Below are 72,089 nucleotides of genomic sequence, written 5' to 3'. Positions count from 1 at the left end.
TGGCACTTCACCTCACCAAAGAAAGTGGTCACTGGGAAAAGCAGATGAGAATAATATCTGATGAAATCGTGAGTCTCATTCTAAGTTATCACTGGCTGAAATACATTTCTGTTGTTTAAATTTGTGCATGAGGAATGAATAAGGCTAAAGACTAATCGAAGGAAAATTGCCCTAACATCCAGGTTATATGGCAAATATCCTGGGTTTTGGTTCAAATGAAACGTTACCTCTAATCAAATGAAAGATGATTTGAAGAAAAAAGTGTTACTTTAAATATTACATTCACTCCATCTCAAAGTGAGGTGTATGGAAAGCCTTAATAGCAGTTAGTCCAAACTGGTCCATTTGCTAATTGACCCGTTGGTTCATACTTTCCCAGAAGGAAGGATTTGAGACAGTGCATTTGCTTTGGTTTAGGAGTGCTGAAGATGAAATTTTATCCCATGTAACGTTGGATAAGATACTTCATTTTGGCTTCATTCGCTTTACCCAAGTGCCCCCATCCATACCATTTGGTCAGCTTCAACAATTCCTTTGCAGTATCTATCAGCATTGATCCCAGCAGGGCTGCTGACTATAAATTCAATAAATTGTTGTCCAAGTGTACTTTTGTCCCAGCTAGTGAAATCTAGTTAAATGTCAAATCAGAGGACATCCATCCCGGACAGAGTGAGAGTAAGAAAATAAATTCATCAGAAAATGAAAAGAATCATTTTGAATTCTGAATGGGTTTTGGTATAAGCCATTCAATGATCCTTCCTAATTGTGAAACAGCTAAATGCCAAAATGTCTGCTCTAAGTTTCATTACTTGTTCCCATCTCTGCTAGTTAAAAAAGTAATGTACAAAATGTGGAGCTGATGATTAGTTGAATGTAATGAGTCATGAAGCCTGACTGGGAAAGAACACAGTTGACTACAGAATGCCAAGTAAAATCACCACCGTGGTGTACACACACTAGACCCTGTCTAGGCTGACAGTTCAGCAGGTACAGTCCTGGGCCTGCCTTATAAAAGGCTCAGGTAATGAATTCCAGTTGGGCAGGCTGTTACCAGGGGAACTCATACTCAACAAGCCCCATGAAAAGATCAATAAGGGATTCCCCATGGACCTCGTGGGTGTTATTACAACCCTTCCCCCTCCGGAGACTGAGGGTTTCCTCTTGCTCCCATGATGAAAGGGCCTTCTCCGTCTCTTTGTCCAGAAGCCTCCTCTCCATCGCTTGGAGGATCTTGTCGGCGTATAACAGATAGGTGAAGGCTTCTTCTGTGAAGAGCTTTGAAGTACCACAACAGAAGGCTCATTCACAATGGCGACCTCTGACTGGGTGTCCACCACCTCTATCCTCTTGTCTGATCCAGAATCTGTTAACAGAAGAATTCATACTTAACAAACCTCAGAGGGAGATCAATCAGCAATTCTCCATGGACATCTTGGGTGTTATCATTTTTATGCATTTAAATAACCGCAGCAAAAAACTGCCTCAAAATTTCACATACCATGTAACATGAGTTAAAGTGCTAAACTCATCCTTCATTCTCATCTCCAAATCCTCTCGAATGTATCAAAAGCACATTGAAGATATGATGTTTAGACTTGCACTCATTAATCTTCATATGATATTAACAATAACTGAAGTAATTAATTGACAGTAACTAAGTGATTCAAATTCCATCATTATTACATTGATTTCTGAAAGTTTTTCTCCACTCTTTCATGTATTGCAATCAACGGGTCATTGCATTAATAATGCAACCTGGGAAGATCATGGCATTGTAGTACTGTTGTTGGACTAATAATCCAGAGACCCATGGGTACTGCTCTGGGTATCAGGTTTAAATCCCACTAGAGCAGAAGGTGGAATTTTAATTCAATAAAAAAGTCTGATTGCCGAAAAAACCCAGATTGTTCACTAATGCCCTTTAGGAAGGAATCTGCCAACCTTGCCTGGTCTGGCCTACGTGTGACACCAGATCGATACAAAGTGGCTGACTCTTATAAATGCCCTCTGAAATGGCTTAGCAAGCCAATGAATTATATCCAACTGCGACCAAGACAAAAAAAGAATGACACTGTACGGACATAGGCATAAGAAACAGCAACAGCAAACCACCCTGCAAAGTTCTCCTTACTAATGTCTAGTGGCTCGTGCAAAAATTGGGAGAGCTGTCTCACAGCCTAGTCAAGCAACAGCCTGACATAGTCAAGCTCACAGAATCATTCCTGAAGATGGGTGGGATCTCCTCTCTCCCCCCCCCCCCCCCCCCCCCCCCCCCCCCGCCCCGCCACACAATATGATTTGTGGTGACAGGGGTGGCCTGCCATTGGCTGGAGATGGAACCTTCCATTTCCATGCTGTCTGCAAGCTTTCCTGTTTTCCACTCCTTCACTGCCAGGGAACTTGCAACAAGAGCTGCCGTCAGTAGAACCAGAAGATCCCACCAGTGGGAACAGCTGGAAGAATTCTGTCAATATCCCAGACTCCACAATCAACATTCTGGGGTCTGCCCTGCCAGCAGAAGTGGTGGCGGCACCGTGGTATACAATTGGGAGGGGGGTTGCCCTGGAAGTTCTTAACATTGACTCTGGACACCATGAAACCTCATGGCACCAGCTCAAGCATGGGCAAGGAAGCCTCTTACTAAGTACCACATATCCCTCCCTCCTCTCAGTTGATTAATCAGTGTTCCTTAGCTGATGAATCAGTACTCCTCCATATTGAACACCACTTGGAGGAAGCATAGAATGTATGCTGAGTGGCACTTCAATGTCCGTCGTGAAGAGTGGCTTGGTAGTGCCACTACAAACCAAACGGGCTGGATCCCAAAGAACAAAGCTGCCAGATGGTGAGGGAACCAACCAGAGGGAAAAAAAAGTTACTTGACCTCAGCCTCAGCAACCTGCCTGCCACAGATGCAAAGTCCATGACATAATCAGTGGGAGTCACCACAGCACAATCCTTGTGGATGACATCCTGTCTTCACATTGAGGATACCTTCATCACGTGTGGCAGTGCCACCATATTAAATGGCATAGTTTCCAAACAAATCTAACAACTCAAGATCAGGCAACCATGAGGTGTTATGGGCCATCAGCAGCAGCAAAATTATACTTAACCACAATCTGTACCCTTGTGACCCGGCATAACCTGCACTCTACCATTACCACCAAGCCAAGGGATAAACCCTGCTTCAAAAGTGCAGGAAGGCATGCCAATACCAAGCATATATAAAAATGAGGTGTAAACCTGATGAAGCTACAGCACTGGACTACTTGCATGCCAAACAGATAAGCAGCAAGTGATAGACAGTGCTAAACAATCTCACAAACAATTGGTACGATCTAAACTTTGCAGTCTTGTAGGTCCAGTTGTGAATAGTGATGGACATTTAAACAATTCACTGGAGGTGGAGGCATTCGACAAACATTCCACAAACACTCACGTCCTTCACCACCAACACATAGTCCCTGTCATGTGTACCATCTACAAGGTGCATTGCAGGAACTCACCAAGACTCCCCAGACAGCACCTTCCAATCCCAAGACAACTACCACCTAGAAGGATACGAGAAGCAGATACATGAGAAAAACACCGGAAATATATTGCCATTCCTTCATTGTCACATCAAAATTCTGGAACTGCCTTTCTAATAGCACTATGAGCGTACCTATATAGACTTCAATGGTTCAAGAAGGCAGCTCATCACCACCTTCTCAAGGGCAATTAGGGATGAACAATGAATGTTTGCCTAACCAGCAAAGCCCACATTTTGTAATGAATACAAAAAAATAATTAGGACCATGGATCCTGATGTCTAAATCTGCACATTGTGTATTAGAAATCTGGAATGCTCTCCCCAAAAGGCTGTGGATGCTCGGACAACTGAAGCTTAAAATGGATATAGGCAATGATAAGTAAATAAAGATAGGCATAGATCAGTCATAATCTAATTGAATGGCAGAGTAGTCTCAATGGGATGAATGATCTGATTGTTTCTGGTGTTCCTATGAATTGCTTGATTTCCATTTTTAATACTTTAAAGTGTTTTATTGTTGTTTTCAGAATCAAGTATTGCATTCTGATAATTTTCCAAGAAAACTGCAAATCTGTGGTATTGCAAATAAGCTATACAATGTGTTACAACAGCCTATTTTAACTTGATAAAATACTCGAATGCATGGAATTAGGTACTGACGGGGCAATTTAATTTTGCCATAAAGAGGAGTTGCTCCATGTTTTGCATGTGTTTTTCAAGAGTGTAACATTCTATATCCCATAATTAGGTCTCTCTTTTCTTAGATGTGATAACCTAATTATGTTACCCACAGTTGGTGCTGAGATTATTCATTCATTCCCTGATCTGGAACCTGTTCAAGTAAGAATGCATTGGGCGGGATTTTCCAGCAACCCCTGTAGCATGCTTTCTGGCGTCTTGCCATTGGCCACTGCTGAGATCTTCTAGCCCTACCGCTGTCTATGGTGTTTTGTGTGGCTTGCCCATGCCCCCACCGAGTAACCCACCATGCAGGGTCACCTGCAACAGAACCAGATGACTCTGCCGGTAGGAAGGGCAATAAAATCCCACCTTTTGTTTAGTGAACTAAGAGAACATATAAAACACTTTGCTATGAATACAACTGGTTGTCTGAAATGAATATGATCACTGTTCAAACAATGAAATATGAAACAGAGAAGGGACTTTCAGCAGGACTCAGAACTCACTTTGTTTCCAAGTGATAAAATTTTAGTTTGTTGTCACTTGTAGAATATTAGTCCAATAAAATCAAGTGAATGCAAATTAATTGCTCAAATTAACAAAAGAAAATTCTTAACAGGTTGGGCAGGGATTTTCTAGGGCAGGTATGTTGTAAGTCATGCCAAGGCATGCTTGATGTAAATTTATGGAACAATTTCTTGGGTAGCTGATTAACGTCTTCAAATCATGTAGCCTGCAAACATGGTACAACCTGGTTCATAAAATTGATCAGGGAGATGCCTTGTGGAGTAAAATATTGTGCTCTGCTGAATGCATTGTGAGAGGTTATGATGTTGGGAATGGGCTTTGGGATAGGGCTAATTGGTGTGGGGGGGGGGTCTCTTGTTGGGGACGTGTGCGAGGAATGTGGATTAATGGCCTCAGACAGAATCCTGGACAGAAAAATTTATGATTCCTTTTAGAAAAATCAGATGCTGAAATAAATCAAATCCAACTTGCCCAGAAGAAGCTATAAAGTTTGAATAGCCCTTGCAGGCTGAAAATCATTGTGAAAGCCCTACTTTACCTGCTCATAGGTAAGCTCAAGTCCATGTATGCCTAAATTCTCAGCACAAAATGAAGCTCAGCTTTTTTGAATGGGGATAGTGTTATATCCTTGGGATTGTCAGGCTTCGGCAGAGGTCCTAGTGAAACAATGCAAAAGTCCTTGGAAGTTACTGAGTGTGGTGAAAATTGTTTCAATTCAATCACACCATATTTTCTCCTCTGAGGAGAGATTTTCAATTTAGATGTGTAGACCTTCCAGATGGATGTCTCCACCCTGCCAATTTCTCTTCCTTCACTATTGTGCACAGTTGCCATCATGCACATTTATCTTTCAATGTTTCCAAATTCATGAAATGGGGAGCATGTTTGCAGGCTTGATGATTAGCTGCCTGTTTGTGGTCAGGCTATGGATGTTACAAACTCCAAGTTATTGTTAGAAATGGAGAAACACCCTTTCCACTTGGATTTTTCAGCCTGGTCCTCAGACTTCTTCTCAGTACATCTGTTCTGGCAAAACTTGGCCAGTAAACTTGCTAATTTGGTGAATTTGCTATTTCAGTAAACTTGAAGATTGTGGAGCAGGGCTATACTTGCCACTTCAGATGTTCCACATTATTGATAATAAATAGACCTATCAGCGACATACATTTCTGACCACCTGAATTTTGGCATCTATATGCCCACGATAAAAGTGAAAAACAATCATTTGCCTCAAAAGTTCAAAATGAATGGATTACATTCACCTATCATTTGATATCAAAGTCTGAGGTCATATATCAACCAGCACAGAAACAGCTTCTTCCCTGCTGCCATCAGACTTTTGAATTGACCTACCTTGCATTAAGTTGATCTTTCTCTGCACCCTAGCTATGACTGTAAATCTACATTCTGCAATCTCTCATTTCCTTCTCTATGAAGGGTATGCTTTGTATAGCATGCAAAAAACAATACTTTTCACTGTATGCTAATACATGTGAAATTAATAAATCAGATCAAATTAAATCAAAATCAAATCAGTTTCTTCAGTAATTAAGTCATGTAACATTCAGTGTAAATAGGCAGGTATTCTGGCCTTTTGGGGCCTATTGTAGGGAGCAGACGATGGTGACAGAATCAACCAGCAGCAAGTCCTTTGTATCAAACCCTGAGGATCACACCTGTTCCTTCTGGCTCCATACAAACACACACAAATACTATCTTTTGAGGGTTGTTCTTTGCATATTTTTATAGGTCTCTCACTACCTGGAGTGAGTGGAAAAGTGCTGGCCCTTGAAACGAACATTTAAAATGGATTTTTCTCTATTTTGGAACGCCTATCTAAAAGTTGATTCTGGTGAAAGAATAAGGCACACACCCAAATTGTAAATGCCTCTCCCTAGGGTGGGTGCAGCATGATGGTGGTAGACCAAGCAATTGAAAGTTGCCAAAAATAATACATCAATGGTAGCACTGATAAAACATATGTGAATATAATCTGAAGAAACTAAACTTTCTCAATTTTGTGTCATGCTCAGTAAGGATATGTCAGATTCATAATTTTTAAAATTTCAATTTTACCCTGTGTGGAATCTCTTGGAACTGACATTTTTTTAATGAATAATACTTGCTGCACAAGATAGGTACTGAATGTCTTGACCCGATCCGCACTTCAAAAACTGCCAATCTGCCTCACAAGTAATAAAGGATACCCTTTAGATTAACCACCCATCTCCTGAGACTGTGCAAAGGACATTCCTGAATCTTTTTGAAACAAAGGCAGTGATTGTCTGTACAACCCCCACCACCACTCCAATCTCTAAGGATGAATGTCTTCAGATAATAAACGAGGTTGTGACTAATTAACCTGATACCAACAGCATGTTTGAAAAGGGAACTGTGAGAAGCCACATGATAGGGCAGCCATGGTGATCTTCTGTTTTAATCTTTAAGTGCTGTCTGCTGAGACACAGCAGCAGCAGCAGAAAGGGCAATAACATCAATGTCTTAAGAACCAGGGGCTGTAAAATCATAAGGTCTCCAAGCGTGTTCCTTTTATCCTCCACCAACGCAGCAAACTGACCTCTTGGGAATGAGATGACTAACTCTGTGACCTGTAACACTTGAACCGTTACAAGGAATCAGCCTCGAATAAAATAAATTCTGACAGCAGTAAAGATAGAGGATTATAATATTTTTGAACAAAATTTGTTTACTATGTTTCATCATCACAAGGATTTGGATAGCCGATGAACAAGCAAATAATGTCATGTAGGACCTATCAATGAAAAATTAAGAACCAATTTCAGTTCAGCTGTGTCCTCATTTTTTAAGTGCCCTCCAGAGGCTGAGTCCTCCCGAGCCAATTAATGTTTTATGTTTTAAACTGAAAGACACCTAGCTTCTTTCATCCAATTCCCTAATTTACTATAAAGATCAAAAGTTTGCACATCCGCTTATCTGAATGATATCCACAAGGCTGAATCTTCCACACCATATTGCCCTCCGATCTCTTTACTGTAATCTGCAGAGAAACCACTGGTCTCTTTTACCCAACCATCTGCCTTGAATTCAAGGGTTGAAAACCAACATTTCTTCTCCAGCTCCCTGCTTTAACTCAACCAAGAGATTAAAAGGTTACGCATTTCTACTTACCCAGCCTAGGTGGTTTCTTCTGGTCCCTGTTCGTGTCTGGAGCACTGATCGAGTCTCCAGGGCACAAGATGTAATTTCGAATGTGTTGGCCATTGTCTAGCCGTACAACATGAAACAATGGAAAGGTACACCCTTCTTAAGCCATTCTGTACATGTGTTCAGAACCTGTGACAATCTGAGACTGGTTAGCCTCTGCATGGTCAGTTCTGTAAGCGATCAAAGGTGATGTCACCTGGGTAGCACAGTGGTTAGCACTGCCACCTCACATTGCAAGGGACCTGGGTTCAATTCCGCCTCAGGTGACTGTCTGTGTGGAGTTTGCACGTTCTCTCTGTGGTGTGGCTGTGTGTATTTCTTCCGGGTGCTCTGGATTCCTCCCACAGTCTAAAGATTGGTCATGCTAAATTGCCCATTAGTGCCAGGGGGATGAGCAGGGTAAATACGTGGTGTTAGGGGGATAGGGTGGGATTGCGCTCAATGCAGGCTCGATGGGCTGAATGGCTTACTCTGCACTGTAGGGATTCTATGATCTGTTATGTAAAAAGTCTTTATGAATTAATTCAAATTCCCTTTCCACAATTACAAGATTCCCAAAGAATCCTAGCATTTTACATCACCCAGGTGTATATCAGACTGCTTCAAGGTTTCCCACCCCCTGAACCATAATGATAAGGTATGAAATTAGAAGTTTTAAAATTCCATAAATGAGACGGTCTCTGCCAGTGCGTCGGTAATTATTCAGATCGTAAAAACCATCGGGGTCTGACTTCTTATAATCACAGGCTTTGGAAATTATTTTAACACTTTTAGGATATCCCATACTGAAGTGAATTGGCCAGGTGTTCCTCACCATATTTTCACTCCTTTAACCCTTGTGTTCCCACCAAGTCCCCAGACCATCATTCTCCCATCCCGCTGTGCAAATTCTTTAGTGTAGTTGGCCAGGAGAATCTGGTGTCACGGAGTCTCCCAGGTGTGTGCATGGTGCTGGAAATTGGCTGGGGGGCGGGGCTAGCATTTAAGTGGCAGTTTAATTGCTGTAAAGGACCCAGGACTGAGCGCTCTGGGATCGCTAGCCTCTCCCAACCCGTCAGAGTGTTTCACTCCAGTGAAGGTTACATTGGCCCCCCCCCCACCCCCGACTTTTGGAAAACCAGCAGCCTTACCCTGCTGGAGTAGAGGGGGCAATCAGTACCCCCAAGGGGATTGGGCAGTAGGGGGGGTGCCCTCTGGATATGGGCACACCAGCACTACCCAAGGGGTAGAGTGCCCATGCCCAGGGAATACATTGGCACTGCCCACCAGGCATGGGGCAGTGTTAAGGGGTGGGGCGTAGGGGTGGGGACTGCTGGGGTGGGGCCCAGGGGGGTGATCAGTGAGGTTGTGGGGAGGGGTTCCTTGCCACTCTGCGAATGGGACTGATAGGAGCTGGAGTGAGACCAGTGATCAGGGCAGGCTGGAGATGGTGGTAAGCTGGGGCTGAGAGTCTGCCAGTGTGGTGTGCTGATGGAGTCTGCCTGTGGAAGGCTAGGGAAGGAATTGTCACTGCTGGGATGGAGGGCTGGAGACCGGGGTGGTCCGGAATGGAGGGGGAGAGGCTGAGGTTGGCCCTGAAATGGTTTGGTGGGCCAATCAAGCTGTATGAGGGAGTTGAGGGCAACACTGCGAGGGTCCCGGCTGGCCAATAATTGAGCTCACCAGCAAACGAAAGGATGACGCTTCGGGGTCATGGCGCATGTGCAGAGGCCCGCTGATTTCAGCTTCTGTAAATAGACCCTGCCCCTGAAATCTAATGATATTCATGCTGATGGCCTTGTAGTGCAGAATGTAGGAGATTTGAGTGTGAACTCCCACTGAAAAAAACAAAGCGAATTACTCCAGTTTTCCTGCAAATTCAACATTTAGAATTCTTTCAGGTGAATTCCATCCCAAATTAACAAACACAATAGTGTGCAATCCAACTTCAAATATTTGGCTATATGTACCATCTCTTAATAGAAAATCCCATGTGGATAGGAGAACCCTGGAACTACTTCAGCATGTGTTCCTGGTTGAATTTACCAGAACTATAAGTCAGTAGAGATGACATTTTTTCCATCAGGCCTACAATGCTGTTTTCCAGAACAGGACAATAACACAAATAGTGAACTATTCCTTCTGTTTATAACTTGTAAAAGCGCACTATTCTCTTCAAAGTACTTTGCTTAACTGTGTCTGTAATTGAGTGAGTGAGTGGCATGGCATTAGATTTCAGGGTGAGATTATGAATAAACAACCCTATTTGTTTAAACTCATGAAAGTTTTCTGCTGGGTATCCAAATTGTCCGCAGACCCGGGTGTTAAAAAGCATATGTCTTCCTCTCAGAAACGTATGGATGGACAGTGAGGGAGGGGAACAGGAATCACAATCTTGCCCTGTACATAATATAAGGCTGTGCAGGTGGGAAATAAACAGAAGACATGTATTATTGTGCTTCTCATCCTGCAATCCATTACTTCAAACAGGAAACTGCGTGTTTTCTGGAGATTTCGCCAGCTAAGATATTTCCTTGTAATGTTTAATTAAGTTGCATGTGTTTTTCTGAATAATACAGTACATGTTTTAATTCAGTAATGCTCTGTTTTTTGGAGGGTGAAATAAATAGAGTTATGTCTAGATTTATTATTTATAATTGTACAGAAAACTGTAATTAACAGCTATGGGAATGCTTGGAGACTGGTTACTAGTTATCTGGAAAAAGGAAGCAGTTGTGGGAGCTGTGAGAACTATTTAACTTTTTTCACAACTGATCCAGCCTTCAAGGGAATGGTCCATAAACTTCAGATGATACAACAATTTGCGTAAATAACAGGGCTAAAAAAAAAGATGAACCTTTGCAAGTGAATCTATATATGCTGGAGGAAGAAACCAAACTATTGGCAGATAGCCCTTAACTTAGATAGATGCAGTGTACTGCAGTAGGACAAATTCTGTACCATGGGATTTAGAGCCCACATGATAATGAAATAAATCAATTGAGAGAGAAAGAATTCATACTATTATTGTTCAGAACTCGTCAAGATTTGTGGTGAATGCGCAAAAGTCAGAGCCAAAGAAAGCAAGATACTCAAAGTAAAGCAAAAGCTTATTGATAAGTCACAATTAAGGCTTACATTAACACTGCAATGAAGTTACTGGGAAATTCCTCTAGTCGCCACACTCCAGCGCTGTCTCAAGACCACAAATAACTTTGGGTCTGAGCATGACTACATGATTACTCCAAGGTCAAGGATGGCATCGGTCAAGAGCTGGATGCTCACCATTGTATGTCATCCAGCCCACTCCTCCACTGCTCAGCACACCTGGGCAGCTCAGCAGTCAAAGCCCATTACTCTGCCAGCCATCTTAAAATTGCGTTGGTGGAGGATTGGATTCCTGAGCAGCAGCTTCCTGATGACAGATGCTCTTCCAGAGAGTAAGTGAAGACGCGATGGCCTGAATGGCATCTTTCTGCATGGTAGGGATTCTATGATAGTCTTACCTTGCCTGATGAGTGCAGCTCTAACGACAGTCAGGAAGCTCAACACCACCCAGGATAAAGCAGCCCGTTCATTGACTTTCCTTCCACAAACATTCATAATGCATAATAGCAGTAGTACATGCCAATGACAAGATGCACGGCAGGAGTTTATCAAGGCTCCTTAGACAACACCATCCAAATCCATGACCACTGCCATCTAGATGGACAAGGGCAGCAGATACATGCAAGCACCATCACCTAAAAGATTCCCTCCAAGTTACTTGACATTCTGATTTTTTTTTAGTTTATTTATTAGTCACAAGTATGCACACTAATGAAATTACTGTGAAAGTCACCTAGGAAATATATCACTGTTCCTTCACTATCACTGGGTCAAAATCCTGGGAATCCCTCCTTAACAGCACTGAGTGTACCTACACCAGATGGACTGCTGTGGTTCAAGAAGGCAGCCCATCACCACTTTCTCAAGTACAATTAGAGATGGGCATTGAACATTGGCTTTGCCAGCAATGTCCACATTCCTTGAACGTTTTTTTTAACCATTTGTTAGAGTCCAGTGAATACCTAATACAGTGGAGTTTGAATTCTTTGATTGTGAAGAGTCCCGAACAGAAGGGAGTTGGTCAAGAACGCACATTGTATTTTGAATTGGATCTCACTCCATTTGACAAGTAAACCTGCTTCCAAAGTTGAGCCTTTGTATCCGAACATTCAAGTTTATCTTGTTTCCAGATTTCACCCCTTTCCACCTGTCTGGCAGCTATAAAATTGGTGGCGGCAAATTGTTCATTATGTGGAAGGTTTTATATATATATCAGAATTGACAACCATGAATGAAAAATTGGTGAATGTTTGTTCCACGGAGATTAATAGGTTTGTGGAAGACGTGAAATATTTTTTTGAAATCAAGGAAGAGCTTCTCTTTGTTCAAGGTGACCAAAATGCAGAAATCAGAGGAAATCCTCCCTTTGAGTCACTTCACATTTTTTTCAATTTAATTTATATCATGGGAAACTAGCCATCATGAGCTGCTTCCTGGCACTGACACAATTAAGTACAGCTCCCCTTACCCAGATGACAGATTTGTAAAGTCGATGGGGAACTCACTTGAATTATAACAGTCAAGGTAGAAATTGTTTTTGAAGTGAGAAGGTGAGGGATACGTTCAGGTTACAAAAATAGGCAGACTCAATTTCATTCTATAAGAAACTGTGTGACAAACTTCAACTTACTTGTTTCACCTACATAAGAACAGATTGAAATTTTAGCTTTAATTAACATGTGTCCTCAATTCCTATGATTACAAATAATAGGTTTGACACTCATTTAAAATTTACAGGTACGATGCAGATGTAAAAATTGCATGCTATTTGTTTTTCTGCTGTCAGTATATATAACACATATATATATATATATGTATGTGTGAGCTGTTGCTGATTAAAACCTCTTCCAGGCATCACACTGCTGAGGTCAGGATGGTTTGATAAGTTTCCATAAGTTGATAAGGCCATAAAAAAACTAATTGAATTCCAGGTTTTATTACAAGCAGTATAGAATATAAAATCGAAGAGATAATGATGAGGCTATATAAAACTTTAATAAGATCTTAGTCAGAATATTGAGTGCTGTGTTGGGCTCCACACGAGTATGTTGAGATTTTTGACAGGATACAAACAGATTCACTAGGTTGATGGCTGGTACAAGCAAATACAAATATGGAGAAAAAACCTTTTATTGACACAACATGGGTTATTAGGCAATATAGTCGTTCTTCTGAATTGTGGAATAATGGAATAGGATGGATGAAAGACAGCTTCCAACAGTCAAAGAGTCAAACAGAGGGACAGAGGTAAAAATTAGCTATAAGAAATTTAAAACAGAACCAAAATAAACCTTTCTTCCTGAATGTTGTAAGGGTGGCTTGTTAATGAGGCAGAATACAAAAGCAGTCAATTTTTCTGGGGATTTTAGTTACTCTGTACGCTAAATAAAACTTTGCTTCTCAAAACATTGCACATCCCTAAGAGAATGGCCAATAAAAATCCAGTGCACAATGCCATGAAAAAATGAGACTATAGTACAGCAAATGGGAAATACTTTTTTTGAGAGTAACAACTATTAATCATTGTTGATGGTATTTTTTATCTTTTTCCATTTGAATGAAATATTTCATCTGTCACAGGACGCTGTAGTATTTGAATTGAGGAAACATAATGCTCAATTTTAACCCTGTGTACCTGGTAGAAATGACAAAGAGAGGGGGGTATCTACCATATGTTCCTTCTGTGTTCCTGCTCTCCACCATCTTAATTTATTTCAGATCTGACATGAGATAGTCACCAACCCAAGAAAGCTGGGAATGCACTTTCTGTGCAAAAGCCATGTCTCAATAATGTTATTGTTGCTGCAACACTGCAACACCATTTTAACTAAAAAATTGGAAAGCCCACATAATGTCAGACCTGACAGTGAGAGATAGCAGGGAGGCTAGAAGAGGTTTAGCTAAGTGTGAAAATGCCATTTTTCTGGAGTGTTCCTTTAACCCTATCTCCATTGCATCATAATGAGTTCAGATACAAAAGTCTGAGGTCATGTACCAACTGACTCAAGAACAACTTTTTCCCTGCTGCCATCAGACTTTTCAATGGACCTACCTTACATTAAGTTGATATTTCTCTACACCGTAGATATGAGTGTAACACTACATTCTGCACTCTCTCATTTCCTTCCCTATGAACTTTGTCTGTATATCATGCAAGAAGCAATACTTTTCACTGGATGCTAATACATGTGAAAATAATGAATCAAGTCAAATCAAGGGCCTTACAAACACTGTTTCCTTCAGACAATGGCCTTCGTGACCTCCTAATCCAATTTCTGCTCTCACCCACCAGCAATGATATCACACCCCTGTGTTTTGGAAGAGAAAATGATGCATTTCAATGTAGTCCCAGGAGTTAAAAGGCCTCAACCCAAATTCAATACTGGAGAATTAGTTCTGACTTCACATCCAGCCTTAGCAAAACACATCTTGACGTAAAAGTGATCCTTTAGCATACAATTGTGTGCTACTAAACCTTTACATATACAGTGTTCCGTGATTTATGTTTTGTATAACAGCCAGTTTTGTGTGAGAAGGCTGAACAATATTTAACAAATTAGGTAGTTTTTTTCCTCATTAACAATTCATAAAGCAATTGGAAGTGGTTCTTGGGTTTGGGCATGTTCATAAGTCCGGAAGATCTAGAGTCTAATAACTTGGGAATAAAAAATGCATCTAGGTGCTGATTGCAATTAATTAATTAAACTAAAAAGAATCCTGTCCATAGTGAGATTAGTCTTAACTGGTTCCTTTCTTAGTGAAGGTAAGATTTAACTGTATTTGTAAGTGTGACTTTCAATTATACGTATCTTTTTTGTCGTTAGACATGCCAGATTTTGACCAGTTGATAATCCATTTAATGCATGAGTCCATAAATCTAGTTGAGCAACATTAATACTTCATTAAGAAATACAGGATTTAGCTTCTGCTTTACTTTATGCTGATATATAAATCATTGTAAGACTCAACTCTGTCTCCAGGTTACTTACATTGGGTCAGCATGACAGATGAAGCTATAGCTGCCTTGAGATTGATCTTTAGAGTCCAGCTGTAAGCTGCACCCCTATATCGGAATAATTGCATTTTTTTATTCCTGGTAGTGACCTATCATACTTGAATGTTTTCTCTTCTGGTTTTGATAAAAAGCTAGAAACAGTGTTCGGAAATTCTCTCATCTCTTATTTACCAGGAGACAGCCCAGTGTGCCTAGACGCATTCAACTGATTTTATTCTCTCATCCCCTGCTTGAGTACTACCAATGTTGTTATTTTTTATTGATTCATCATCAAAAGTGTGAACATCCCACATTATTATCCGATCTGGTCTGTTATTTAATCTGACTTAACTTAATACTATAGTTAATGACGGACAAGTCCATGGGCTGAATTTCACGTGGCCCAGACGGGTGTGTTTACCATGGGACAGAATTGGGGGGCATGTAAAATAGTGTGGCTATCTACCCCCCCACCTTCCCGCCCATGCCCCAGCTCTCTCTCATAATACAGATGGGAGGCAGATGGATGCCAAAATCAACATCCCACATACCATATGCACACCCGTAAATAATCAAGGGTCAATTAGGCTTATTATTAAAAAAAATTGATCTTGAAAGTGCCCTGCCGATGCTACGTTAATGTTAGTCATGGGCAGCGAGGTGGGCGCAGGTAGTTCAATTTTTAAAATCAAATGCTTAAATGATGGAAAGGGACTGTTGCTCTTTGGGGCGCCAATTGTGGGGTGGCCGTAATTATGTCATCATCTGCAACCTTCCCACCCACTCCTTCCCTTAAACCTATCTCTTTCCTCCCTTCTGTCCCTCTCCCTAACCCAACCAAAATTAGGGAGGTCTTGCTGCAGCTGTATAGGGCACTGGTGAGGCCGCAGCTGGAGTACTGTGTGCAGTTTTGGTCGCTGCACTTACGCAAGGATATTTTGGCCTTGGAGGGAGTGCAGAGGAGGTTTACTAGGCTGATGCCGGAGTTGAGGGGGTTGAGCTATGAGGAGAGGCTGAATAAACTAGGCTTGTACTCGTTAGAGTTTAGAAGAATGAGGGGAGATCTCATTGAGACGTATAAGATGATGAATGGGATGGATAGGATAGAGGTGGAGAGACTCTTCCCGCTCAGAAAGGACAGTAGGACTAGGGGGCACAGCCTCAAGATAAAGGGGGGGCGTTTTAGAACGGAGTTGAGGAGGAACTTCTTCACTCAAAGGGTGGTGAATCTCTGGAATTCTCTGCCCGTTGAAGTGGTGGAGGCTGCCTCGCTAAATATTTTTAAGACGCGGGTTGATGGGTTTTTGATAAGCGAGGGGATTAAGGGTTATGGGGAGAGGGCGGGAATGTGGAACTGAGCCACGACAGATCAGCCATGATCTTATTGAATGGCGGGGCAGGCTCGAGGGGCTAGATGGCCTACTCCTGCTCCTATTTGTTATGTTCTTATGTTCAATTCTATAGTTAAGAAAGCCCACCAAGGCCTCTACTTCCGCAGGAGACTAACGAAATTTGGCCAGATTATGAGTCAATTTAATCAGCAAAAACATGGGAGATGGGTAAACAGGATATGGTATGAATGTAACACTTCTATGACTTTAAGAAATGTATTTTGAATCATATTCACTGCAGTTTCTTACAGGCTTGTTTTGTTTTGTTATTGATCTCAAACTGTCTGTCCCGATGTCCTTTTACTGTTGATGAAGCTATCTAATGGGACTTTTGTTTATTTTTAATTTGGCCTAATGCAGTGTTCTGGAGTTTATGATCCTTTTTGGGAATTGTTGATTTGTGTGTGCTTGGCTAGTTCTTCCCCACTTCCCCCCCCACGAGAAATCCAGAAGGTATTTTACTTTCAGTTGGCAGAAGCTGTTTGGACTCTAGACTGAAAGCAGTGTTTGAGTCTCTCTCCCAGGGTTTTGGAAATTCTACCGCCTACTAGTTAGTTAACAGCTATTCAGACTGCAGATTGGAAGCTGTCTTTCTTGTCCCTCTGGAATGAAATTTTGCTGTGATGATTTGCTGGCTGGAAGCTAGAGGCAAGAGGTGGCCCTATCTCTACCTTGAGGAGTGCTGAGAGCTCAAGAATGGGGAAGTCAGAGTTTCAATTTTCCATCCAAAAGACTAATTCACAGCAGGTGTTGCAACATGGCAAAATCCAGCATTACATGAGCATACTTACTCGTACTTGCATACTTAACATACTTACTAAGGGGGCATATGTTTGTAGGGTGTTTGTATTGGAACAATATTTTTAGTTGTTTAGGTACATGCAATTTCATGTTTTTTTTCTTGTTTGTAATTGGTAAAACTTATTGCTAATTGTCTTATTATATGTTAACAGTATTTTTAAATAAACTTTATTTGATAAAAACTCCCTTTGGGTCAGTTGAATCACACCTGGAATGAAACATCTTATGCTCACCTGTGCCAAATTCAAAGTGCAAAACCTATGGTCTAGGCTGACTTCATAAAACACCTTGGAATTTCTGACCTGGATTCTAACTTGAGTTTTAGATAAAGGGGCAAAAATGTGGACAAGCTCATTCTAATGTAAGGCTTAATGTGGGAGGATAACCAGGAGAGCCTTAGAATATTTGAGTACAGGTAAGGTAAAGTCTCCATAGTTCCAGCTGATCTTTCAGGTGGAGAGCTGACCGGTGATGATTTAACCTGAGGATCATATACCTCAGGGGCGGGCAGGATTGAGAAGGTAGGCCTTCGTCAATAATCTCTTCAGGTAGTTGAGTAAAGAAATAAGAAAAACAGAAATGTAAATTACATTAGTAGATTGGATAATGCAGGGCTGGAGACATATGTTACAGAGTTGAGGTAGGCTGGCTTGGTGATGGAGTCATTGTGAAGCTGGAAGTTGTGCTCGGGGTCAAAGAGAATGCCAACTTTGCAAACAATGTAATTCAGTGCTCAAGAAATAGAATCGACTTGGTGACTACAAATGGAAGTTGGTGGTGGGGCCTGATGAGAAAACCTTTGTGCTTTCCAGTATTTAGTTAATATAAATGGATTCACCTTTGTCATTGAAGGTTCCAGTCTGATTATGAGGAACATCTTATCAGCGTTGCCTTGGTGATCTGTCTGTAATGAACTGCTTTTTTGAGTTCTAAGTCAAGGTAATTCAACCTTACCATAATGTATATTATATCAAGTAGTTCATGTAATGCATGCCAGCCATTTTCTGTTATCATCTTTAATACCTAAACTACACCTCAAAATATTATAGCACTATAAATGCCATTATGTCAAATCTAAATGAGCAATATTGCAGAAAGTGCTATTTGTTGTAACATGGTAACTCTCAAAGCTTCAAATATATCTGTTGCAAAGCACCTTAATCCTTACCTCAGGGCTACACAAAGATAATTAATTGCATAAAAGTTACTCCTTTATGATACATGTCTGGGATTGCTGAAGCCTGTGGGCAATAATACTTTACTTTCCCAGTTTCCTGATCTCTGGTGGAACTATGATGACATCTCAGGCAGGTTATGAGATTTCTGTCCATCTATTATCAAATGTCTGCAATTGTTGATTTATTACAATGTTATTCTGTAGCATACATTTGTATCTCTTTACCACCGACAAACAATGTCAGTTATGTGTACAATCCACCAGGTGCTCTGCAGGAATTGACTAAGGTTCCTTCGGTAGCACCATCCAATCCCATGATAACTCCCATCTAGAAGGACAAGAGCTGCAGATAGCTGGGAACACGTCCATCTGGAGGTTTCGCTTCAAGCCATTCATCATCCTGACTTGGAAATATATTTCCGTTCCTTCACTGTTGCTGGGTCAAACTCTTGGAATTCCTTCCCTAACAGCACCATGGGTGTAGCTACACTTCAGGGAGTGCAGCAGTTCAAGAAAGCAGCTCACCACCACCTTTTAGGGATGGGCAATAAATGTTGGCCTTGCCAGTGATGCCCACATCCTATAAATGAATAAAACAAATCTAGTAATGACAGTTCCCTTTTTATGAACGACTGAAATTTTGTGTTGAAGTTTTGAAATGATATAGGCCTGATGGACTAAATGGCCTCATTCTGTGTTGTAGGATTCTATGAGTCTGTACTTATTTTTTATTAAGTGAATGCAAAGAGACTAAGCCAAGCAGTTTCTTCTGGTCCTGTTGTGTGGAGTGCGGATAGGCCTCCACTGAGTCTGTAGATTGGACATTCTTCTGTGATGTGGTGCATGATTTGCTTTCTCCCACAGATACTTGGGAACTGGCACTCATGCTTCATCAGTGGAGGTTGGCCAAGCAGGGGCTGTGGCCAGTCCTGAACCTGTTGAGGGTGGAATGCTCTTTCTTGGAAGGTTCAAGCCAGAGAGCTCTTGGGTTGGGCTTGGGACCAGGTACTTTTTTGTCATGTCCAATGATTCTCATTCATTTTTCATTTTGATTTGATTTATTATTGTCATATGTATTATCATACAGTGAAAAGTATTGTTTCTTGCGTGCTATATAGACAAAACACACAGTTCATAGAGCAGGAAACGAGAGAGTGCAGAATGTAGTGTTGCAGTCATAGCTAGAGTATAGAGAAAGATCAACTTAATGCAAGGTGGGTCCATTCAAAAGTCTGACAGCAGCAGGGAAGAAGCTATTCTTGAGTCAGTTGGTACATGACCTCAGACTTCTGTATCTTTTTCCCAATAGAAGAAGATGGAAGAGAGAATGTCCAGGGTGCGTGGATCCTTAATTATGCTGGCTGCTTTGCCCAGGCAGTGGGAAGTGTGGACAGAGTCAATGGATGCATTTGTCCAGTTTGTAGAGTTTGTAGAATTTGTGTTGAAGTCCTGTGTGAGAGTATTTTTCCAAATCCACCTTCTTGATGGGAACCGTATCTTGGGTGGCCTGAATAGATCAGCATGAAGTGGCAGGTGGGGGCATTCCTAACATTTTGTGTATCACAAGTCAGCAGGTACGTGGAATGTTTGCCGTGTGTGTGTGTGTGTGTGTGTGTGTGTGTGTGTGTATACGCGCGCATGTCTGTGACATGGGATCATTGGCTTGCCAGCATTCATTGCCCATCTTGAGAAGCCAGTAGTGAGCCATCTCCTCGATACAACTGAGAGGTTTGCTAGGCCATTTCATAGGGCAGTTGAGAGTTAACCACATTGCTGTGGCTTTGGAGTCACATGTAGGCCAGACCAGTTAAGGACAGCAGATTTATTTTCCTGAAGGACATCAATGAATGAGATGGGTTTTTCACTTAATCGACAATGGTTTCATGGTCATCAGTAGATTCTTGATACCAGATATTTTTTATTGAATTCAAATTCTACCATCTGCTACGGTGTGATTCAAACCTGGGTCCCTATAACATTAGCTGAGTTTTTGGATTAATGGTCTAGCGATAATACCACTTGGCCATTGCCTACCCCTTGACCAAACAAGTTGCAGCATTCTGTTGCTGAGTATGAGAATGTGAGTGCTGAGGTTCAGAAGGTGCTGGTAATGTGCCTCAGGTTGAGCTGGCTGCTTTGGCAATGGAGTTATTACTGGATTTGACCTTGGATTTTCCTAAAGCATTATATTTGCAAATTGGTGTACAGTCATCATTTATTCTGACCCTTTCCATAAAGAGCTTTTCTCCAACATGTGACATTTTACAATGTCGTGTAGCACAGAAATTCCAGATGCGAGTTTCCTGGGAAGAGATGTTGGGCATTCTGGAAAACTCACTTTTTGTACAGGTGGTAGATCAGTGGAGGGGTTTGGCTGAGGCATTTTTCTTCCATGTAAGTGTGCTTTTATCCCATCCAAAATTATGGGATTGGGTCATTTCATAAGTTCATAAATTCATAAGATGTAGGAGCAGATTTGGTCCATTGAGTCTGCTGTGCCAATTGGTCATGGCTGGTATGCTCCTCATCCCCATTTTCCTGCCTTCTCCCCATAACCCTTCAACACATTACCAATCTGTCTAAATCCTCCTTAAATTTACTCTCTGTCCAAGCATCCACCACAATTTGGGGGAGTCAATTCTACAGATTCATAACCCTTTGGGAGTAGTAGTTCGTCCTCAGCTCTGTTTTAAATTTGCTTCCCTTTATCCTAAGACTATGACACTTTGTCCTAGAATGCCTCGTTTGACACTGTCAGGGAAGCAGCCTGTGTCTGTACAGGCAAAACAGGTATGATACAATTGCAGTTTTTGGAACAGTGCCCTTCAGTATCAATTAGATACCCTGAGACCCAGGAAGGGCTGAAGAAATGAAGAAACTAAACCATATTTTTGAAATGCTTCTGCTGTTGTAAAAGGGGTATTCTTCTAAAAATAATAAATCCACTTGGAGTAGGTTTGCTGTATGGTGCCTTCCTAAGATCTATCATGGGAAATATCAGTTGTATCATAGGGCAGTATCCTCAGGTAGCCTGAAGCACCCCAGATCATAGAGTCCTACAGTGCCGAAGGACGCCATTCAGCCCATCAATTCTGCACCGACCACATCCCACCCAGGCCTATCCCCATAGCCCCACGCATTTACCCTAGAAAGGAGCAATTTAGCCTGGCCAATCCGCCAAACCCACACATCTCTGGATTATGGGAAAAAAACGGAGCACCCGGAGGAAACTCATGCAGACATGGGGAGAATGTGCAAACTCCACACATACAGTGACCCAAGCCAGGACTCGAACCCGGTAGCAGTGCTATCCAATGTGCCACCATGCCACCCAATACATACAGATGCACGCAGAAAGCTGATAGGTCGCGACAGGGAGGATAGAAGATTCGTCCATTTTCTTGCACTGAAATTTGAGATGGATCAGACATGGGATGGAGCTCAGTGATTCTCAGATCTATTCCATTCCGGAGTAGCTTTCCAGTTTGGTACGTTTTTGGTTGTGGAAGATGGGGTTGGGGGGACAGGAAGGAGAGGGTGGTGGGATTGGACTGGGGACAGAGGGGAGTGGGGAAGAGTTGAGGTGGGGTACAACATATAAAATGTGATGAGTAGCTAGGCATTCAGCACAGCCCTGACCCCGTCCTCATAAAAAGGTAGGGTTGCTCAAGTTGACAACCTGTCTGCCATTTTTAAATAAATTGTTTACAGGAAATTAAACATGTTAACAAGGCACTTGGCCTGAAGATTACACAGTCCACACCATACTACTGAGTTGTGATCCTGCTGGGACAGCTAGACCTGCCAGCTATTAGCTCTAGAGGGTGGGACTTTTTCCCACTGAGTGGCTGATGTCCCACCTTCACTTTTTTCAGCTGACTGGTGTGTTATTGCTGGGGAGCAGTCTTGTTTATTGTTAGTCTTTCTGGGACCGAAATTTCTTCCTAGGGGTGAGTGTGACAGAGAGATGATAAGTACTCCCTAACCTCCCCCCATACTTCCCCTACAACTCAGTCCCAAATAATTTGACATTCTATCTCTCTCACCTGTGGGAAATGTCTTGCATTTCCCTCAAAGAATGACTTGAATATTAAATACATCAATTCATTGCACTTGCTGTCCATTAATCTGTGCATTAAAACAGGTTCAATGTTCCTCAATACCCACAATTTCACAAACACATTATTGGCTCTCTATCTTTCTTTCAAAAATGAAGGGTGAGAGAGATAGTTTTGCTTCCTCTCATCACTCCCATTTCTCAACAATGCGTCAACTCTTTCGTGTAATGAGAATAAAATGATGAGTTCTGGCAACACTGGAATGTGTAAGTGAAGAAATCCTGCATTTATATAGCACCTTTAATTACCTCCAGATGTCCCAATTTATAGTCAATGATGTGCAGCCATAATTATAATGCAGGCAATGCAGCAGTCAACCTTTGCACAGCAAGATTTCACAAGTAGAGAGATGATCATGATGAGATAAGCCATTCCTGCAATTTTGAATAAGACATGAATATTGTCCAGGACACTAGGGTAACTCGTCCCAGTCTTATTCCCATGAGATCTGTTACATCTATCCGAGACAGGGGATGGGGCCTTTGTTTAACATCTGCCCCAAGAGACAGCACCTCTGACAGGGCAGTCCTGCACTTGAGTGTCTGCCTCATTTTCTATGCTGAAATCCTGGATTGGGATTTAAGGCCACAACTTGTTGGCTTCAAAAGACAAGAGAGTTAGCAAATGAGACATAGGTGACACCACACACATAGCTGACATTTACAAATAGCAGCATACTCTGTAATTGCTTATTGTCTATATTCTTATGCAATCAAGAGAAATTTGTTGGAATTAATGAGGGATGAACTTCAGCACAAAATTTCTCAACGCAAAGTTTTTACTTTTTAAGGTGATGGCTACTTATCTATCAAATCACAGGGACTGGCTAGATTGGAGGACAGTGTAAAGAAACATTGAGAAAAAGTGTAAAGCCAATTATGCTATGGCTCATTTTCGTGTGGGTTTGGAATGTGTTTTTGATGAAACCTTGGGGAGTTGCTGCAGTACATCTTGCAGATGGCATGAGCTACAGCCACCTTGTTTTCAGTGTTGGAGAGAGTGAATGTTTAAGGTGGTGAATAGGTTGACAATCAAGCATTGATATAAATAGTAGACCCTTTTTATTCAAAGTCAGTTCATTCAAATATTTTGATCATTCTAATTTTTTAGCACTGAATTCCCAATTTAGTATGTTACTTCCATTGTGTGATTCAGCAACAATTTATATCGTGCCTTAAACCTGATAAAATGTCTTATTCAAGTAACGCAGAAGGATATGCTGATAAGGTTAGTTGAAGTAATGTGGGATGAGGTTCGTGTGCAGCATATTCATTGACAAAGACCAATACAGTTGAATGCCCTGTGTCTGTATTATAAATTGTACAGAATTCTACATAAATTACTCAATAATTCAGTTGTTTTCTGCAAAAAAGGGACTTTGAATTATCAGTCTGAATAATTTGCCGAGTAATTCACTTTGTGTGAATTTAGATGATGTATTTTCAGTTTGATGCAGTTGTTTCTTTGATAAGAGGTATTTTATCTATGTGAAATAAATGGCTGCAAATCTTTTTGTTTTTGAGTAAGGGGAAAAGAGCTTTGGTGATTCCTATATGGACTGTCGACATACTCTGTTATCTGTTAAACTCATATCAAGTCCTTGTAATTTAAATCAATCTCAGGGCAACATTTATTTGCACACGCATGATGTGGTGACATAAATCACATCAAAATGTATCCTCGTGTTATTCATGTGCTGACACCTCTGATAAGTAAAATGGCACAAAGCTTTTGTGGCTTTTCTCCCTTCACACAAACAAAAAGGTTTGCAGGCACTTATTTCACGCGTATAAAATACCTCCTTTCAAAGAAATGACTGCACCAAAATGAAAATATATCATTTAAATTCGCACAAAGTGAATTGCTCTGCAAACGTTCAGCCCTTCCAAATGAATTGTTAGAATATATTTGACAAATATTTACAGTTGTGCTCTATTCCAGGAAACAATTTATTATTCTTTCTGGTTAGACTTGCTCTTCAAACTTTTAAGATACAGCATGCTGCCATCAGAAAATTCTTTATCTTTTCTTCAACCACTGTAACATTTTATTACTACAGGTGACTTCAAAATAATGACTCTAGTCATCAGCAATAGTAACAGATCTGTGCAATGAAATGCATGTTCAACTTGTAAAATGATTAATCACGTTTATGATGAGGAATGTTTAACTTCCCTTTTAATCACAGCACTGGCATTTCACTTGCTTTTTTCACTGTATTGTGTACTCTGTTTCAAGGAGACATGGCTCACTCCTGCTTCACTGGACAGTGCCCTACAACCAGAGGGCTTCTCAATCATTCAAATAGCATCTCCATCCTACCCTTTCCATGTAAAGCACATTTTGGAGGATCACGAATGGATGTTCCTCCCATTCATGAAGGGCTGTGCACTGCGTCTTGACTAGAATGAAAAGAGCTATATGTGCAGAACCCTCCCTCTGACACTGCTCTGCTTTCTTCAAAAAGACAGACAATCACCTTGGGAGCATAGAAAGACTAACCACAGGACTGCTTGTTAGCCATGACCATTCCCCAGAAGTATGATCGATTGGGAGTGGAAGTTGGCTAACCTCCACCAGTCATGAACCTTGGAACCACCTCCCTCCTTCCACTTCATTTCTGCCTCGGACTGGAGCTGATGCCAAATGGCACAGAATGAACAGCATCTCCAAACCTTGCCGGGATCTCGATATTATACCACTATGTGGGTATAAATGAACATGTTTGACATCCAGTCACCTCAAAATTATAAGGGTCTCCTTTTCATCAGCCATATGTGCTGTCCTTAAATTCCAGTAACCTTGAAAGACTCTCTTCCCACCTTGAAAGATCTCACTGACTGGCTAACTGCATGGTCAAAGTCAGATTTGGAAAATGGTGCACATCACTCTTCAAACTAGGCCCACTACCTTCTATCCTGTCACTCATCAATTTCTCCCCATCACACTTGACCCCACTCAGTAAGAATCTTCTTCCATGATCTGAAAGATGAGTTGGTTAGGTGCATTGACATGAACAGAACCTGAGTGTGGTGATGAGGGGAATTTCACAGTAACTTCATTGCCATGTTAATGTAAGCCTTACTTGTGACTAAAAATAGGATAGCTTGATCTTGGATTCAGACATAGCTCAGCACAACACTGAGGGCCGAAGGTCCTATACTATGCTGTACTGTTCTATGTTCTATGTTTTTTATTCTAAAAAACAAACTTTAAAATTTTACTTCTTTTTCTGTGGAAATCTCTTCATGGAAAACAAGAAATAGGCTAGGCAATTAACAAATAGTTGGAGAAATGGGAAAAGCAGATGTTTGTGAAGAAACAAACTTGTTTTATTGTTTTATGGCATGAGCTCATTTGAGTTGAGCTGAAGCTGTCTTAATAGCCATTTGTTTATAATTCAGTTTGAAGGAATAGCTAAAGTAGTGTGAACTTAGGATGACACTGTTTAAACAAACCACGCTTGTTTTTTTAGTGGATCTGTATCAGAGAGGAAAAATCTTTATTCTCTGATATTGTGATAAGAAGTGGCTTGAATTGTTGATTTTAACAGCTTTAGTGTGGGGTTAGATTAAGATATATTGATAAGAGAATGTGACAGCCGTTTCTTTGTAGCAGGAAGAAAATGTGTACTTGTTTGTGATGGAATGTGAGCTTCTGGAGTTTGTAAAGCAGGAGTTGTTGCAAAGGTGGGTGACATGGGATAAATTACATCCTGTAGTCCTATAGGAATTTGGTCCATCTCCAAAAAACAAAAGGAAGAACGGGAAACTGAGGGGTAAAAGTTGAGACATGTAATTCTTGTTGGCACAGTGATGCCATGGCATCTGGGCTGTGACTCTTTCTGGAGTAAGAAGCTTCATAATATCAGGTTAAAGTCCAATGGGTTTATTTGTTAGCACAAGCCACTAGCTTTCAGAGCGCTGCCCCTTCATCAGGTGAGTGGGTGTCGTGTTCACAAACAGGGCACATATAGACACAAATTCAATTTACAAAATAATGGTTGGAATGTGAGTCTTTACAGGTAATCAAGTCTTAAAGGTACAGACAGTACCTTTAAGTGGAGATAGGGTTATGCACAGATTAAAGAGATCTCTTTAACATGTGCTTAACCCTCTCTCCACTCACAATTGTCTGTACCTTTAAGACTTGATTACCTGTAAAGACTCACATTCCAATCATTATTTTGTAAATTGAGTTTGTGTCTATATATGCCCTGAACACAACACCCACTCACCTGATGAAGGGACAGCCCTCCAAATGTAATGGCTTGTGCTAACAAATAAACCTGTTGGACTTTAACCTGGTGTTGTGAGACTACTAACTGTATTTACCCCAGTCCAACACCGGCATCTCCACATCACTCTTTCTGGATACAGTTCAACATTTAGACAAGGGAATTAAGGGTTATGGGGAGAAAGCGGGAAAGTGGAACTGATCCACTTCAGATCAGCCATGATCTTATTGAATGGCGGGGCAGGCTCGAGGGGCTAGATGGCCTACTCCTGCTCCTATTTCTTTTGTTGGGCCGAAGGGCCTGTTTCCCGTGCTGTGTTGTCCTTTGTTATCACCTCAAGGATAATGACAGAGAGAGACATTGGAGCAAATTTTCCCATTCCGCCTGCCACAGGAATCAAGCAGGCGAGGGACAGACCATAGAAAGGCTTTGGCCAGAAAATTCTGCCTGTGCTAACAACACCAAGATTTCCTGGCATTTTCTGAAATGAGAAACTTTTGTGTTGTCTTCATTGCTTCTTGTTAAGTATATGCAAAACAAATTCTACTTGATTCATAAATAATAGCTATTCGTATCTTGTAGATCAGGCACAGCTGAGGTTTCTAGTGTTAGAAATTAAAAATTCAGATCTTAGAGTTTGTTTTAATTTGAAGAGTTTTGTATCTTAAAGCCCTAAAGCTTAGATGGTCACCATCTGCTACAGTGACTTGTGCATTCATTACTTCTGGTCTTGCTTTGTGAAGAACTGAGAGATTCATAGTTTCTCTGTCTGGGGTCTAATGGAAGGTGTCTCTGTGAAAGAAAAGAACTTGCTGCTGACTGAATGAACTTCTTCAACTTCTGAAGACAATTTCCACTGCTTCCAAATAAAATGTTAAAGCTGTTGCATGAAGGAGAGTGAGTTATTCAAATGATGAGTATCACCTAGTTTTTCTAAGATTCTTAGACGTAATGCCATTCAATAAGGATTGTGAAGAACAAAGGGAGAATGAACAATCTGTCACTTCTTGTTGCTAAGAGGAGCAATAATCCTGCTTTTAATTGGAAGGTCTATGCCTTCTGGACCTTGTAACTCGATGTCTGATGTATGAAGCCAGTTGAGGTCATCTGCTAACATGCTAACAGCTGTACCAAAATCAATCTTAAAAGAAGTGTTGAAGCCTTGAACAAGTACTGTAACTAACCAATAGTCTAGATTAAGGCCATCTACTTCTCTAGGAACCCAATAGGACCTTTCTTTGGACTTTTCATTTCTTTGAAGGAATGTGTTTTGTAAATGTTTACAGGTCTGCTAATTCAATTAAAATTGCTGTATTTGCAGAAACACTTGAAATCTCTAGTTTTGTCACAGCGGAAGCATCCCATGCTCCCTGCTGGGTATTCTTGGCATCTCTGCTGGATTTTTGTGCTACAAAGCAAGTAACTCAAAATGGTTGCCATTGTGGAGTTTTCAGCAGTCTGTGACTAAGATGGGAAACTCCAGGTGGTGGCATTCCCAAGCATCTGCTGCTCTTGTCCTTCCAGATGCTAGCAGTCATGGGTTTAGAAGGTGCTGCTTAAGGAAGCTTGGTGAGTTTCTGCAGTGTGTCTTGTAGGTGGTAAACACTGCTCCCAATGTTCATTGGTGGAAGGATTAAATGTTTGTGGAAGATGCAGCTATCAAGTGGGCCTCTTTGTCCTGGATGGTGTTGAGCTTCTTGAATTTTGTTGGAGCTGCAATCTTTCAGGCAAATGGAGAGTATTCCACTACATTCCTGACTGTGCCTGGATGGGCAAACACAATTTGTGGGGTGGAGGGGAGGGAGGCAGGTGGGCTGTCAAGAGGTGTGTTACACACCACAGGATTCCTAGCCTTTGACTTGCTCTGGTGATTACAGTGTTTATACTAGCTGGCTAGTCCAGTTTCTAGTCAATGGTAACCCCCAGGAGGTTGATAGTGGGGAATTCAGCCATGGTAATGCCTGTGAATATCAAGAGGCAATGGTTAAGTTCTCTCTAGGTGGAAATGGACACTGCCTGGCACTTGTGTGGCGTGAATGTTAGTTGCTACCCATCAGCCCAAGCCTGTATATTATCCCAGTCCTGCTGCATTTGGACATGAACCACCGGTATTTGCGGATGTGGGAATGGAGTCATTTGCAAACATACTCATTTCTGACTTTATGACGGAAGGGAGGTCATTGATGTAGCAGCTGAAAATGATTGGCCTAGGACATCATCCTGAAGAACTCCTGCAGTGAAGTCCAGGAGCTGAGGTGATTGAGCTCCTATCACCCACAGCCAGAGATGACTCTAACCTGCAGTGAGCTTTCTCCCTGATTCCCATTGGCTCCAGTTTTGCTCAGGCTTCTTAATGCCACAGTTGGTCAAACGCTGCATTGACATCAAGGGTAGTCATTCTCACCTCATCTCTGGCATTCAGCTCTTTTGTCTATATTTGAACAAAGACTGTAATGAGATCAGGAGCTGAGTGACCCTGGCAGAACCCAAACTGAGTATCCATGAGCTTGGTATGAAGAAAATGACATTTCCAAACTCCCATGTTGGCCTCTCTCCACATCCTTGAGGCAGTCAAACAGATGGAACAAAGAAAAGTACTGCTCACTGGATATGGTCATTGTTGCCTCTCTCTTTATTGTGCCTCCTTGTAAGTCACTGATCTTTCTTTTACACTGATATCCCCGTCACCATCACCATGCTCTGTGGCTAGACTCTTTTGCTTTGAACTCTGGGTGTGGAACTTGGTTCTCAGGCAGACTGTAGACACACACTAGTATCTGCTCAATATGGTGGCAGGGTGGCACAGTGGTTAGCACTGCTGCCTCACAGTGCCAGGGACTCAGGTTTGATTCCTGGCTTGCATCACTGTCTGTGTGGAGTTTGCATGTTCTACCTGTGTCTGTGTGCTTCCGGTGTTCTGGTTTCCTCCCACATTCTGAAAGATGTGCTGGTTAGGTGCATTGGCCACAACAGGCGTTGGACTATGGCGACTAGGAGAATTTCACAGTAACTTCATTGCAGCGTTAATGTAAGCCTTACTTGTGACTAATAAATAAGCTTTACTTTTACTTGACTTGTTTATCAATGCTACTTCTAAACAGGTGTGGTGTAGATGCATTTCTCTTTTGTGAGAGTTAGAACATAGAACATAGAACACTACAGCACAAACAGGCCCTTCGGCCCACAAGTTGCGCCGATCACATCAAAACCTACCAATCCATAGACCTATCTATAACCCCCAATCCCATTAAATCCCATATACTCATCCAGAAGTCTTTTAAAAGACCCCAGTGAGTTTGCCTCCACCACCACTGACAGCAGCCGATTCCATTCACTCACCACCCTCTGAGTGAAAAACTTACCCCTAACATCACCTCTGTACTTGCTTCCCTGCACCTTAAATCTGTGTCCCCTCGTAGCGACCATTTCAACCCGGGGAAATAGCCTCTGAGAATCCACCCTATCTATTCCTCTCAACATTTTATAAACCTCTATCAGGTCGCCTCTCAACCTTCGTCTCTCCAAGGAGAAGAGTCCCAGCTCCCTCAACCTATCTTCATAAGGCATGCCTCCCAATCCAGGCAACATCCTTGTAAATCTCCTCTGTACCCTTTCAATAACTTCTACGTCCTTCCTATAGTGAGGCGACCAGAACTGTGCACAGTACTCCAAGTGGGGCCTGACAAGGGACTTATAAACTTGCAGCATTACCTCCTGACTCCTAAACTCAATCCCTTGATTAATGAAGGCCAGTACACCATACACCTTCTTGACCACATCCTCCACCTGCAAGGCCGATTTAAGAGTCCTGCGGACCCGGACCCCAAGATCCTTCTGCTCTTTAACACTGCTAAGACTCCTGCCCTTGATAGTGTACTCGTTCATCCCATTGGTCCTGCCAAAATGGACCACTACACATTTATCCGCGTTGAAGTCCATCTGCCACTTCTCCGCCCAGTCTTACATCCTATTTATGTCCTGCTGCAACTTCTGACGTCCTTCCAGACCATGCACAACGCCACCGACCTTCGTGTCATCGGCGAACTTACTAACCCATCCCTCCACTTCCTCACCTAGGTCATTTATGAAAATGACTAACAGCAAGGGTCCTAGAACAGATCCCTGGGGCACTCCACTGGTGACTGACCTCCATGCAGAAAAAGACCCATCCACAACCACTCTCTGCCTTCTGCAGGCAAGCCAGTTCTGGATCCACTAGGCCAAAGCCCCTTGGATCCCATGCCCTCTCACCTTCTCAAGAAGTCTTGCATGGGGGACCTTATCAAATGCCTTGCTGAAGTCCATGTACACCACGTCCACTGCTCTTCCTTCGTCAATGTGTTCAGTCACATTTTCGAAGAACTCAACTAGGCTCGTAAGGCACGACCTGCCCTTGACAAAACCATGCTGACTATTTCTGATCATGCTAAACCTCTCCAAATGCTCATAAATCTTGTCCCTCAGAAGCCTCTCCATCAGCTTACCAACCACTGAGGTCAGACTCACCGGTCGGTAATTTCCCGGGCTATCTCTGTTCCCTTTCTTGAAAATAGGAACCACATCCGCAATCCTCCAGAACCTCTCCCAAGAGGTGATCAGTTGTACATCATCATCATCTATGTCCAACATTAGCGCATCCCATCTGTTAACTATATTACAACCGGGTTTGTAATTTTTCATTTTAGTCCTAATTTTGCTTTTTTGTTAACTTTTAAGTGTTCTGCTTGAAAAAAAAACTTGGCATGTTCAATGGATCAATTTGCTTAGTCCTTGCACTTGCTTTAATAAGCATGTTCTAGAAACAAAATCATGGGAAACAAAAATGGGGAATTTCTGGTATTTTTAACGAATAACTAAAGGATTTCCTCTGCTGTCAGTGACTTTTCATGTGTTAATTTGTGACAGAATAGAAGTAAAAGGGATGTAGTGGGTTCAACGTGGCAGTGCTTTTACTTGAATTGAGAACAAGTGTGAAATACTTTACTTGACACAGCTCTCATGTTCCATAGTTAATAAATTACTTTTGCTGGAGTATGTCAGATAAAATAAACAGTGGGAGGCTGAGCTATGTTCTTCAGAGTATTCATTAAGCTTTTTAGGTTCTTTCAGCATTTTGCAGCTAATCAGGTTTTCTGCCACAAATCGACATCTAACTAACGTAGCGCCAACCCAGCCACGTACAAGCAAATTAGATTTGGACTTGTGAACTGTAAATGTGGCTTCGTATTTGATACAAACATTTTAACATTGAATACCAAGAGAGTTTTCCCTTCCTGATATCACCTTCTCATCTCCCTCTTTAACTGCACAAGCTGACAAAGTCAGAATGATCACTGGTTGATGTGTAAGAGTGGATTGCCCAGCACGGTGACACTAGCTGAAGTGCAGCTGCCTCTCATTTAAGCAGCTCCTTTAAGGTAACAGGCTTTAATTATTTCTATCGATTTAAAGTTGTTTTTCTCAGTCAGCTCCTCAGGTTAACAAAAGGTCAGACTGGCTTCCACCGTTGTTTGTGCAAGTGAGTGATCAGGTGCAAAATGGACTTTGTCACAGTAATTACTGATGCTCTCAGGCCAATATTAAATTGGATGGAAGGCAAGTAAAATAGCTTGGTGAGAACAATGCAGTTTTCCTGCAGTTGGTCTCTGGATTTTATATCTGGATAAAGTTAATTTCAAATCATTGACAATTAAGATCCTTTTAAAAGACTATTCTGAAAATCCCATGTTGAATTGCACAGAGGGAATATAAAAGTCAAGGTGAAATTCATACTCAGACCTGCGACATAATTGAGGAAAGGGCATGCTTTGAATTTTCATGACAATTTGCAAAGAATGTTGAAAACTAATCTAAAATATTATGTGGTGTCCAACGGGCAACATAACAATGCTTGAAAATGTTTCCTCAAAATGTCATTTATTTATTTATGTTTATTTATTAGTCACAAGTAAGGCTTACATTAGCACTGCAATGAAGTTACTGTGAAATTTGCCTAGTTGCCACAGTCTGGCACCTGTTCAGGTCAATTCACCAACCAGCACGTCTTTCAGACTGTGGGAGGAAACTGGAACATCTGGAGAAAACCCATGGAGAGAACGTGCAAACTCCACAAAGACAGTGACTCAAGCCAGGGATTCAACCCTGGCCCCTGGCGCTGTGAGGCAGCAGTGCTAACCACTGTGCCATCCCCTGCTGTTATAGGAACAGTATCAATGAATTGTAATACTTTATCAAGCATGGAATACTTTATGAGCCTGAAACATGGTAAACTTTTACTTGTAGATTAAAGGAAATAAAAGTGTAAGTGAGTCAATTGTATTTGTGTATCCTATTAATCAAATGTAGATTTAGTTATCTATTGACTACACTTAATGAGATAGAAAAACCTTTTCAGTTTATTGTTTCTTCCAAGTAATACCAAGGTTATAACCAAAAGAGTAGAAGGTTTTTGACTGTCTTCTAAAATTAATTTAAGATCTTTTTTTTACTCAGCCAGGTGCCACCTTATTGAAGACTTAAAAAAACTCTTTCATGAAATGTGGGTGTCACTGGTTAAGCATATTTGGCCCTAGGATAGTGGTGGCGAGCTGTCCACTTGAACCACTGTAATCTATGTGATGTAGCCATGATGTAGAGTTGCTGGCGTTGGACTGGGTTAAGCACAGTACGTAGTCTCACAACACCAGGTTAAAGTCCAACAGGTTTATTTGGTAGCATGAGCTTTCAGAGCATTGCCCCTTCATCAGGTGAGTGAAGAGTTTGGTTCGTAAACAGGGCATATATAGACACAAACTCAATTACAAGATAATGGTTGGAATGCGAGTCTTAACAGATGATCAAGGCTTTACAGGTGCAGACAATGTGAGTGGAGAGAGGATAAAGCACAGGTTAAAGAGGTGTGAATTGTCTCAAGCCAGCACAGTTAGTGAAATTTTGCAAGCCCTGGCAAGTCACGATGGTCACAGATAGTGTGACATGAACCCAAGACCCCAGTTGAGGTTATCCTCATGTGCACGGAACTTGGCTATCAGTTTCTGCTCAGCGATTCTGCATTGTTGTATGTCATGAAGACCATCTTGGAGAACGCTTACCTGAAGATCAGAGGTTGAACGCCCTTGACTGCTGAAATGTTCCCTGACAGGAAGGGAACACTCCTGCCTGGTGATTGTTGAGCGGCGTCCCTTTATCCGTTGCCGTAGGTCTGCATGGTCTCCCCAATGTACCATGCCTCGGGACATCCTTTCCTGCAGCGTATCAAGTAGACAATGTTGGCCGAGTCACAAAAGTATGTACCGTGTACCTGGTGGACGGTGTTCTCATGTGAGATGATGGTATCCGTGTCGATGATCTGGCATGTCTTGCAGAGGGTGCTGTGGATCATTGATATAAGCCCTGTTTGTGAACCAGACTCTTCACTCATGTGATGTAGGTACATCTACAGTGCTGTTAGGGAGGGAGTTCCAGGAATTTGACCCAGCAACAGTGAAGGAGCAGCAAAATAGCTGCAAGTCACGGTGGTGTGTGGCTTGGAGGGGAATGCGCAGCTGATGGTGTTCCCATGGATCTGCTTGTCCTTCTTGGTGGTTGATGTCAAGGTTTAGGAAGATCCTGTTGAAGAAGCCTCAGTGAGTTGCTGCAATCTGTCTTGTAAATGGTACGCACTGCTGCTACTGTGTGTTGATGGTAGGGGAAATGAATGCTGAAGTTGGTGGATGGGTGCTAATCAAGTTGGCTGGGTTTATCCTAAATGTGTTGAGTTTCTCAAGTGTTCTTGGAGCTGCACTCATTCAAACAAGGGGAAAATATTCCATCACACCCCTTTCATTGATGAGCAAGCTTTGGGGTGTCAGGAGGTGATTTACTAGCCACCGATTTTCCATTCTCTGACCTGTTCTTGTGGAAGCAGTATTTATATTTATAGTGAACTAGCTAGTATTTATATGGCTAGTTCAGTTCAATTTCTGGTCAATGGTAACTGCCTAGAACAGTTAATAATGGAGGATAATGGATGATAATCGCATTGAATGTCCTGGGGAGATGGTTGGATTCTCTCTTGTTGGAGATGGTCATTGCCTGCACTTTTGCACCACAAATATAATTTGCCAATTACCAGCTCAAACCTGTCCAGATCTTCCTGCATACAGACATGAGTTGCTTCAACATGAAATCATTTTAATCTGGAATGTTAATTTTAGTCATCAAAGGGAAAACCAGAGTTGTGAAGAAAAGTGTGAAGGTTGTTCCAGCTGCCACACTCAGACGAAACAATATTCTGACAGTTTTTTAATGTTAAAAACCAGCGGAAATGAATTACTATGGAGGTTTTTTTCTGCTGCAAGACCAATGGGAGAGTCACAAAAACCTCCAAAAAGAGATACTTTGACCATTTCCCAAGAGTTTCCCACATCTCTTCCATCTAGGTTATGGTGAACGAGCACGGCAAACCCCATGGGAATTAACTCTGGTGAATATTTGGTCACACACAGCAGCAATCACATTCCAATCACAAAATCCTGCATTTGTTCAAGTGAGAGGTATTTGGACAGTTATCTGGCTGGGTCGGAGACTACCTCACACAAAAGGTAGATATGGTATAACATCAATCACGGCCAGAGTGGCCTCCTGGGCTAGTTTCAATCACCTAAGTGTGGTCAGAATGGAATTTCTCAGATTTTGATGGCTCCATGTTAGTCTGGAGTTTCTGTCCATTTGTGCACTGATGCCAATTGGTCCCTTTGGATAGGGTTGTAAGTGCATATATTGTGATACTCAATTTATCACAAATTGAATGCGACAGGAGAGTCTTTTCCTGTCTGTTTTTGCTTAAGTTTTTTATTGTGCATTAAAATGACCGACTTGAAAGATTTTGCCACATTTACACCTGAATGGCTTAGTAAACTAAATGCTGTACAGTCTTGGTTTAATGCTCGATATAGTATTTGATCTTCATCCTCTATATTCTGAAATGTGCCTCTAACAGCAGGAATTTGGAATCAAAGAAAAAGTAAAGAATTGGATCAAAAAGGAACTGACAGGGATTTAGCTGCACTGAGGACTTGTGAGATGCAGATTAGCCTAATAGTAGGGTGAAACAGATACTTTGTTAAGCAGCATGGAAATTCGCAGTCTAGAGGCCTAGGTGCAAAGCAAAGTTCTCTCAGGGACTAAAGCTGCTGTGCAGAAAAAGAAAGCAGAAGAAGTCTGTCTGTGTGAGATTCCATAAGCTCTACTCTGAACTAGAAGAACAGTTCATAGAAGAAAGCTACAGGTCCTGTTTCATAATTATTTGCTGGATTTGGTTTATAGTGTGATTTTACGGCCTCGCTCGAGCGCGACAGGAAATTCCCACCCAAGGTCTACAGAGATTTACATTCTGATTCTGTGGTGGGCAAGATGGTGGAGTTCCAGCCATAGTTTTAAAACCTATGGGGTGTTGTTTTGGGGACAGTGTATTCTCGGAGTTTAAGAAAGTAGATAGATTTGGATTGGGAGGTAATTTAAGCATACCGCCTGGGTAAGCATTATTGTAGTTAATTGTAAATGTTATTCTTTCATGTTGCCTTTCATATTTGTGTTTTAAAATTTAGTAAGCACCTCGTTATTTGAAGAATTCTCCCTTCTGGGATTTGAGATGCCCTCGCATTGAACATCGATGGGATTCATAACACAGTCCAGGATCAAAGTAAACAGTAGAGGGACAGAAAGCACTTATCTCTGTATATCATCTTGCTAGATTGGATCAAGCAAAGATGTGATTCACTTCTTTTTTTCCAGCAGGTTGTATGTACAATATTATCAGACTGAGACTAGGGCAATAAACTGATAGAGCATTTATTCAACATGAAACAGGTAAATAAAAATATTCAGTGCAAAACAATGTATGTATGGTCATTTAAAAACTTTACGATACATATCCAAAAACAATAATATTTCTCCCTGGGCTATCTCTCATCGTACATTCGATCTTGAAAACTGATATTCAGTTCTTACATGGTACACCACTACCATTGGAGTCAAATTAGTCCAATTTCTCTGCTAGCTGTAGAATGATAGGTTAGTAAGCACAGACAGCTCAATATAAACCCATACCATTGACCACAGAGGTGTGTATCACAATGACTACAAGTAACTATTGGGCCTGTCCTATTGACAGACAGAACCGTATGTTCACACGGTTATCAATCAAGAATTTCTACCAATGTTGCCTTTATTATTCAAATTATATCAACTGGTTCCAGAATTGGTGAAGACTTGTCAGTGCAAAATACATAGAGAATTGAGTATTTTTATAATAATTGCCATTCTTTATCAAGATATATCTCAAAATATCTGTGAACCTAATGCTTCATTCGACAGCCATTAAAGATTCTACAAAGCAATGAAAACCCAATGCTTTGGCAGTCAATCTACATTAATATCTTCAGATTACTTACTGTCTCAACATGAGCCAGACTTTACTGTTAGACAAACATTCCCCATTGATGCACAATCTAGTACATCACCTGGGCTCACTTTTACATATGATGACAGAAGTCAGACTATACACACCAAGGGCTTCCAGAATTATTCATGACTTTGTCCATAATGCAACTCTTAGCCAAATTATAAGACTCGCCAAATATATGGAAGCATGGTTGTCATGCATATTGCAATTCAAAAGTTCTTCTAAAATGTGGAGGGACTTGTAGGTCACAATGTTCCTTGAAGCATGGTCTCAAGTCTCTACACATGGGCATAGTGGATGTTGGCGTGATAAAGTATTCCTGTCAATTCATGCATGTGCACACAAGAACCAATGCATCCAATTAAAATGAAAGTAAATATTGAAGCCACAAACATAAGCGCAACATACAAGGAAACATTTTTTGAAGTTATGGGGATGAATTTCACCCCCTGGTAGAAAAATCAACCTTGAACCTCCTGACTATAAAAAGGGCTGACCCGCAGTGACAATAATGGGGGCAACCTTAACAAGATGGGAGGAACTGGGGGTGGGGACGGGGTGTCGTGGGACTTGTATCCCTCAGGGAAAGAAAGTCCCCCCCTCAAAAGCTGCTAGCTGCGGAGTAGTGTCGTAGCATCAGAACACAGTAAATGCCACAAGGGAGTCCTGACAAGAAGACAACACACTGACCAGACTTAGGTAAGTTTGTGGTTTTGGTTAGGAATGATTGGGAATCCAAGGGAAGGATTTGGATGTTAAAGAGGAAGGCACATTGTAGGGTACCCTCTATTGTGGGGGTAAGGAGTTGTTCCCTCAAAAGATGTAGGGGCCCCTCAGGGAAGCCCTCCTTATTCTTTCGAGTTGCATAAGTGTCAGGTTGGCCTCCTTTGTTCTACAGGCCCCAACTGCACATAATATAGTGGTAAAGACAGAATGAAGCCCCTATCCAGCCATTCATTGGCCAGTTAAGGGCCTCAACAAGCCTAAGGCTGAGTTGGCTGGCTAATGCCTGACTCATGTTTTCCCCTCCTCTGTATTATGGCGGGCAGCAGTTGAAGTTGAGCGTGAAGACAATGAGCTAGCAACCTGTTTTATGATATGCTCCCCTTTTCCTGCAAATAGGCCTGGGAGCTGGAACATTTCCCTCTAATGTATTTTATGTTAATGTCATGAAATAAATTCCCCCCTCTGACCCAATCCATTTAACTGCATTGAAGTTTATGAATCCAGCCTCCAGGCAGGATTCCCATTGCCAAGAGTCGAGCCACCAATGCCCATTTGCAAAATCCTAGGGGTCTGCAGCAGGACTTTCTCTGTAGCATTACAAAATTCCCAAAGATCAAGGGAGCTGCGGTTATATAGCCATCAATAGAGGTGTCTCAAGATTTATATGTCGGGAGAGGCTGACAGAGGTGAGAATGTGTGGACTGACATTTAGAAAACAATCGATATATGTCAATGTGCACAGAGCTATGTGTAGTAAGCAGCTGACAGAGGCATGTGTCGGATTCTATATGTAGGGAGAGATTGACAATAAGTGAGTGCGTAAGGGCCTTTAAAATGAACCGTGGCCACAGCTGCCAGGTAATCATTGTGAAGACAAAACCCCTCTTCAGGATGGCTTCTGGCCATAGATGTAGCCCTCTGAAACCCATACTCTGGGCCAAGCTGTGGGGGGTAACTGAAGGAGATCTCACTGGTGTCCCAGCCAGCCAACTTCAGTCATCTGCTTGGCTTTGTACTCAGTGGGCTGATATCAATTTACTCCAAAGTGGGGACTTAATGATAACCAGTTACCTGCTGCTGTCAAATGACTTTAACACTAACTCCGTGGGGCTGGTAAGGTTTCACTTGGTAAAATGTAGATGGGCAGATGTGAGGGGCTTTAGGTTTGGGATTGATGCTTTAACCTCCCTGCCCAGTCAGGGCTTATAATCACCCCTTGGGTCTATATTAGGTTTATCCCTCTGATTTCCTGATCTGAGATCCACCGTAGCCAGAGCTGTCACCACCGACTACATGTTGATCCAAGTAAACGGCAGTAATTAGGGCAGAGAACAGGAAAATGAAGTGATAATCCTGGCCCCATCTGTTCTCTGACACTGGCAGACTGTGAGTTGGAAAGGGCAGTATGCAGCCATCTCTGCGGGGTGGGAAAAATTGAGGGAAAGTTGATCAGGCTGTGCCTGCCCTTAGCATCCAATTTGCTTCATTTGCCATCAATATACCAACACTATGGACGGCAACGCAGAAGAGTGAACCCACCCTTCGGAAACCAGAATGGTACTGTCACCGCTAAATTCGAATTTAAATCTGAAACCTCAAACTCGACTTCTTCTGATGTTGTGAAGCACAGAGTTAGATCACCTGGAACCACTTCCATGGGAAAAAAAATCTAAATATAATCTAGCAGAAGTTTTGAAAAATAAGTTTTGTTTTGCTACGCTGGTAAAACATCATCAAGAAAATAAATGAGCACTGTGAGAAGTTTGTCTTTCTCAGATTGTTTTCAGTCCGTGGTGACATGAATTAGTTACAATATTTCAGCAAACCAAGTTAATAGTTGGTTTTTGTGCTTTATTCCCCTGTTATGTGTGATAAGTGAAGCGATACAGATAAATCTTGCTGCTTCCAGACGCTCCTACTTCCATTCAGATTTCTCCCTGTAGTATTTTCCAACATTTGTAAAGATTTTATTAGAACATAATTTGTTCAGAAAATGTTATAAATATATATAATCTAAGAAAGGTAAAAAAATGTTCTTGAAATGCAGTTTATTTTTAAGAAATCTACACAGCCATTGTTCGTATGCTTATTGTAGTCTCTTCTGTGCTTTCTCCAGTAAGTTCACTAGTTCTATAACTGTTCATCATTCCAGTCTTTTGTATAATAGTCAAGATTTATCTTTAATGGTATCTGGGCATCTATATACAGTTCTTTTCTTTTGCTTTTCTTTTTCATGCTTAGTAGCATACAAAGAGCAATGGTAAAGAAAATAGCTGAGACAATGATCATTGTGATTGCAATGGGAATGATTGGAGGTGAACAGGGAATGTCTAATGTCTGTAATAATGGGCATGGATTTGGTTCAGTTTGTTCCTCTTCTGTGAAGAGAGCTTGTCTGTGTACCAACTCTTCCAAGTAACTTTTATTACTCACAGTCTCATTGACAAACAAATTGACCATTACCGTGGAATAAAGTGGTTGTGGCTGCCCAAGATCACTGACTTTTACCAGTAGTTGATACAAACCATAGTCTTTGCGTAACAGTTTCTCCTGCAATGTAATATTTCCTGTAGCTGCATTGATTCCAAACACATGAGGGGCTGGGCCATTTCTCCCAACAATACTGTAAGTCATGACGGCATTAATACCAGCATCATTGTCAATTGCATAAATCTCAGCCACTGCAGCTCCTTGAGGAGTGTTAGGGGGCACCAGAAGCCACGATATATTAGACTGAGGAAGTAATACCGTTGGAGGGTTATCATTTATATCTAGAACAAACACAGTTATTTTTGCTGTTGCGGAGAGGGATGGTTTACCACCATCAACAGCCTCAACCCAGAATATATGCATTGTATTTTTCTCTCTGTCTACTGAAGAATTGCATCGTAAGGTTCCTCTTGTGTTATCCATTAGGAAATTACCACTACCATTTAGGATAGACACAGTAACATTTCCATTAGGCCCTGCATCTAAATCCGTTACATTGATAACTCCAATTTCACCACGTCTTGGGAAATTTTCCGGAATAAAGAATGTGTAGTCATTGGTGAGGAACGAGGGCATATTATCATTCTGGTCCAAGACATGAATGGTTACAATGATACTTGTCTTTCTTGGAGGAACTCCCCGATCAGAAGCAGAAACAGTAAACCTGTATAGTTTCTCTTCTTCTCTGTCCAGGGTAGTAGACACTGTCAAATTTCCTGTGGATCGTTCGATTGAGAAAATGGGTAAAGCATCAGGTCCCAGGTTGTAGACCACCTCTCCATTCTGACCACTGTCTACATCTGTTGCAGATATTTTCAGTAAGAAAGCCCCAGGTGCATTGTTTTCCTCAATGGAAGCCTCAAAGGAGCTATGGTGAAATTGTGGAGAGTTGTCATTTTCATCAGTAACTGAGACATATATTGTTAGTTCATGAAGAGTATGAGGATCTTCTGCCTTAATGACAATCTCATATCGGTTTTCAAGCTCATGGTCTAAAAGCTGTGATGTGACAACCAAATGTTTATTTCTTGACCTTTCATAGGGCTTTAAGTAAAAAGGCACATTGCCACTGATGTAGACTGCCCCTTTTAGATAATGATCTGGATCAGTTACCTCTAGGAGGGCAATTGGGGTGTTTTCAGGTGCAGTCTCTTTCAGGTATATCACACCGTCTGCCTGATTAGCTATATAGCTGATCTCCAACTTTGGACTATATTTGCTGCTGTGAATAATCGACACTGTAATTTGAACTATAGTTGGGGCACAGCCTGGGCCATTAGCTAAGATTGTGAGCTTATGTTCAGGAGGTGTCTCTGGACTTCTATTTCCAGAAAATCTGATAAGCCCAGTGGCACTATCTAAGATAAATAGTTTCTTGGATACATCCTGCACCCGATTTCCATAAGAATATGTGATTTCAGCATTCGGGCCTATGTCTGCATCTATGGCATGAAGTTGCGCCACCACACTGTTGGAGGACGTATTTTCGGGAACCTGGATGTGAAACTCTGATGCATTAAACACAGGGCAATTGTCATTGATGTCTTGGATGTTGATCAGAAGTGTGGCTGTTCCAGATAAAGGTGGTGTGCCACCATCCACAGCCACAATTTTCATTTCATATGAATCCGTTACCTCTCTATCCAGTGACTGCTGGACAACAATGGAAGGTGTTTCACCATCTTTCAAACTGAAAACATTATGGCTATTTTCAAGATAATACTTCTGAATGCTGTTCTTCCCAGCATCATTGTCAGTGGCAAAATAGTCAATTCCAAATGATGTGCCTGCAGCTGCATCCTCTGGAATAGCAAGTTTCATCACTTGTTCGGCAAAATATGGTGCATTATCGTTGACATCCAGGATGACTATCTTAACTTTCACCATTTGCACGTACAGACCAGCACATAGAATAATCACATTGACTTCCTGCATGCAAGGAGCATCATGGAATTCAACTGGGCATAGAGCTTCCCTGTCGATTTTCTGCTTAGTTGTATACAGCTCCCCACTCTCACTTTTGAGCATCACATAGTCCATTTCTTTTATGAATTTGTAAGCAAGTGAATCACAAACAGTATCCGATGGCAAGGTTAAATCATTGGCTATATTTCCAATAAAAATGTCTTCATCTTCATTCTCTTGCACTTTATATTCCAGTTCTGTAGCCAGGTGGCTTTGTATCTTGTGGCAGAACATCATCAGAAGTATGTAGACAAGTTTCTGTGGAACAAAATATTGGTTATTTAATGTGGTGACAATAATAAATGTTTCATTTGAATTTACCACTGTGGATTTCAAAAACAAACAAAAGCATTATTTTCTTAAGACAGCTCTTTTTGTTGGAAGGAAATGAAATATTAAACCACTCTGTATCAGTATTTGACAATTTGAAATGTGGTATAGAATGGTTAAATGGAAAATAAAGTTTTCTGAGCAAAATAGAGCCTTAGCTTTAACCTTCAGAAAGGTGTCTTGTTGAAATTGTACAGAGCCTAGGTGAGACTAGTTTTGATCTCCTTATCTAAGGAAAGTTAAGCTTGCTTCAGAGGGAGTGCAATCGTGGTTCACCAGACCCTGGGATGTCTCATAAGGAGAGATTAAGGAATCTGAGCCTGTATACTCTTGGGAATGTGTGATGATCTCATTGAAATGTACAAACTTCTTACAGAGCATGACAGGGTGGATGTAGGCAGGGAGTTTCCCCTGGCTGGTGAGTCTAGAACCAGGCAACACAATGTCAGAATAAAAGGGCAGGCTATTTAAGATTGAGGTGACGAAGAATTTCTTCACTGAGAGGGTGGCGAATCTTTGAAATTCTCTACTCCAGAGGTTTGTGAAAGCTTAAATCACTGAGTATGTTTAAGACAGAAATTGATAAGTTGCTGGATACCAATGACATCAAAAGATATGGGGAGTGTAGCGTTGAGGAGATGATCAACTATAATCTAATTGAATCATGGAGCAGGCTCGATGGGCTGAACAGCCTATTCCTGTTCCCATATTTTTATCTTCTAATGTCCCTATATTAAAGAGCATGCTCTCCTGCAACATCTTTTCAAAAAAATTGATACTCTGAAAATAAACAAAAATGTCCATTGATGAGAAGGTGGTCCCATTAGTGTGGAGATGGTGCTTAATCCGACACAACAATCTCCATCTGAGCCATAATAAAACTAGTGTCCTATTGGAAAGAGTAAATAGGGAGGTGCCAAATGTTTTAAACTAGCAAGACATAGCAAGGGTTCAACAGGAAATGAAACCACTTTAAATAGAAACAAAATAACAAAGGAGAGAATGGGGCAGACTATAGCAAGAAGGGCATAAATGGCCAGGAAATAAATAGTTATAGGATAGGAGTGTAAAAAGATCATTTAAAATGAAAAGAACTACAGCTAAGAATGAATTATCTATCTCTGCTTCAATGTGCACAGTGTTTACATTAAAAAAGAGAACATGAAGCACTAATATGTCACAAGGAATCAGATAGAGTTGGGATTATTAAAACATTAAGACATGCTATAGAAAAATCTGGACTGTGAATATGCAGGATATAACAAATGTAGGAAGATGGAGAGGGGTAAAAAAGGAAGGTGGTGCTGATGTATGTATAGGAGATAACATAATGTTAGTAGAGAAAAGTAACACTGTTATGAGTAAGACAGAAATAGAACCCATATAGACAGAAATAAGAGATAACAAAAATAAATCATCACACTAATAGGAATAATCTACAAAGAACCTAATAAAGGAAGGAATCTTCTTCCTTTATTAGGTGCTTGGTAGATTATCAAACCAAATTTGGGAAATGCGTATAAAACATAAAATAATAATCATGGATGATTTTAACTAATCTGACATTATTTGGCCTGAAGATCCAAAAATGGGATGAGGGAATAGAGTTCCTACTAAGCGTACAGGATTCCTTTCTTACATCATATGTAAGAAACCCAATACTTGAAGATTCACTACTGGATTTGGTAACGAGGATTGAAACAGAGCAGATATGAGAAGACAAAGCAGAGGAACTCAGCAATAATAACCATACTATAGCGTGGTTTAGAAGAATGACAAGGACCAGGGTAACAGATTGGCAAAAAGATGATTTTGAGGAGCTGATTACAAAATTTTAGAAAATAAAAATGGATGACCATACTGGCAAAACAAAGATGTAGAATAGCAATGGGAAACATTTAAAACAGTACTTAACTGAACCCAAGAAAATTACATTCCATTGAAAAACAAAATCAAACAACACAAATTAGGGAGAATAACGCCACGATGAAAAAGAAACTGAGGGTAGGAAAGAGGCAGATAATAAACTCAATTCGCATCCACTGTGAGTTGTCGGAACAAAGCTGGGCTAGTGCAGAATTTCACACTGCCAACCTATGTGCTGGTTTTCTAACTCCATCCTGACCCCTGGGCAATTTTCCCGAAGGTAAGATGGACAGGGCTACCCACTAGCAATTACCGGGTATCCAATTGACCCGTTTAAAGACCACATGAACCAAAACTAAAGGCTATGAATATAATATCATAATGGTGAAATCAAGTAGAGAATTCAACACAACCTTCCTTACCCAGAGAATAAGGAGAATGTGGAGCGACAAGTTGGGGTGCGTGGTATGAATGCATATAAGGGGCATCTAGATCATGAGGGCGCGGGAATAGAGATGATGATGGAATTAGATGAGGACAGATGTGAGATGTTCAAGTGGAGTATAAAGGTTGGCATGGACAGATTGGGTCTTCTATGTAATCCAAAGTAATTAATTTTTCTTCAAACAAAAGTTGTCCAAAATAGAAAACTGTCTTCTTGCTGAGAATTAACTATTTCCCTGTAAATGCACTTAAAAAATGTCAGTTTGAATATTCTTCTCCACTATTGATTCATTTCTATTTATTCAGCATATAATAAAGGCAATAGCCGTGGAGGCCATATGAGCGACAACAATTTATATTGAAATAGTACCCAAGATGCATGAGCATTACAAAATAATATATAACACCAAGCCACATATGGAGATGGGTCAGATAACCAAAAACTTGGTCAAAAGGTGGTTTTAAGAAGTGTCTGGAGGAAAGCATGGAGAGAAATGAAATGGTTTAAGGAATGGGTTTTCAAAAACTAAGGCCTAAGCAACAGAAGGTGCAGCGGTGGAGCGATTAGAATAGGGGAAACTCAAGAGGCCAGAATTCAATGATTGCAGATATCTCAGTGGGTTGTAGAACTGGAGGAGATTACAGAGGTAATGATGCAATGGAGGGATTTGAAAACAATGATAGGATTTTTAAAATAAGTAGGTAATGTAAGGCAGTGAGCACATGGTGAAAGGAGCTTGGCATGAGTTAAGGCACCAGTAGTTACTTTATGTTATTTAAATTAACTTCTAATAGGTTTGCAGGGTTTAATGCTAGCCAATGCCAGCTATTCCACACAATAAATATCTCTGAGTTGGCTCTACCTTAAATGTGCAAACTCTAGTAGAGATCAAATGCCTCCCCAAGGGATCAAAGAGAAATTGTAGAAGAAAATCACCTAGGGTTTTCCTATTCTCTTTAAGTGTTTGGAGTCGTGTTCGGACTCGCTGTGATCTCTTATTTTATGGTCAGTCCTCCTCGAAGATAAAAGTTAGGCAGCATGTAGCATATGATCTTAGAAAGCTCTCAGTATAGCTGTTCCACACACCTTGTCATTATCAAAAACATGCATCAAGGTCCCAGTAGTAAGTTTTATGATGTTCCTGATGGCTACGTTATAAATGTGCTCAATTTCTGCCTCTAGCTGTCTCGAGGGACTTATTAAATACATATAATAAAGGTTCTTAAGAAAGCAATTGTGGTGTCTGTCTTTGTGTCACAATTACAGTTTGGGAAACAGACATAGAGATTTATGATATAATGATCATCATTTTTGGCCAGCTGCATAGTGAATGAATTAAATTCTTATCAGCTCAAAAGCAAATCTCAGCAGATTTCATAAATCTGAAATATAAACAGAATGGACTGGATTTTATCTGCTTTCAGGGAACAAGCTAGGAGTCAGGGTGGTTGAAGTGCACAGTTTTGTCTTTCTGCCATGCCATCATGTCAGAGACATGTCCCTCCTGCCCAGAACCCAGTTGAACCACTGAAGTGGGGCTTCACATTGCAGCAGAACTTTCTACTACGTGGGGAGATTGCCTAGTGGTATTATGGCTAGACTATTAATCTGGAAACTCTGCTAATGTTCTGGGGACCCAGGTTTGAATCCCAGCATGGCAGATGGTGGTATTTGAATTCAATAAAAAAAATGGAATTAATAATCTGCTGATGACCATGAAACCATTGTCGATTGTTGGAAAAACTTATCTAGTTCACTAATGTCCTTTAGGGAAGGAAATCTGCTGTCCTTACCTGGTCTGCCTCTATGTGGTTGACTCTCAACTGCCGTCCAAGGGCAACTAGGGATGGGCAATAAGCAATGGCCAGCCAGCGATGCCCATGTCCCTCATATGAATAAAAAAAACTCAACCTTGTTTAATCCAGGATAAAAGAAATGTTCCTAACTCCCTTGTATTCATCAATGTGTGCCAATCATGAGGCATGCCAGTAAATTTAGATCTTTGATTAACATAAAATGATGATACATATGAATAAGATGTATTGTAATGTAAAATATTTCAAGTGAAATTTAATTTTGAAAAACACTCATGACATCTTTGTCTAAGGCTAATAAAAATGCAGCTGGGCAGGAAAGTTTTGGCCATGATGCAGAGCCTCCGATTTAATCAGGAGACTTTTTTAACTGCGTTGTTAGCTGCTGGTGGGCTTTACCATTGAAAACTTTTCCCCACTGCAGAATCATGCCCATCTTCTGTGCACACTGCCAGCACTTTAAATTTTCATTGAAATCATGCAGGAAAAGGGAAAAAGCAAGAGAGGGAATGGTGCATATTTTTGGTTATGCCATCAGGAATGGCACATTGTTGATAAAATCCTCCGCCCCCACCTCCCCTCGTGTAACTAATAACATTTTACTTTCAGTGGGAGTCTTCTGTATATTGTGCCAACTTATTCTTCAGTTGCACTGTTTCAATAAGTCTAATCTTCAGTGAGACAGCAAAGCGTGTTGGCATATAACTAATTCAGCAATTTTGGACAGTATGTTATTGATGCAGGGACCAAAACAACTTCATTTGCCTCCCAAATTTTGGACTCTGTTTGTTCGGTTGATAGTTCTAGGAATTATGTTACCTTCCAGAACCTTTACCCTAAGTTTTGTTTCTAATGCCTCAGAGATATACACAGTTGACACACCAGTTTCTATGTCTAAACGGGAGATTTATTTACTATTCATTTATTTAAAATGTCTACGCTTTAATACTTCCTGCTGCTAGTTTTCAGTTTAGTCTCTATTTTGCTTTGTAATCCAAGGTTAATTAATAGCATACAGCACATAGTGAAGAGTCAACAGATACACTCAATCAAATATCAAACAATTAAACAATTGAATACTGCACTAATCTCACAAGGACGAATTAAAATAATTGGTTAAAAAATCTCAGAAGCACATTTTAGGAATAAACAAGAACATGTTAATCTGATAAAATCCATGGATTGATTCACAGCTGTACTGTAAGTGTTAAAATATCGGGACCCCAAATCATTCATTTTGGCAGATGTAATATCAATTAAAACAATGACCGATTATGATGTCTAAACTGATCAATCTCAAATGAGAGAATGCACCACTTGTCAGCATGTTTTTATCAAGCCAGAACATTTACTATGATACGTGTACATGGAAATTTTAATTTACATCAACTAACATTTGTATCTGTAGAAGAACTCCAGTATGTTGAAAGAATATTAACAATGTCTTTGTGAAATATTGAAAGCTTCGGCTTGCTATTTTCTTTTTCAATAGCACAGTAATTCTTTTTTTTACATATTGAAATCAATCAGGCTTCAAAACTATATAATGTGTGGTCACTGTTATCTTTTTCCCAAAATTATTCAGCTCTTAATACTTTCAATTTCAATTTGAGCATTGACATATGACATCTAATGCATGGAACAGTTCGAACGTTTCATGGAACACATTATGAAACTGGGTTGTCTCTTAAATTGTCTTGTTTGAAAGATTCTCCCAGGGGAAAATATTTGTGTAACAAATCAATATATTGGGACTGATTTTCTTCTGTCTGATGCCTTATTAATTCTTGCTCTAGTGTGTCAGATAGAGAAATATAGATTGGAGACTTGCTCCACAGGACCTCAGACCCCTTTGCATTTGACACGGAATTCATGGGTAGAGTGTTTCCATCTAAGCTAGACAAGAGTGTCGAAACAATTTGATAGTTAGTTGGTGTTTGTGTTAAATTCCTTACTACTGAGGAGTCCCCTCAAGAACTACTCCACAACCAGGCATCAGGGAACACAGATCTTTATTGCAGTCTACTCACGCCACACACCAAACAACAACTGCCCTCTAAGGGTGGCTCCCAGCCTTTTCACCCCACATCCTGGGTCACATGATTTGTTCCCTTAAAGGGGCTACACCCATACATAACAGTTTGGTTGAAAAAGCATCATGCAGAAATTTCCTGTTTTTCTGACAGATAGACAATGAAAGAGAAGGTGGCAAAAGAGTGGGAATCAGAGTTTGAGGCCAACCCTTTCAGCTTGAACGATCTGCAAAGGAGTTACCATTGCATCGAGATAAATACTAATGCACCAGCAAGAAATACATTAAGAGGAAAACTACCTGCCATCTCTTTTTATGAGCAATCAGAACACTGGAGTATAAGGGTCTGGCACATGAGGGACCGAGTGAAATACTGCCCACACAATGGCGTAAGAGAATACACGTCCTCTCCCTAGGGGTCAGTGTAACATTGAACAGAGCTGTATGTAGAAAAAAACATGGAGACAGCACCTCGCTTAGACCTATATATCTTTCTCTTGGTTAATAAATGCTCACTGTTGAACTACCGACAATTACATGATTAAGAGTTACTGAACCAACACTTTACAACATGGTGAAAGTGATTGGAACAACTCAAATCCTTACAAAGACAGCAGAAGAAAGTTAAAATCCTGGAAAACTGAAGGAAAAATCAAAGAAGCATTTGGATTACAAGAAATAAAGAAGCAGAAGCAAAACAAAATGTTTGGAAGCTGAAGACAGAAACTAAATTCCTCAATGCAGCAGAAAACTATGTTGTATCCGGTGGAAGTCCAGCTTCACCACCCAGAGTGGGTAGCATCAGCAGACCTATCATGGGTCGACTAAAAAGTTAACATTCCTGAACAATACTAATCCTGAAAAAAGTTGAATACCGAAGTGGTTAGAAATTGCCATTTAAAACACTGTCCAAGAAACCCGATTCCCAAGCTCACTCTGAATAACAAAAAAAACATTCATAAAAACGTTAATTGGGACTGAGTAAATAGTGTTAAGAATTCAGCAAATGCCAGGATTCGATGCTGCCAAGACCTGAAAACATTGTGCTGATGTGGAGAATATGCTAACCAGTTGATCCAGACAGCCATTGTTGAAAGATTTGAAGGCTGAGATTGTGAACATTGTTTTTATGGATCGCCAAGAGTGGGAAAACCCTTTGTGAAGAAGTGTACACTTGGATTTTTTTGAGACTTCTTAAACCTGCAATTTTAAATCTTAAACCATAAATCAGTAATCCACACTTTCAGGTCGATTTGGACTTGTCCAGATCAATCACAAAATTGTGAGCCTTGAGGAAAGAGATTCCTTAAATACATGATTGCTTCAAATCTGGTTAAAAATGCAGAAGCTGAACCAGCCAACACACTATTTGCTCAATGCTGACAATATAATAGTAATCAACAAATTATCTGCAAAATTTGATCAAGTTTAAAATTATTTGATGCTTATTTTAACCTCAGAAGTATCAAGATCCTGAAAGGACTAAATTTAATAAATGGGCGGCACGGTGGCACAGTGAGCCACTGCTGCCTCACAGCTCCAAGGACCTGGGTTCAATTCCTGGCTTGGGTCACTGTTTGTGTGCACTTTGTACATTTTCCCTGTGTCTGTGTGGGTTTCCTCTGGATGCTCCGGTCTCCTCTCTCAGTCCAAAGATGTGTGGGTTAGGCTGATTGGCCATGCTAAATTCACCCTTGGTGTCCCGGGATGTGTAGGTTAGAGGGATTAGTGGGAATATATGTGGGTTATGGGGATAGGGCCTGGATGGGATTGATTGTTGGTGCAGATTGATGGGCTATATGGCCTCCTTCTGCACTGTAGGGATTCTATAATAAACGTTCTAGCAGCCAAGAGAACTTGCTGATTTTTTTCATGAATGACCTGTACAGAACAGCTGAGAGCTGTGTGTATAGTGATCTGAAATCTGAACTAATCAGGAATAGAATAGTTGTAGGTGCGGTGAACAACACATTGAAGTGGTGGAGGCTACCTCACTAAATATATTTACGTCACGGGTAGATAGGTTTCTGACAGACAGGGGAATTAAGGGTTATGGGGAGAAAGTGGGAACGTGGAACTGATCCACTTCAGATCAGCCATGATCTTATTGAATGGCGGGGCAGGCTCAAAGGGCTAGATGGCCTACTCCTGCTCCTATTTCTTATGTTCTTATGTATTCTCAGACATACTTCAAGCAAAGGTAGATTTTGAGAAAGTAGTATCACTAGGACCAGTTCTTTCCCAGCAAGGAGGTCAAGTTGGGTGGTGGGGGGCGGGTGCAAGGGGACTGAGGAGAGAGAAAGGGAAAGAAACTGGGCAGGGCTGGTGAAAAGAGCCAGGCGCAGGCTGTTCAATGGGAACAGGAGCCCATTAATGATGCAACCTTCTCCTCATGCACTTTGCCTGCCATTAACAAGTATGGTGAGAGCTGCTGGGTTGGATATTTAGGACAGGATTTACCATGCCTCCCACCATGTGGTTCGCACCAGCAGAGCCCAGCAATGACTTCTTGGGGTTTCCTATTTTACGCATGCCCCGCCACCAAGAAACCCATGCTGGGTGTTCAATGTCAGCAGAACTGGGTCATTCCGCCGGTGGGAGCAGCTGGATAAATCCAGCCTGAGTTGGGTGTGGACTTCTCTCACCACTGATTAAATCCCAGCAGGATGAGGCCTCAAAATGGCCTTTGATTGGGTTCGCAGAGGACGTGTACAGTGAGATTTGACATGCCCACCTCCTTCCACTCCAGAACAATAGAATCTAGCCCCAGCTCCGAGTATCCACTTGCCATGTAGAAGGTCATGGTTGAACCATGACTTAGTTCCATTTATCATCCTTTGCCTCATGTCCCTGGTAAACAAAATCTATCAATCTCTGTAAGAAGAATAACACCAAGTTAAAGTCCAACAGGTTTATTTGGAATCACAAGCTTTCAGACCGCTGCTCCTTCCTCAGGTGAATTGACGAAGCTGAAGAAGAAGCAGTGTTCCCAAAGCTTGTCATTCCAAATAAACCTGTTGGACTTTAACCTGGTGTTGTGAGCCTTCTTACTGTGCCCACCCAGTTCAATGCCGGCATCTCCACTTCATATCAATCTCTGATTTTAATTAACAGTTGATATAACATTAGTTTCCTTTTGCAGAACAGAATTTGAAAACCATTATCACCATCAGTGTAACAGAATGTTTCCTAATTTTATTCCTGTAGGCTCTGGCTCTAATTTTTGATCTATGCGTTTCAGTTTGAAATTCCTCAACCAATGGAAATATTTACTATTTTGTTTGCTTGGCCTGTTTCCTATAATGCCTTGAAAACTTTCATCAAATTACCCCTTAACCTTTTAAATCCTATGAGGACAATCTTTGTTCATGTAATCTTTCCTCAAAGTTTAATTCCTGGAGTCCTGATATCATTTGAGTAAATCTACAGCACACTCCCTTCAAGGCCTTTCCTAAGATGTGATATCCCAAACTGTTCACAGCACTCCAGGTGCGATGTAACCAGAGTTCTGTATAGCTGTAGCATGACTTCTACCCAGTTGTATTCTAATCCTCAGCTATAAAGGCCAGAACTTTATTGACCTTTTTGGTTATTTACTGTATGTGTTCATGACATTTTCATGATCCTCAAGTTTCTTTAAACCTCCACTGTTTCTAACTTTATATCATTTCGAAAGATCCAAACTGGATGACCTCACATTCACCTACATTGAAATGTACTCATCACAGTCTTGCCTATTTGCTGAATCTATCAATATCCCTTCATAATCGTATACAGCCAGTGTAATTAAGGACCTTACGCACCCCGGACGTTCTCTCTTCCACCTACTTCCATCAGGAAAAGAGATAAAAAAGTCTGAGATCATGTATCAGCTGACTCAAGAACAGCTTCTTCTCTGCTGTCATCAGACTTTTGAATGAACTGCCTCTCATTAAGCTCTCTACATCCTCGCTATGACTGTGATACTACATTCTGCACTTTCTCGTTCCCTTCTCTATGAACGGTATGCTTTGTCTGGGTAGCGTTCAAGAAACAATATCTTTCACTGTATACTAGTACATGTCACAATAACAAATCAAATCAAACCAAAATGTTTCCATCTACACTGTTTACAATGCTCTTAGTTTGCTGAACACTGCCATTCAATCTGTCAGTACGACCCTGATTTTCCAGTACCTACCTGATTCAAAGCCTTTGGAGTCATGACCTTAGAAAGGGAGGATGCCAAATTGTATGAAGCAAAGACCAGCATTAAAGCTAGAAATATCTATCAGGTAATCATTTATCTTTGTAAGTGGAAAACTATCTTTCGTTTAAGGAGCAAAAGACTTGGCAGCCAATGGGTGGGATTTTACGGCCTCACTCATTCTGAAATTGTAAAATCCTGCCAGAGGTCAACAGACCTTCCCATGCTCTTGCCCCTCGCCCACTCTGATTCCTGTGTAGTAAAATTCCAGCCAATGCATCAGCTTTGTCGCAAGTCACGTGAGGGTGTATTTTGGAAAGGGCAGGGAAAGGTGGACATGGGAAGAGAAAGGTGTAGGGGTGACCTCCGATTGACACTGGGGACCTGGGAGGGAGGTGCCCCCTTTCTCTGCCCAAGATCAAACTTCCTGGCTGTACATTGTGTGTGGGCCTCTCCCATCACACGTTAAGTTTGAATGGGTGAACATCCACCTAAGGCATTCTCCACGTCTCATAGAATTGTGGCAGAGTAGGAGTGGGCAGGTTGGTGGTGGATGCGCTGCTGTAGGCACTGCACCTTATTTCATGGTTGCACCACCTGCTTTCCTGCCCACAGATGGCCCATAAAATGCAGCCCTGTGTGTTAGAACATTTCTACTTATATCGCCTTTTGGATCACTCTCCATTTGTCTGATTTTTGTCTCTGTAAAAAGCCTTGGAATGATTTACTGCTTAAAAGGCTATATATAAACGCAAGTTACGTTGCTTGTCTATCATCTGCAGTGCTGGCATTCAAAATGTAATAGCTGGACTTTTATCTTGGTTCCCAATAAACATGTAGCAGATTGAAAGCGAGTAGCACATCATGAATATTGTCATTTCAATTTCCTCTGTTTACTGTGCTGGGGAATTGAATCTGCACAGTACCACAAACAGTTCAAGGGCTCTGAAGAGTTTGATAGATGTCCAAATAAGTGTTCAGGATTAGACTTAAAGGAACATTGTGAAATCAGTAAAAACTTTAATCCATCCATTCATTGTTCAGCGTCATTTATTGTTTTGGCCAAATTCCAACAGGTGTGCCTGCACAGCAAAAATGTTGGACGACCATTTAAGAATTGTTTTGAGACACTGGATGTAGTGATCTGTACAATCTATCACTGCTTTATTTGTGTATAGTGTTAGCAGAAAAAAATCATTTCTGGCCCCTCGCCAAGAAAATAGGTTCATGGACCAACCTTTCCAAACTGTTCCCTGTAAATGACTGGATGTACAGCTTTGCCGATACTTGTGTCTTAGCCAATGATTTATTGCTTTGACATTAATGCTCTAATGAATGATTCAAGGGATACAAGGAAGAGAGAGAGAGAGAGAAGTTAGCTGTCATTCCTCTTCCCTTTGAATTTCTCTCATTAAAACAATCAGAGACAATTATTACAAAGCTCTGTCAGCAACTTGCACCAAAGCACAATAGCCCAGATTTTACAGTAGTAATGTTGGTGGAACTGTCAGTGTTTGTCATCATCACTCCTCTGAAAAAGAAAGTGACTTCCCAAGTCTGCTCACATGCGCTGAAATGCAGAAATCCAAAATTGCTGTTGATGGTGCTAAGTTTCTCCAGAGGGTGTGCTGTTGAACTCTCCCAGACCACAACAATTAGAAAATCACTGACCTCACAATAACCTGCCCTTTTATGCAATTAGTCTCACTGTAAAAGGCCTTGAAAAAGTAATGCCCTGCTGAATGAATTGTAAGTGGGTTTGTAATCAGAGAATGCTTGCAGTGCAGAAGGAGGCCATTCGGCCCATCAAGCTTGCACTGGCAACAATCCTACCCAGGCCCTAACCCCATAACCCCACATATTTACCCCCTGCCACTGAGGGGCAATTTAGCATGGCCTATCCACCTAACCTACACACACACTTGGACTGTGGAAGGAAACCGAAGCATCTGAAGGAAACCTATGCAGACACAAGGAGAATGTGCAAACTCCACAAAGTGATCTGCGGCCGGAATTGAACCCAGGCTCCTGATGCTGTGAGGCAGCAGTACTAACTACTGTGTACACCGTAATTCATAATTATTGCTGATAGATCTCTGTATCCTCAAGAATTAATTTTGTACTTGTAGAATATAAAATATCTCCGTTGTGATAAACAGAAATTCTCCATATTTGTAAAATAATGTTTTTTAAATGTTTGTTTTTGACATTTCAGCACTGATTATTTATTTTCCTCTCTGTAAAATGAAATTAAAAAATGGAAAGTATTCAGGACCAGCAGAGGATATGTCCTTATTTACTCTCTGTGAGAATATTTTGATGTGATTGTCTGTTTATCCTACTTGATAACATCTCTATTGTTGCTTGCCTGAAGAACCACTTGACGTGGCATTAGATTCAAACTCAGATTAGGGAGGGAGCTCTGGAGATCACTAAATCATTGTGGGCAGCTTTCAGGTCAACAGCAAGCACAGTCACTTCACCACTGAACACACAAATCTGGACTGTAGTTGCTTTCTTTGTTAAAATGCAGTTTTTGGTTTCCATTTTGAACTGAGTATTTGTTATTAACTAGACAGTCCATGACTTGCACAACATTTCCAGCATGCACAAGGCTCATTGCGAGGCAGAAGTGCTATCCACTGCGTCACCATGCCACCCACAGCAGAGGGGAATCAGGAAACGTAAATTTACTATATCTTTTTGTTCACTAATACTGAAGATGAGTTTTCACCTTTACTGCATAACCCAGGGTGTTAAACATCACCCAGGTGCAGACTATCAGAGTAACTCTGGCACCAAGTATGGATTGTCCTTAATAGTACTCCTTGCTTCCATATTGTTAAAAGTAAATATTATGAATGGGACATTTTAAATGTAATACAGTGTTCGTGCTTGGCCATTTGCCAATCTACCCCTAATGCCCAAAGGCTTTTCCATGTACCTGAGCTAGTGATAGCACTGGCATACTTTGGCAAACAGAAATTTTGGGAGGCATTTCATTTTGCTGTTTTCAACCGCAAGCAGCAGTGGAAAAAAACATTAAAATTAAAATTTATTTATTAGTCATAAGTGTGACTTACATTAACACAGCAATGAATTTACTGTGAAATTCCCCTAATCGCCACAGTCCAGCGCCTGTTCGGGTCAATGCAACTGACCAGCACATCTTTCAGACTGTGGGAGGAAATTGGAACAGCCGGAGGAAACCCACACAGACATGGGGAGAACATGTAAATGCCACACAGACAGTGACTCAAGCTGGGAATCCAACCTCGGTCCCTGGCACTGCGAGGCAGCCGTGCTAACCACTGTGCAGCAGTGCTAACCACTGTACCACCATGCCACCCACAGCAGAGGGGAATCAGGAAACGTAACTTTACTATGTCCTTTTGTTCACTAATATTGAAGATGAGTTTTCACCTTTCCTGCATATACCCCAAGGTGCTAAGCATCACTCAGATGCAGACTATCAGATTAATTCTAGCAACAAGGACAATTTGTTCTTAATAGTACCCCTCTGATATTCCATTGATGTGGAAAGGAAAATGACTGGGTAGGATTTAGCTTGTCATTGAAGTAAACTCAATAATGTAGCTGCTAAAGGTTTAGGAACAGTTTTTTTTAACTTGGATATTCCTGTAGTTTCAACACTAACTTACTCATGTGAAGGATAGAAGAAAGCAACTGAGAACTATAGGTTATACTGGATGATAAATCCTAAGGCAACCACCTATCATCTTGGGCTCTTCCACACACTGCTCATTCATATAATCATAGAATCTTTAGAGTGTAGAAGGAGCCATTCAGCCCATCAAACCTGCATCAACTCTCTGACAGAGTGTCTTACCTAGGCCCTTTTCCTCTAACTACACACATTTCCCATGGCTAAACCATCTAACCAACACATCCTGGGACACTCAGGGATAATTTAGCATGGCCAATCCACCTAACATCTTTGGACTGTGGAAGGAAACCAGAGCACCCGGAGGAAACCCACTCAGACACAGGGAGAATGTCAAACAAGGCCGGAACTGAACCTGGGTCCCTGGGGCTGTGAGGCAGAATTGCTAACCACTGTGCCACCATGCCACATAATTAAATAGCTGATTAAATTACTGACTAAATAGCTGAACCATGCTCAGTTCAGGGTACTTTTAAGAACTGACTGGTAAACAGTCTACTCCTCTTAAGTCAGAGTCAGTCCATTTGAATTATCAGATCATTCAAATTTTTTGAGCACTGTATACTTCACTGTGTTTTGTGCTGGTGTAATTTTTGTTGTGCAAGAAGCAAATTAAGCATGCGAGACTGTGTTTCTTCCCTGCTTCTGCAAAAATTACAAATCTCAACATTGTGGAAATCAAAGTAAGCCCTTGTAAGTACGAGGAAGGTCAGAACATACTAGTAAATGAAATGTCATTTTTAATACAAATTACAAAGGAAAGATGATGCACACAATGTTTCAAATTCGATTTGAACACTACCCTTTGATTTCAAATCCCATTGATTTCACGTGTTCCAACACAATGCCGCTATAGATTGAATTTACAGTCTGTTAATAGCCATGTCAGTGAATTAAAATATGTAAATTCTCTTAGGATGAGATGAAGAGGGGTAAGAGGCAACTCACATGGAACAAAAACACTATTACAGGCCCGTTGGGCGGAATGATTGGTGTATGTTCAGTAATTATGTGAGAACGTGCTGCGCTTAAATTCTGCCACCCCCTGATGCGAAGAGTTAAGGGGTGCTAAGGCTCCTCCGAGAGGCACATGAAACATTTACAGGACTTCTGGTTAGTTAGATTTCTGCTTGGTAAAGCAAACCGAATCCGATTGAACAAAATTGTCCAGTGGAAAACGGAACAAATTAACATTTTCCCTTGTCACAACTGAATGAGCAAAAAATTGACAGATTAATACCCAGCCTTCTGAGATTGGAATAAGAAAAAAAGACATTCACCACGGTCGGGCTATTCCGAGGCAGCAGAGGTCTTGCCACCTGGGTTGAAATTGAAAGGTTGCATTTTATGAGCAGCAGCCAAATACGTGTGGCGACTTGCCCCCAAAAGCTGCTCACGGTTACCAGTGGCCACTGCTGGGGCTATATCTGAGGGAAGAGCACACATTGCTGATGACACCAAGATTGGGGGAACGGCAAATTGTGCGGAGGGTGTGGAGAGTCTGCAGAAGGATCTAGATAGGCTGGGCGAATGGGCCAGGAAATGGCAAATGGAATTTAATGTTGGCAAGTGTGAGGTGGTCCACTTTGGTAGGAAGAATGGTAGGAAGGACTATTACTTACGGGGCGAAAAACTGCAGCAGGCGACGGTGCAGAGGGACCTCGGGGTCCTTGTGCATGAGTCGCAAAAACCCAGCTTGCAGGTGCAGCAGGTGGTCAGGAAGGCTAATGGGATGCTGGCCTTCATAGCGAGGGGGATTGAATATAAAAGTAGGGAGGTCTTGCTGCAGCTGTATAGGGCATTGGTGAGGCCGCAGCTGGAGTACTGTGTGCAGTTTTGGGCGCCGCACCTGCGCAAAGATATTTTGGCCTTGGAGGGAGTGCAGAGGAGGTTTACTAGGCTGATACCGGAGTTGAGGGGGTTGAGCTATGAGGAGAGGCTGAATAAACTGGGCTTGTACTCGTTAGAGTTTAGAAGAATGAGGGGAGATCTCATTGAGACGTATAAGATGTTGAATGGGATGGATAGGATAGAGGTGGAGAGACTCTTCCCGCTCAAAAAAGACAGTAGGACTAGGGGGCACAGCCTCAAGATAAAAGGGGGGCGGTTTAGAACGGAGTTGAGGAGGAACTTCTTCACTCAAAGGGTGGTGAATCTCTGGAATTCTCTGCCCGTTGAAGTGGTGGAGGCTGCCTCGCTAAATATTTTTAAGACGTGGGTTGATGGGTTTTTGATAAGAGAGGGGATTAAGGGTTATGGGGAGAGGGCGGGAAAGTAGAACTGAGCAGCGACAGATCAGCCATGATCTTATTGAATGGCGGGGCAGGCTCGAAGGGCTAGATGGCCTACTCCTGCTCCTATTTCTTATGTTCTTATGTTCTTATTATCACTATTCATGCTACCTCACAGCCAGCTAGGAGGGTTCTGGAGAGTTGGGACCCGTCAATTAATCTCCAGTGAGGGGGCAGAGGGTTCGCTGAGGGAAGGCATTGCCCTTGTGTTCATTGTTGCTTGGGGGTGCAGAGGAGGTGGAGTGGTTGGGGTTGCATTGTTGGCAAAGGGGTGTAAAGAGTGTCATTCTCTGCTCTATAGCCAGCTGGGTGACACCAGGGCTCACTTATCAGTCTCCCCAAATGACGGAGGGACCTCCCGCCATTGGTAAAATACCAGCAAAAGTGGGGAGAGGCCCTCAGTTAACCAAATATGTGACTCAATTGGACATCGGCCACTTTCGTTGCCTTTGGCGCAAAATGACATGTTCATGGCAAGGCGTTGGGTTCCAATGCTATTTGGCAGCCCTGGCCTCAAAGATCCGAGAAAATTATGGACCAGGAGTCTACTGGAATAAGGCCTGATGAAAATTCGTTGACCTGAAGCGTTAACTATGTTTCTCTCTTCACAAATGCTGCCAGTCCTGTTGAGTGAATTTAAAATATTTTCTGTTTTTATGGAAAGGGATAGGCATGAATCTAGGGGCAGTAGTTATAGCGGGGGGAAGGGTAATTATGAGGCTATTAGGAGAGAATTAGGGAGCATAGGTTGGACTAGGAAACTACAGGGGCTGGGAACGTCCGAAATGTGGAGTTTATTCAAGGAACAGCTACTGCGAGTTCTTGATAAGTATGTCCCTGTCAGGCAAGGAGGAAATGGTCGAGTAAGGGAGCCGTGGTGCACTAAAAAAGTTGATTCGCTGGTTAAAAGGAAAAAGGAGGCTTATGTCGGGATGAGGCTTGAAGGCTCATGTAGTGCACTGGAAAGCTATAGATTAGCCAGGAGGGAGCTAAAGAGTGAGTTAAGAAGAGCTAAAAGAGGACACGAGAAGACTTTGGCTGATAGGATTAAGGAGAATCCTAAAGCTTTCTTTAGATATGTTAAGAATAGAAGATTGGTTAGGGCAAGATTAGGGCCAGTCAGAGACAGCAGTGGGAAGTTATGTGTGGAGCCGGAAGAGATTGGAGAGGCACTGAACAAATATTTCTCTTCGGTATTCACGCAGGGAGACGTATATGTAGTTGTGGAGAACACTGGGTTACAGGGTTGTAAACTGGATAGTATTGAAGTAGATAAGGAGGATGCGCTAGATAATCTTGAGGGTTTGAAAATAGATAAGTCCCCTGGGCCGGACGGGATTTACCCTAGGATTCTCTGGGAGGCAAGAGAGGCGATTGCAGAGCCTCTGGCTCTGATCTTCAGGTCGTCGTTTGTCACAGGTATAGTGCCAGAAGACTGGAGGATAGCGAATGTTGTCCCATTGTTTAAGAAGGGGAATAGAGACTTTCCCGGGAATTATAGACCGGTGAGTCTTACTTCTGTTGTGGGCAAAGTATTAGAAAAAATTATTAGGGATAGGATTTATAGTTATTTAGAGAGTAATGAATTGATTGGAGATAGTCAGCATGGTTTTGTGAAGGGTAGGTCATGCCTTACTAACCTTATTGAGTTTTTTGAAAAAGTGACCAAAGAGGTGGATGGGGGTAAGGCAGTTGACATGGTATATATGGACTTTAGTAAGGCGTTTGATAAGGTTCCCCATGGAAGGCTTCTGCAGAAAATGCAGATGTATGGGATTGAGGGTGATTTAGTTAATTGGATCAGGAATTGGCTAGCTGATAGAAGACAGAGGGTGGTGGTTGATGGAAAGTATTCGTCATGGAGTTTGGTTACAAGTGGTGTGCCTCAGGGATCTGTTTTGGGGCCACTGCCGTTTGTAATTTTTATAAATGATCTGGATGAGGGTATGGAAGGATGGATTAGTAAATTTGCTGATGACACCAAAGTCGGAGGAGTGGTAGATAATGAAGAGGGGTGTCATAGTTTACAGAGAGACTTGGACAAGTTGCAGAGCTGGGCCGAGAGGTGGCAAATGGAGTTTAATGTGGAAAAGTGTGAGGTAATTCACTTTGGCAGGAATAACAAATGTGTAGAGTATAGGGCTAACGGTAGGACTCTGAATAGTGTTGACAAACAGAGGGATCTAGGTGTATTTGTGCATAGATCCCTGAAAGTTGGAAATCAAGTCGATAAGGTTGTTAGGAAGGCATACAGTGTCTTGGTGTTTATTGGTAGGGGGATTGAATTTCGGAGCCGCGATGTCATGTTGCAACTGATATGGGGAGAGGGCGGGAAAGTGGAACTGAGCAGCGACAGATCAGCCATGATCTTATTGAATGGCGGGGCAGGCTCGAAGGGCTGGATGGCCTACTCCTGCTCCTATTTCTTATGTTCTTATGTTCTTATGTAACTGTACAAAACTCTGGTGCGGCCGCACTTGGAGTATTGTGTACAGTTCTGGTCCCCACATTATAAGAAAGATGAGGAGGCATTGGAGAGGGTGCAGAGGAGGTTTACCAGGATGTTGCCTGGTATGGAGGGAAGGCCCTATGAGGAGAGGCTGAGGGATTTGAGGTTGTTTTTGTTAGAAAGAAGGCGGCTAAGAGGAGACCTTATTGAAACATACAAGATGATTAGAGGTTTAGATAGGGTGGACAGTGATAGCCTTTTTCCTCGGATGGAGAAAGCTAGCACGAGGGGACGTAGCTTTAAATTAAGGGGTGGTAGTTATAGGACGGATGTCAGAGGTAGGTTCTTTACCCAGAGGGTGGTGAGGGATTGGAATGCCCTGCCTGCTGCAGTTGTAGATGCGCCTAGTTTGGGGGCGTTTAAGAGATCCGTGGATAGCTTTATGGATGGAAAGGGATTGGTTTAGGTTCGAGGGTCATTGCTTTTTTAACTGGTCGGCGCAACATCGAGGGCCGAAGGGCCTGTTCTGCGCTGTAACATTCTATGTTCTATGTCAGCAATCCTTTTTTTTTGTTTCAAGCAAAGATCATCATTCTCACTTGGTGATATATTTTACTCACCAGCCAAAGGGCTATGAAGAAGAAAATAAACACTGAAGCACAAATAACCATTTCCTGCTATGTTTTTCAGCATCTCTCTCGGATATACAAATAGGTGAATTAGGAGCAGGCGCAGGAGACCTCTTTTGAAGGACATCGCTCTGGGCTCTAGCCTCACAGATGTTTAGCCTTTGACGCTCTGGGTGTCAGTGACAATAGACACACATAACCCTCAGTAGCCATTATTTGGTGGGACCCAAACATGCTGAGTTTCCATTCTGTTGAATTTTTAACCTAAATCCTGTCTATGGGAGGAATTGGACAGTTTTGCTTACCCTACCCAGAGGGCGCGAGAGGCCAATGCACCAGTTCAAACTTTTTTAAAAATCTGGGATTGAAAAGGATTGTATCAAAAAGATTGGCAGCTGAGATTGGGACTCCTCTGGTCTGTTTGGCTCCACTCCAAACAGCTGAGCTGCCACAGAAATTTTAAGAGTGGTTTTAAGTGAACTACAAATCACCCTCTTGATTGCTCAGGCTCTGATGGCACGGAAAATTAAAAGCTTTGGATGGAAATGGGTTTTATCCTGATTCCTACAACATTTCTTTAACTGCTATTGGGAGATAAGAGGGGAAACTTTGGCCATAATTGATTTTAATGATTAATCACGGTTTATTTTAAACGGCAGGTGGAAATAATTTTCAAAGACTTAATAGCTGTGAATTAACTTTATAAATAGTACAGCAAAAACAAAATACAACAGTTGCCTGACCCGCTGAGTGTTTCCTGTTTGTCTTTTTTTTTATATATTATAAATAGCGACACTTCATTGCAGGAAAGCTTGCAGGTGAATGTTTCTTCGGCAGGGGAATGTGTTACAACAGGGTTTTGCTGTACATTAATAATGTGAAGTAAATATTTACAGTGTAGATCTCTGAATAAAACAAATATCAATTTGACATGAATGATGACAACTAAAGTAAAACACTGAAAAAGCTTTGAGGGTCACAATTAATAACGGGTAGAGCCTAGCAGTTAAGAAGCAAGAGACAAATAATAACTGTGAAGAAATGTCTACAGACACTGAGCAAGTACTCCAACTGCCAGCCAGTCATATAGACCCTATGTTGCTAGATAAGAATGTTTGTTTATACAGTGCTAGCTAACTGCTTCAATTTTGATTCTAGTCACCAACTTTGCACCTCTTTTATTTCCCCACACATCTTGTTGTACTAAAAATACTTTGTAAAATCTTAAAACTCGACGCCAGTAATGCAGTTAGGAAGAACAAACCACCCATCTGTGAACTGTGTACAAATTTCATTTCATCCTGATCCAGTGATGGGACTAATCATCCTAGTCATTTGGTATAAATTACTGAACTTCAACAAATTGTACATTGACACTCCAACAATACTCCAACGGTATTGATTCACAATTTTTATGATGAATAAGAAGCAAAATGCAGACCTTAATATTTTAAATAACAGACACATTATTGTGTTCATTTATTCTTTATGCTTTTCTAAACTACCCCTTGTAGAGTCCAGGCATTTGAGATGTGAAATAGCAAGGTGGCAATAGCATTTTTTACACAGCATCTATAGTGCCCATTTTTCTTTGTAAAGCACATTGTAAACTTAAATGAAATAAAAATGTTATGGAGGAAATACAGTGAGAAAAAAGCCCTTAAGTATTCATAAAAAAAACAAATAAATACCTTAGATTAAAAAAAATTGGTGATATGGCTGTCCCTTTGTAAGAAGCTTTCTGAACGTACTGTTCTCACACTTCTCAAAGTGGACAGAAAGGGATGAATCAGCAGACAAGTGAAAAGGAAAACAGAAACAATTACCTGAAGCACTGATCCTGTGCAATCCACACAGAGGATACTTTTAAGATCCATAGTTCCAACTAATAGAATTTACTCTCAACATAAGGAACAGACTGCTTGCTTCAGCAGTCCCTCAAAGTGTCAATGCTGCAGTGTAGCAGAAATTCATGCTTTTAATGCCAGCAGCTGTAGGTGGGGCTACAAGCTTTTTAGCATTTTTGTTTTTAATGTAAGACACATAATCCAAGAAGCTGGCAGGTATAGCTTCCTTTTCCAGTTCGCCTGTAAGTTTTATTCTTCGTTACACTTAAACTTTGGAAACTTCACCAATACGCCAAACACTATTTGAGCATGACTAGTTTGTGCAGAAACTGAGGCGTTGTAACAATAACCTAAACCTTTGGGTAGTGCTGCAATATTTCAGAAAAGTTCTAGAATCGCCAAATTAGTTTTGTCGAAAAACAATTTGGATCCTGAAATTATGTTGTGAAATACCAGCATGTGAAAGTGTCTTTGTCTGAAGTTTATCTGAGTGATATTTTAATGGAGACAATCACAAATTTTGTTGAAGTTCACCAGTTAAGTGTTCTAACATGGACACCTTGTATTGGGTCATAGGGCCATTTAGTTTAGTTTATTGTTGTCACAAGCAGACTTACACAGCAGTGAAGTTATTGTGAAAATGCCCCAGGGGCCAGGGGCAGACGATTTGGTCCATCAAGTGAATGTTGGCTGCCTGGGAAACAAATCAGTCAGTTCCATTCCACCTTGGCACGAAAAATTTACTTTTTACAAGTGCCCATCCAATTTTCTTTCAGCATCATTAGATCTTTCCACTTCCACCATCCTGGTGGGCTGCAAGTTCCAGGTTATTATAACTTGCAATATAGAAAAATCCCCTAGTCCTTGTAGCACTGGCTATTGGAAAAGTTCTTCACCTTGGCTGGGATTTACTCTGTCTGATCAAGATGGCTGCCTCAGTGGCAATATTGAAAAATCACGTGAGAAGGATTTAGACGTGCTTCCCAGCGACGTATCTCCAGGAAGCGATTGTTCCCACCGTTTCTTGCTGTCGAATGTCCGAAGCTTAATTTCAGCACATTTACATCTCCTTATTATGGCCAAATACCGGTATCAACCCCCACATGTCAAACTGAAATCCCACATCAGCGTGCCTTTAGAAGGTGTGCAGCTGACGACGTGAATTTTGAGGTGATCTTGGAGGTGAGTGTGCGCAACTTAGTGTAGCACTCAAGAGGATCTCAATGCAAGAAAGTGGCTCTCTTGATTCAAGGAGGGGATTACAGGCAAATCTCTACAGCAGCTTCTTCATGGCTGGCTTATGATTCTGGGGCAAGGACAACGGTGTAAGAGGGAGTGGGTTGGCGGGAGAAGGGCAGCGTTGTTTGTGGGTGTCAAGGCTGAACAGACTGAAGGTTGCATGCAAGCAAATGGCCAAGGGCTAAGGGAGAGGGCAGTAGGGGATCTGGTAGGGAGGGCTCTTTCACAGCTGAGCTTGTTTAGCTTGGGCTCAGTTGACATGCTTGGAGTTAGATTAATCAAGCAAGTGTGCCGACTTAAGCAGCACTGATTCCCGAGAGTTCCAATGATTTCTGCTCTACATTCAACTCATCACATGCAGGCTTCCAAATACAGTGTGATGGTGTGCTGCAGCACTAACTTTCTGGGAAAGCTTGACGATCCACTTAGGATCAAGGCATGCGCACCTAATCCTTTATTTTAGATTCAAGGAGAAATTGACAAGTCAACCTCATGGTGTAAGCCAACTGCAAAATCTTGGAGTGCAGGATAAGGACAATGCCTACACGGGGGATGAGAGTTCAGGATGCAGTTGTGGCCAAAGCTGTCGCCATTCAGTCAAGTGATGTGTGGTGGGGGGGGTTTTAGTCAGTCACCAGGCACAGTGAACATTGCACAGCCATGTTGTAGGCTGGGCACTTCAGCATACATAAAGGAGCCTTGAGAGGTGGCCGTTGGTGATGAGCTGACCAAGAGTGGGTCTTAGGGAACAAATGTTGACCCTTGTATCTCTCTCTTTCACATTAAAGTGAGGAGACCATCAGAAAGATAGAGCCTGGTAATCTTGCTGTCTGTCACATTACTTGGCAGCAGGAGAAAGACAGTGGTGGTTGACTCATCAAAGAGAGGAGCGGAACTCTCAAGAATAAGCAGCGGCTGGGCCTGCTCCGCATGCACTGGCTATACCATCATTTGTAAGAGCACAGGCCTAGGATCTATAGAAGGTGTATGTGCTATCTGCCGATAATCACGTATACCAAGGGAACTGGTCATGCACGTAGGCCACCTTCTGCAGAATATGGCACAATGGAAAGTTGGAGGGCATCCACTGCCTGTGTCAGAAAAATTGACAGCTGCGCTCAATTTATATGTAAGTGGCTCCCTCCAGGGCTCCACTGTGGATCTGTGCAGGATCTCAAAAGCCTCCATCCATAACTATAACGCAGAGGTCATGGATACCGTTTCTGCCAAAGGACATAACTTTTTCAACTTTGACAGAGGTTAGGTGAGCCAGGAAGCAAGAGTGCTAAGATTTGCTGTGATTGCCAGATTCCTAAAGGTGCAGGGTGTCATTGACTGCACTAACATGGCTGTTAAATCTCACTAGCAACAAGTAGTCTGGTATGTGAACCACAAAGGCTTCATACTTTCCGTGTTCATCTGCCACCAGAACAAACCAATCCTGCAGTTTTGTGCAAGATACTCCAGAAGCACCAATGATTTATACATCATCAGCAGGTCTCAGATGGCTGACATCTTCCAGGAACAACACAGTCTGCAGGATTGGCTTCTCAGGGGCAAGGACTATCCACAAAGAATGTGACTGATGACATTCATATGGTGGCCTCAGACTTCTGCTGAGAGAAAGTCCAATGAGGCTCATACGTAAAGCTGGTTTGGTGGACCACACCATTGACATCCTGAAAATGAGGTTCCATGCATCAACAGATCTGGATGAGCTCCCCAGTACAGTACCCAGAAGGTGTCACGTAACACATGACTTGCTGCATCCTGGCAATGCAAAGTGGGGAGGACCTGGAAGAACTGCACATCTCCAATGAGAAGGAGGTTGAAGGGGATGAAGTCTTGGAAGGTGAGGATATAGACGATGAAGCCACTGCACTGATGAGACGAGGCGGACGTGCTCGTGAGGTCTTTGCAGCCATAAGATTCCAAGAGGTTGATGGTGAGATACAGTGAGAACCCTTCTGAGATCTTCACATTGCATCTGGGAATGTCTGACACTAGTCTGGCTAATGGCAGTGCACACGTGCCCTGTGAAGAGGGTCATATTACATTGATGCTGCTGAGATACAACTGGCACATGGATTTGGTACTTTGACAGACTTCATCAGCTGTTCTCTTCACCAGCACACCTTCAATTGTCAGGAATGCTGATCAGATTGTAGGGCAGCTCTGGTTCTACGGTGCTGTGTGCAGACAGAGAACATTAACAAACCCTGTGATGTTTGTGTACAATATTCTTGTAGCAAACATTGAGGTGCAGGTATCACTGATCTGGAGAGTGACTTTGAAGCTGGATAGTCACTGTACTCTGAATGTTACACACTGCACAGAGGAGACGACTGTCACACTTACCTTCATTTTGTGCAGGAATTAAGGCTTCGCATCTGACTGACATGAACACTGCTCATTACAACAAGCAGCCATAGGCAAGGATTTGTGATTATGAGTGCAGTTACATTGGTGAACATTATATACCTGTGCCCACGTTGTGCAACTACTTCTTCAATTTCCTAATCCTGCTGCTGTGTCTTGGAGTCAGCTGGGTGGATAGTCCTGGGGAGTGCACCCGCTGCTCCTCCTCTCTATGGGTTTCCTGAGGATCCCTGGCTGCCTCCTTGAGAGGGAGGATGCTGCAGTGGGCTCGAAATGCTCCACACGTCTCTGTTATTAACATTAATGGATACCTGCAATGCCTCAGTGATAGAGTACAGCCCCAACAGCAGCACAGAATTCATGTCCTGGAGCAAGGTCCCCATGGCAGCTGTCACCCTACCAATGTTGACCTTGTTGCGTTGGCATGACAGCGCTATCATCTCAGTCTGAAGCCGGTTGACCCTCTCCATCTTGCCATGCAGTCAGAGGGATGTGGCAAACATCCCTTCCCAATGTTCCCGAGCTTGTCCTTACAGCTCCACCAACTGAGGTGCGAGTCCAGAGGTTGCTCATCTAACTCGAACTCAGCAGATTCCTGGCATCCAGAAATCCCCCAAGTGCCAGCAGTCTGGGATGACCCTGTCCTCACCAGCTGTGGATCAGATAGTGCGAAGTGCTCATCTGATTGTGAACCCGAGGCCACTCTCAAACTTAGTCCCACTAAGGTGTGTGTTTCTGCGATCCTGGAGGGTGTGGGTAAGTGCTGTGATGAGTCAAGAATGTCGCGGTCTACGGTTTCCTCTTCTGTGCTCTCCTCAGGGCTGGAGTCAGGCAGCTCGCTAGTGAACCACTTTGGCTGCTTCCTGGATGTGCCTGTGACCAAAAGGGGGGACCGTTGGTACATTGCCGGAGCCTGAGAAACAGGAGACATCACTCACAGCATTGCTGTCTGGTGAACACTGCAGCACAGGATCTTTATTTGGTTGACTGCTACCAACCTCACCATTTGCAAAGGAATGGTCCAGATCCTGGCTAGACAGTTGAATCGCTCTTTCCTCTAAGTCTGTGAGGACCTTGATTTAGGACACCTCACTACCATTTTGGGACCTCTTCTGTTGTGTGCCAGTGTCCTGCATGAAGACAGATGGAGAAGTATAAAGCTGCCATGCTCAATGAGAAGAATGCCTGGTGTTATTTATTTATTTATTAGGCACAAGTATTTACATTAACACTGCAATGAAGTTATTGTGAAAATCCCCTAGTCGCCTCACTTTGGCAGCTGTTTGGGTACATTGAAGGAGAATTTGGCACGGCCAATTCACCTAAACTGCACATCTTTGGACTGGTGGGGGGAAACCAGAGCACCTGGAGGAAACCCACACAGACATGGGGAGAATCGAACCCGGGTCCCTGGAGTTGTGAGGCAGCAGTGCTAACAACTGTGCCAGTGTGGATGGTAAGTGGGAGATAAAAGTCCCAGAGTTTATGAGACCATCACAATCTTCTTGTAGTCTTGAGCATGCATTATGGCAGCATCACATCAGATGATTTTCACTCTGTTGTTTTGCCACTCCAACCTCGCCATCAGCAAAGGATTTGCCTTCCTGTTTCTTGGCAATCTGGAGGGCGTCTTCCTCTACAGGAGAAAGGACCTTGCCCATCCTCATGCTTTCCTTTTCATTATGGGTCTGCTTGTCCCAAGGGAGAAAGTGGAGATTTAATAACTCGACAAATGCCAACTGACAACCTTGTCTGTGCGTATCCTCGTTATATATATTGGCCAGCAACTTACCAAAGCTCCATTGACAATACCTTCCAAATCGATGAGCTCTAGCCTCTAGAAGGACAAGGGCAGAAGATACATGGGAGCACCAACACCTGCAAGTTCCACCTGAAGCCACACACCATCTTCACTTGGAACAACTTCAATGTTCCTTCACTGTCACTGGGACAAAATCCTGGAACTCCTTCCCTAAAAGTACTATGGGTGTTCAAGAAGGTAGCTCACCAACACCTTCTCAAGGGCAATTAGGGATGGACAATAAATGCTGGCCTAGCCAGTAATAGCCACATCTTGCGAGTGAATAAATAAAATTTGGAATGAGTTAGTTTGTATCCAATCATTCACTCAAGCCAAACAGTCACACGCTTTGTCCTCAAGTGCTTTTCCATAACTGCAAACTCACATAAATACATAGCCTGATGCCCACATAAGCAACAATCCCATATCATTGTGCATAAATGGGTGGATTGAAGGAGGTTATTGACCTTACTATAGCCATAGCAGTACCACTGTAAACTCTGCTCTCTAATTCACACAATCCTGCAGCTCTGGACTCAGTTCTCCTTTGAACACAGCAACCAGCTGACTGTTGTGATTCTTGAGCGGTGGGAGGGGGATTGAAAATCCCTACTGGGCACCAAACCAATTCCAGAAGATTAGAAGATTCTCATTGCTGAAGCCAGGTCAAGTGTCATTTTTTGGCACTGGGCGGAATTTTATCAGCATGTCTGCCAATTTTCGCATGATCCTGCCCGAGGCCAACGGAGAATGCCATTCTCCGAGCTGAGCCCGCCCTCGGAATCGGGACTGGCATGCCGGTAAAATTCTGTCCATTGAATCCAAGTCAACAGTTTCATCAGAGACTAGCTCAGAGAGTAAGAATTTGCTACACGCACGAGTGATACTTCCAGCTTCTTTATTCCCAATCCCAGTTTTATGTTACGAATGCTCACTTCCTTGTCAGCCCTCGTGCCCCACTCCAGCAATAAGGTCAAGTTATGATGTAAAAACTGGCAGGAATGTTGCAGATCACACCAGCTTGATCTGGCCAGTGAACAAACTGATGGGAGCTGAGCATTCCTGAAAACACTTACTAACTCAGTAGTTCTTGAAGGGTCAAATGTAAAGAGAGCATCTAACCCAGCTTAGCCCTGTCACAGAGCCCTCAAAGAAAGGAGTGAGGCTCCTTGCATGTTAAGACTTTCTATAAATACAGAAGCTTTACTTAAATATTAGTTAGCATGATTCTGATATTCAAAAGGAATGAAAATTGAATTGTGGAGCTATATACCAGTTAGTCTAATGTAGGCAGCAGAGAAAATGCTTCATAACATTTTATGGGATGCTATCAATGTTCAGTTTTAGAGGATAGGTTTACAGGAATGAGTTCTGCCTCACAACTCTACTGCAATTTATCCAACGGAGCACTAAATCAGCAGATGAGAGCGATGCAGTGGATATAATTTACTTGAATTTTCGGCAGGCATTGCATAATATTCTGCATGCGATGGCTTTCCAAGATGATTAAGGTCCATGAATTGAATGGTAAATTGACTACCCGGACTGAAAACAGGCTGAGCAAGAAAAAAAATAGCAGGTGATGGTGAAAAATAGAGATAAAGCTCTGACTTAAGATGAGCAAGGTTCGGAACCGAATAGCCGAAGAAAACATGGGAATGGCAAAATGGCACTAAACCCATTATGCTTCACCCAGGCTATGCTCAATTTATCCAGTTCAATAGCTCGCCAACATTAATCAATCTTCCGACAGGCATTTTCCAAAATAATTCCTTGCTTCCAAAGGTGATCAAGGAAAACTCTAGAATATCTATCAGTCTGCATATTTTTATTAGTTGAATCTAAAGCTACCTTAACAGCTTATCATGAGGGTCACAGCAGGAGATCTGTTGTGTCCTGTCAATTATTTGATTACTTCTCTTGTGTCTTGATAATCCAGTAACATGCTGATATTTGAAAAAATTAACAAGATTCAACTGACCATCTTTTCCCTTAGTGCTCACAGTATAAGTTCACATTATTAATTTGTAGTAAATGCAATAATTGGCAACCATTGAAATCCCTACCTTGCCCCACGCCAATTCCACAAGATCAGAAGATTCTCTTTTCTGAAGCCAGCTCAAGTGCCATTTTGTGATGTTGAATCAAGCCAACAGTTTCACAAGTGACTAGCTCAGAGAGTAAGAATTTGCAACACGTACAAGTGATACTTCCAACTTCCTTGCTCCAGTCTCAGTTCTGTGTTTCGAATGTCCACCTTGTCAGCCCTCATTGTGTCACTGCAGTAATAAAGTCAAGTTGTGACGTGATAACTGGGCAGGAATGCTGCAGATCACACCAGCCTGATCTGGCCAGTGAACAAGCCGATGGGAGCTGAGTGCTCCTGAAAACACTTAACTTGATCAGTATTTCTTGAATGGTCAGATGTAAAGATAGCATCTAACCCAGTTTAGCCCTGTCACAGAGCCCTCAGAGAAAGGAGTGAAGTTAACAAGCAACAACAACTCTATCACAATTTAAAAACATATACAGAATACTATCATCGATGTGATCATTTTCAGCTCCAGGTCAATCTGGCTGCAGAAGCCTGCCCTCTTCCCCGAGAACCCCATGCTTGATTCCCATTAGTCATTCGGGTCACAAGACCCTTCCAATGTGTGCCCTTAAAGGGGCTAGCTGCCACATCCCTTATTACTCAGTACATTGATAACTTATACAATTCTCAGAGCATTAGCA

The 72,089-nt window shown here is 41.8% G+C and overlaps 1 protein-coding gene across 1 annotated transcript; it reads right to left on the bottom strand.

The window, feature by feature from the left end:
• Positions 1-36,550: 36,550 nt before the first annotated feature.
• LOC145342285 (protocadherin-20-like) lies at positions 36,551-64,020 on the bottom strand. The gene is made up of 2 exons (XM_080187719.1): positions 63,914-64,020; positions 36,551-42,618 (listed from the first exon to the last, which is right to left on the bottom strand). The coding sequence occupies exons 1-2, from the start codon at positions 63,962-63,964 to the stop codon at positions 40,036-40,038; spliced, it is 2,634 nt and encodes an 877-aa protein (XP_080043845.1). The 5' UTR covers positions 63,965-64,020; the 3' UTR covers positions 36,551-40,035.
• Between the last annotated feature and the right edge of the window lie 8,069 nt (positions 64,021-72,089).

The sequence above is a fragment of the Carcharhinus amblyrhynchos genome, chromosome 4, assembly GCF_965287045.1.
Source record: "Carcharhinus amblyrhynchos chromosome 4, sCarAmb.v2.hapA, whole genome shotgun sequence".
Taxonomy (NCBI): domain Eukaryota; kingdom Metazoa; phylum Chordata; class Chondrichthyes; order Carcharhiniformes; family Carcharhinidae; genus Carcharhinus; species Carcharhinus amblyrhynchos.
The sequence above is the reverse complement of the archived record's forward strand: the minus strand, read 5'-3'. Positions and strand labels throughout refer to the sequence as shown.

Excerpts from the sequence above, each read along its gene's own strand:
- LOC145342285 (XM_080187719.1), bottom strand. The coding sequence starts at position 63,964 with ATGGATCTTAAAAGTATCCTCTGTGTGGATTGCACAGGATCAGTGCTT. Across the intron at positions 42,619-63,913 it reads GCACAGGATCAGTGCTTCAG|AAACTTGTCTACATACTTCT; the intron begins GTAATTGTTTCT and ends TTTGTTCCACAG.